Genomic DNA, 60,948 nt, shown 5'->3' with positions numbered 1-60,948 from the left:
GGGCAATGCCAAGCACAACTCCAGGCTGGGTGGAGAATGGCTTGTGAGCAGCCCTAAGGAGAATGACTCGGTGGTCTTGCTTGATGAAATGTTAACCATAAGTCAGCAGTGCATGCCTTAAGCCCAGAGCACCAACCCTGTCCTGTACCACAGCAGCACAGAGATGACCAGCAGGTATAGGGAGGTGATTCTGCCCCTCTACACCACTCCCATGAGACCACTTCTGGAGTATTGTGTCTGCCTTTGGTGCCCCCAACATCAAAACCACCTGGATCTTGTGGAGGAAGTTCAAAGGAAGGAAATGAAGATGATAAGGATGATTGAGCACCTCCATAATGAGGATGGGATGAAACAGTTGGGGTTGCTCAGCCTGGAAAAGGGAAGACTCCAGGGAGATCTTAGAACAGCCTTCTAGTAGCTGAAGTGGGAGAGGGTCTTTTTGCCAGAGCATGTATTGAGAGGAGAAGGGTCAAGAGCTTTAAGGTGAAAGCAGGGAGATTAAGATGAGGTTTAGGAAGAAACTGTTCCCTGTGTACGTGGTGTTGGCAGGTTGGATGGGCTTTGGGACAAACTGGAATGTTTCTGTTCCCATGGCACAGGGATTTGATGTAGATCATCCAAACCATTGTATGAGTCCATGACAGTGGGGTTCATGGCTATGACCTGTTTCATCTGCATCCTCAACTCCTCTCTGTGTGTGTGAACTTGTGTTGACTTGTGCGATGGCTGCAAGGGCGGCAGCAGCACCCGAGGGGACCCGGGGGTTGCTGTGCGTTTGGGGTGCCTTCTCCCCAGGCAGCAGCAGCAGCAGCACCCGCCCCGTTCCTCTGGCCGGCTTCCCGAGCTCTGCCCGCGCCGGTGGCTCGTCCAGCTTCACTCTGTCCTGGGGAGTGCGGGAGGCCCAGGGCTGGGCAGCGCCGCGCTACTCGGGCCACCGGCGGCGCAGGGCTCAGCCCCGGGGCGGAGCTGTCGGCAGCGGGGCCGTGAGGAGAGAGAGGAGGCGGCGGAGAGGAGGCGCCGCGGCCACAGGCAGCAGAGAGCCGGGGCTGGCGGGATGCGGCGGGGCCGGGGCGCAGGGCTGGCGGGGCTGGCCGCGGTGCTGCTGGGTGCGTGGGGCTGCCGGGGGTGGAGGGGCCTGGTGTGGGACCCCCGCTGTGCCCGGGAACGGTCTCTGGCTCTCCTGCTCCTTCTCGAATCTTATTTCTCCCTTCAAGTACTCCCGTCCAGGTCTCTATTACTCCGTTCATTCCTTTCTCTGCCTCATTTTCTCTCTTTCCTTTTCTCATCCATATCTCTCCCTTTCCACCCGTCATTCACACGTTCCTGTCTCCAGCAGCTATTCCTTGCCACTTTCGTTCCTGTCCAGGCTGGAAACCCTTCTCCTCCTCATGTCGGCACGGTGCCGGTGCTTGTGCGGGATTTCCTCTGGGAAACACCAGGCAGGGCTGGGCAGAAAGCAGTTTCTGAGGTTTTTCCTTCTCTTTCTCCTTCCTGGCAGCGGCTGTGGGCAGAGCCCAGGTGCAGCAGGAGTCATCGGCAGAGACCACTGAGGGTGCAGATATCAATATCACTTGCTCCCACCCCAGCATCAAGATGAATGATTTCATCTACTGGTACCGTCAGTTCCCGGGCCAAGGTCCCACATTCCTCGCGGTCATTCACAAAGACTCCAAGGATCTGGCGGAACCGCCTGGGAAGCTGTGGGTGCCGGCAGACCGTCGGTCCAGCACCCTGCAGCTCTCCCAGCCCCGTCGCAGGGACGCGGCGGTGTATTACTGCGCCGTGGGAGACACGGGGAGAGGAGCCGGGGCTGCGGCCGGGCACGAACCGCCGCGGGCGGGGCCGGGCGTGTGTGTCGGGCTCGGGGGCACAGCCGTGCCGGGCCCGCCAGGAGGCGCTGCGGAGCTGCCGCAGGAGCCGCCCGGCCCCTGCACGGGACCCGCGGCCCTTCTCAGCCCCGGCAGCACCAGCTCCTCCCGGCTGTCGGGACCTGAAGCAGCTCTGTGCTGTGGCGGGTGCTGCGGATCTCTGCTCACTGACACCCCTCACATACTTGCTCACCTGTACAAACGCCCGTGGACACAAACGTGCCCAGACACCCAGAGAAATGCCCCTGTTCATACCCACGCTGGCAGACACTCTCTCTCCCATGGGCATTTCCACGGGCACACACAAACCCATGGGCACACATACACCCGCAGGCACAGCCAGATGCATGTGCACATGAGGAAGCACCGCCTGTCCCCACACACGCTGAGAACCAGGACTCCACCAGTCAGCTCTCTGTGCCCCAGGCAGCTCGAGGCCTTGAAGGCCCAGGGCCAAGAAGGGGAATCAGGCACCAGCCATCGCTGGGCCAATCAATGACAGCAGGGGCCTTGTGGGCTTCTCTGGGTCAGACAGGAGTTGTTCAATCAGTTCTGTTCTCATTATGGCAAGGAGAGAAGGTGCCTTGGAGTTCAAGCCTGAGTCAAGAGACCATTCCTATTGCTGCAGCTCCAGGTGTTTATCTCTTGGCAATCTCACATGGTCCCAATGTTTCACAAGCTCTGACCCAGCCCTGGTGATCACCGCAGGGCGGCTCTGAGGCTCTGGGACCAGTTCCAGCTTCAGCACAAGGAGAGCTGCTGCCCTGACATGCTCCCACAGCAGCAAAGGGTTTTGTTGCTGAGGTGAGCGGGTGCCCTGCAGCTGCAGATGGTGAGGCTGGGACACCAGAGAGGAAGCTGGCCTGATGAAGTTGCCTTCAGAGAAAAATCCTTTCTTCAATAGACAAGGAAATATTATTTAATGGAGCCTTGAAAGAAAGAAAGAGAGATATTTTACTGGTGGCATCCTGCCCACCTCAGATCATGCATCAGCTTCTGAGACACTTGTTGAGAGAAGAAAACAAACATCAAGCAGCATTTCTGTGCTGCTGCCCCCCAGTGCACTCTACCGGTCCTTAGAGCCCTCCTTCTGCCCTACCTCAGGGACGTCCCCCAGCCCTGCCTCATTTCTTCTACAGTGGGTCCAGGCTGTACAACTCCATCCAAGACCTCCATGGGGGATCACAGCACCAGGCACAGGTGGGCAACAGGCCCTGCCAGGACAAGAGCTGGCCTTAGGCAAAGCTGCTTCGTGCAGTCTTTAACAGAAAGAACAGTTGTTCTCCGGGTACTGAGCCTCCTGAGTTGGCAAATAGGGATGGTCGGCAGAATGAAGCCCTCATAATCCAAGGGGAAATGGTTAGTGACCTGCTACACCACTTAGACATGCCCCTGTCTATGAGGCCAGATGGGATCCACCCAAGAGTCCTGAGGGAGCTGGTGGAAATGCTCACCAAGCCTCTTTCCATCACTTCTCAGCAGTTCTGGCTCACTTCAGTGGGACAGGGGAGAAAATATCTACTGAGAGGCTTAGGAGTCCAGATAAGGACAGGGAGAGATCACTCAGCAATTAGCATTCAGCAATTAGCATTCAGCAATTAGCATTCAGAGGCAAAACAGACTCAACATGGAATAAAAAGGGAACAAAAAGGCATCTAATTCATTACACTACACACACAGAGACACAGAGTGAAAGCAGAGGAGGATAATGAAAAGTAAACCCAGATCTTAAAACACCTTCCCCCAACCCTCCTTTCCACACAGACTCAACTTTATTCATGAGTTCTCTCCCTTCTTCCCTTCAGGGTGACATGAGACAGAGCGGGAATGGGGAATGTGGGCTTTGGTCAGCTCCTCATGAGTTGTCTCCCTTCTCTGGTGGCAAAAAGTGGTCACTTGCAGTTGTTTTCCTATGAAATATGATTCATGGAGGCACTGTGACTGTCACTGCTTGGCTTAGCCTTGGTCAGCAGTGGATCCAGCCTTGATCCCAGTTGGTATTTACTCAGTCAGGCCTGGGGGAAGCTTCTAGCTGCTTCTTGCAGAAGCCACCCCTGAGGCCTGCCCTCCTCCACCAGAACCTTGCCATGCAAAACCACAACAATCACATTCCATAAGGTTCAATAGCAGGTCCTGCACCCGGGTCGCAACAACAACCCCAGGCAATGCTACAGCTTGAGGAGGAGTGGCAGTAAAGCTGCTCAAAAACATAAAGATCTGAGGGCACAGGTCTTCACAACAGCTGAGTGAATATGAGGCAGCAGTGTGCCCAGGTAGCCAAGCCAGCCACCATCATCCTGGCTTCTCTCAGAATTAGTGTGAGCAGCAGCAGTAGGGCAGTGATCGTCTCTTTGCAATTGGCCCTGGTGAGGCTGCACCTCAAGTACTGTGTTTGGCTTTGGATGCCTCACCACAAGACACACAGCGAGGTGCTGGAACTTCTCCAAAGAAGAATGATGGTGATGAAGGGTGTAGAGAACAGATCTTTTTAGGAGCAGCTGAGGGAACTGGGGATGTACAGTCTGAAAAGAAGGAGGTTGAGGGGAGACCCTATTGCTCTCTACAGCAACCTGAAAGGAGGTTGTATGCAGGTGGAATTCGGTCTCTTCTCCTAAGTAAAAAGTGATGGATAAAGAGGAAATGGCCTCTCCCTGTCCTCATCTCAACTTCTAAACCTCTCGGTATGTATTTTATCTCCTGTTCGGCTGAAAAGGGGAGTGATAGAGCAGCTTTGGTGGGGTCTGGCCTCCAGCCAGGGTCAAACCATTAAAAAACTGAAAGCACATACATTAAGACTAGCTATTATGAAGAAATTCTTGCCTGAGAGAGAGGTGAGGCACTGGAACAGGTTGCTCAGAGAAGCTGTGGATGGCACCACCATGGCAGTGTGCAAGGCCAGCTTAGATGGGGCTTTGGGCAAACTGGACTCTTGGAAGGTGTCCCTGCCCATGGAGGGAAGGTTGAACTTGGTGATTGAAGGTCCATTCCAACCCAAACCCTTCTATGATTGACGATGGTTTGTTCCTGGTTTTGAGAGGCAGGAAGGACCCATCGGGCTCCAGAAACGCGCTGCTTTTCTCCCAGCAGCACTGACTTGTCCTCAGAGAGTTTCAGCTCTGTATGTGTTCCACGTCTCCTGCTCCCACCAGCTCCTCCTCGAAAAGTGCCCTTCAGCACTTGGTTGTTGTTTACGAGGAGAAAGCAATATATTGAAAGCGGGGGGCCCAGGGCTGGGCAGCGCCGCGCCCCTCGGGCCGCTCCGCTCCCGGTCCGCCCGGCCCGGCCCCGCCGGCGGCGCAGAGCTCAGCCCCGGGGCGGAGCTGGCGGCAGCGGGGCCGTGAGGAGAGAGAGGAGGCGGCGGAGAGGAGGCGCCGCGGCCACAGGCAGCAGAGAGCCGGGGCTGGCAGGATGCGGCGGGGCCGGGGCGCAGGGCTGGCGGGGCTGGCCGCGGTGCTGCTTGGTGCGTGGGGCTGCTGGGGGTGGCGGGGTCCGGATCTGGGAATACTCACCGCTATGCAATGTAACGGTCTCTGGCTCTCCTGCTCCTTCTCGAATCTTATTTCCCCCCTCAAGTACTCCCGTCCAGGTCACTATTACTCCATTCGTTTCTTTCGCTGCCTCATTTTCTCTCTTTCCTTTTCTCATCCATATCTCCCACCTTCCACCCATCATTCACACATTCCTGTCTCCAGCAGCTATTCCTGCGCCCTATCATTCCTGCCCAGGCTGGAAACTCTTGTCCTCATCTCTCAACGGTGCCGGTGCTTGTGCGGGATTTCCTCTGGGAAACACCAGGCAGGGCTGGGCAGAAAGCAGTTTCTGAGGTTTTTCCTTCTCTTTCTCCTTCCTGGCAGCGGCTGTGGGCAGAGCCCAGGTGCAGCAGGAGCCGTGGGCAGAGACCACCGAGGGCACCAAAATCACCATCAACTGCTCCCACCCCAGCATACAGTTGAGCGAGTACATATTCTGGTATCGGCAGTTCCCTGGCCAAGGTCCCACATTCCTCTCAAGCATCGTTAAAGATTCCAAGACTTTGACTGACCCGCCTGGGCAGCTGTCGGTGGCAGCAGAGCGGCGGTTCAGCACCCTGCGGCTCTCCCAGCCCCGGCGCAGGGACGCGGCGGTGTATTACTGCGCCGTGGGAGACACGGGGAGAGGAGCCGGGGCTGCGGCCGGGCACGAACCGCCGCCGGCGGGGCCGGGCGTGTGTGTCGGACTTGGGGGCACAGCCCGTCCGGGCCCGCCAGGGGGCGCTGCCGCTGTGCTCGCCGGGGCCGCCTGGCACCGCCGCCCCCTGCCCGCGACCCGCGGCCCTTCCCCTGCCCCGCCGGTCCCGGCCCCGGCAGCACCAGCTCCTCCCGCCAGTCGGGTCCTGCGCTCGGCACCACTTGTCTCTCAAAGGTTCCAGCAATGCCGGTTCCTTTTGAAGTCCCCCCCCCTCTAGTAGCACAGAAACAGGCAGGTCCAAATGGCAGCAATCAAGAAGGCAGGGCAGGGCTCGGCCTGCCTGAACAGGGACCTTCTGCTGGAGCTCAGCAGGGAGAAACAAGGCCCCAGCTGATGGCAGCAGGGTCAAGCACTGGAGGAGGGCTGTAGGGTGCTGCTGGCCTTTGCAGAGAGAAAGCTTGTGAGGGCAAAGCTCAGTTCAGGTTGGGGCTGCCAATCCCCTGGGGTTTTTCAAATGTACTAACAGCAAGAGAAGTAGCAGAGAGAATATTGGTCCAATTCCGTTTGAACGGGCACCTTCCTGACACTGGTGAGGTTGCCAGGGGCTTCTGCAAGAAGCAGCTAGAAGTTCTCTGCAGGCTCCAGAGAGTAAATATTGGCCCACTCAAGACCAGAGTTGTTGTTGACCGAGGCCAAGCCTGTCAGTGATGGTCATAATGCCTCTGGGAATCACATGTAGGAGAGAAAACCCAGCTGCTTTTTGCCCCCAGAGAAGGAGTGAAAAAGGTGTAAGAAACTGTGCAGACACCAAGGCCAGTGAAGAAGGACAGGTGTGAGGCGCTCCAGGCACCAGAGTGAAGGATTCCCCTGCAGCCTATGGAGAAGACCCCTGTAGATTGGGTGTTCCTGTGCAGCCCATGGAAGAGGATAGAGAGCAGATACCCCGCATGCAGCCTATGGAGAGGCCCCACTCTGGAGCATGTGGAGACACATGAAGGACACTGTGGTCCGTGTTGGAGCAAGCCTCTAGCAGCACTTTCAGCCCATGGAGAGAAATAGAGACCCCCACACAACCCCTCCCCAGCTAAGAAGGAAAACAACTCATGAGGAATGGACCAAACCCCTGATTCTCCCATTCCCTGTCCCCGCCCCGTGTCCCAGTGAAATGGGAGAAGGGAGGGAAATCCTGACTAAAGGGAGGTCTGCTGCCAACAGACAGTGGAGGAGGGTTGGGGGGTGGTGTCTTAAAGTCTGGTCAGACTTCTCATTATCCAACTCTGGTGGTACTGTGTGTGTCTGTCCTCCAGCCAGCATCAAACCACCACAACACCTCCACCAACAAGCTGGCAGCAGGTGAGCCATGCCAGATGCTGTGCTGAAAAGTGACAGGAATGCATGATCAGATGTTGGAGGTGTTGCACTGCTGACCTCCATGGGGCTTCCCTACATGCCCACAGTTCTTCTTTTGAGGACAGCACTCATCAGGATTCCTGTTCATATGACATGCTCCATGTCCAAAAGGGATTTCTGAACAGAAATGCAGCAAAGCAAAGACAGATGGGCATTGGCTGTGGAGTAATTAGGGTTGACATCCTCCAATCGGCAGTGCCTGAAAGAAGGCTTGCTGCAGTGCGTCCCAACCTCCAATAACTCAAGGAGTGATGAACGGTCCCCCTCTGCCCACACCTACTTCCACCCAAAGACATGGTTTCTCTCTCTGCAGTCAGGACGCAGCTGGAAAGAGCAGCACAGGGACATGGGCAGGGCTGCAGCAATTTATTGAAGAGTCTAAAGGGTGCCATGAGGTCACTCTGAGTGGAGGCCCCAGTGCAGGACTTGCCAAGAATCTGTTTCCCCTTCCCCATGGCAGAGTTCCCACAGGACATCTGTCAACCTGCCCAACAAAGGGAGACAGGCCAGCAGGTCCCTCCAGGCTGGTTTGTGGGGTCCTCCCAGCAGGATTGGAGGGGAGCAGAAGACAAGAAAAGAGGTGAAAAGGATGAGAGGAAGAGAGGAAAGGTAGACATTGGCCGTGTTGTCCAAGAGCTCAGGCTGTCCCAATCTTGCCCTTGCAGGCCAAGCCAAAGATGGTCATTTCGCTCAAAACACCAGCACGGAGTTTGGTCCTCTGTGCAGCATCACGCTCTGAGTTCCTGGGGGTCCTTGTCTGAGGTCACTGCCAGCAGCTTTAGCAGGGGGGGCATCTGTTGCCACAGTAGCGGCTGGTGATGCAGGAGAGGTCGAAGCCCCCAGAGCAGATGGGCACTCCATCACAGCTGAGGATGCTGCCAACAGCAGCGGAGGTGGAGGAGCCCACGACGGTGTTCTGTGGGTAGGAGCTGAGGATGGGGCCGGGCAGGGTCACCACCACAGGGGAGGGCTCGATGACCACGGTGGAGCTCTGGCACTGCCTGCAACAGGCCTCATTGCAGCTGCTGGCCAGCGGGGTCGGACCACAGGGCTGGCAGCAGGGCTGGCACTGGCTGTAGCAGGACATGTTCTGGGGCAGGAGGTGCACCTGGGAGAGAAAACAGCGAGGAAAAACAACATGGGAATTGGTGAGGAGCAGCCTGTCACCACTTCATGAGAAAGACAAAGAACTGCAGGGCCAAGAGGTGGATGCTGTGCAGAGATGTATGAGGGCTTCTTAGCCTCATCCTTCCTGGGATTAAGAAGTCCCACCAGCTGTTACCCAGCTCTTCCTAACTCTGACTCCAGCAGCCAGCTCAGTACCACCCCAGTTTCCCTCCATGCCTAACCTCCTCCCCACTACCCTCTCTCCTGATGAGCAGCCCCAGAGTCATGCCCAGGACACAGCTGCTGTCAGATGAGAAGTCCACATAGGCGAGACCTCCCCTTTAAGAAAGCAGAGAAAGAAGAAGGGGCTTCAGACTCACCTGGTTCCCAAGGAGAAGGAGGCAAGAGAAGCGGGTGAGCGAGTGCTGAGTTGGGCTGACTTTTATCCTGGGCCTTTACTGCCCCAGGCTGCCAGAGGCATCCCTTGGAGAGGGGATTCTTTTCTGACACGCTCATCTTGAATGCAAAACATCCCAGGGAATGCTCTGGGCTGTGCTCTGGCTTCCTGAACTGCTGTCTGTCCATGTCCTGCCTCATGCCAGGCACATTCCCCAGTGAATTCCCCACATTTTGTGGGACGGGATGAGAGGCCCAAGGATTTCCAGAGCAGAAAATGTCATTGTGGGCAGAGGATTCATTGCATGTAATGGAAGACTGCATCAGAGATCATGCAAGATAAAGAGCTGGCAAACACACAGACACGACACTGGCCCTCTCATAATCTGCAATGAACTGAAAAGACTCGATACAGCCAAACATCGCTGTCTGCACTATAAAGGGCCATCACACAGACCATGGGCTTAACAGAATTTTATTCTATTGTCCTATTTGTCCAATGGTTCAGTGTTGCTGAGGAAAGACTTGTGCACCTGAGGAGAGCAGGAGATGCAGCTTCTGAGAGTGCGGTGCCCAGCTTGAGCCAATTCACTGGCACAGAAGCCCTCTCTCTGCTGCCTGTCTTTTCTAGAGGACCCTGTAGATGGCCTTTAGAGAGGGGACAGAACTGCCTGGAGGTGATCCTGCTCTGGCAGAGGGTTTTGGATGAGACAATCTCCAGAGGGCCCTTCCAGCCCCACTCATTCTGTGACTCTGTGATACAGAACCCCTTGCCCTTTCCCTCCCAGTGCTGTTTTCCGTGTCCGATGTGCCAAGGAACCCTGGGAATAACAGGAGTTGTGTAACAGTGGGAAGCGCTTCCCCGGCAACCTGCCTGATGGGCCTGTGGCCGTTGCGCTGCCCCTGCCCTTGGGCTCCTTACCGAGCAGCGGACATCCCCGTTCCACTTCTCCTGCTCCCACCAGCTCCTCCTCAAAAAGTGCCCTTCAGCACTTGGTTGTTGTTTACGTGGAGAAAGCAATATATTGAACACGGGGGAGCCCAGGGCTGGGCAGCGCCGCACCTCTCGGGCCGCTCCACACCCGGCCCGCCCGGCCCGGCCCGCCGGTGGCTCAGGGCTCAGCCCCGGGGCGGAGCTGGCGGCAGCAGGGCCGTGAGGAGAGAGAGGAGGCGGCGGAGAGGAGGCGCCGCGGCCACAGGCAGCAGAGAGCCGGGGCTGGCGGGATGTGGCGGGGCCGGGGCGCAGGGCTGGCGGGGCTGACCGCGGTGCTGCTGGGTGCGTGGGGCTGCCTGGGGCTGGTGTGGGACCACGCTGTGGCTGGGAATACTCCCTGGCCCTTCTGCTACTTCTCAGACCTTATTCCTCATAACGACCCCCTTCTTCCTCGCTGCTCTCTACTACTCCATTACTTTCTTTCCCTTCCTCCATTCCTATATTCCTCTTTCTCTTTTCTCCTCCATATCTCCACCCTTCAAACCATCATTCCTCTCTCCAGCAAGTATTCCTGAGCACTTTCGTTCCTGCCCAGGCTGGAAACCATTCTCCACAGCTCGGCACGATGCCAGTGCTTGTGCGGGATTTCCTCTGGGAAACACCAGGCAGGGCTGGGCAGAAAGCAGTTTCTGAGGGTTTTCCTTCTCTTTCTCCTTCCTGGCAGTGGCTGCGGGCAGAGCCCAGGTGCAGCAGGAGCCGTCGGCAGAGACCACCGAGGGCACAGAAATCACCATCAACTGCTCGAACCCCAATATACAGGCCAACAACATCCAGTGGTACCGTCAGCTTTCAGATCGGACGCTGCAACACATTGTATCAGGATACTCTGGAGATAAATCACTGTTGGACCCGCCTGGGAATGTGTGGGTGTCGGCAGACCGGCGGTTCAGCACCCTGCAGCTCTCCCAGCCCCGGCGCAGGGACGCGGCGGTGTATTACTGCGCCGTGAGAGACACGGGGAGAGGAGCCGGGGCTGCGGCCGGGCACGAACCGCCGCGGGCGGGGCCGGGCGTGTGTGTCGGGCTCGGGGGCACAGCCCGGCCGGGCCCGCCAGGGGGCGATGCCGCTGCGCTCACAGGGGCCGCCTGGCATAGCCCGGCCCCTGCCCGGGACCCGCGGCCCATCCCCCGCCCCGCCGGGCCCGGCCCCGGCAGCACCAGCTCCTCCCGCTAGTCGGGGCTGCGCTCGGCTCCTCTGCGCAGTGACGGCTGCTGCGGATCGGTGCTCCCACAGGCAGCAAACAGCCTCTCTTGGGCAGCGCTCCCCGTGGAGCCTGAGACGGGCTGTGCAAGGCCGGGGGGCAGCAGGATGTGTCCCACAGGGCTCTCCTGCTTCCCCAGAAAGGGCTCAGAGCCTTCAGGGTGATGTGGCACCTCTGGCCTGTCTGGAAAGGCCTGCCAGCCTTGTCTCTGCCATGCATCTCAGTGGGCACAGGTTCCCTTACAGCCCAGCTCAGGCTGGTTCTGCTCTGGCCTCTCTCCCCCTTCCCAAGGATGCTGAGCTCTTTTTACCAGGCACAGGTACAGCTTCAGGTCCCTCCTGTGAGACACAGAGATTTCATGGTTCCCTTCATGAACTCAGACGTTCCCGAGGGATGCTCAGCGTAGGGGCTGTCTCATCGCAGCTTGGCTCCCTTCCCAATGACACCCACAGGCATCTCAACCCCAGGGTGTCACTAACTCCACCAGCCCCTCAGGCATTTCAATTAGGCAATGAGGAATTGTGCAACTGAGAAACCATCACACTCAGGAATTACCAGACATGTCCAAATGCCCTCCAGCTGCGCAATCTAGGGAAATATTCTGAAGGCCAGAGGAGCAGAACTGTTGCTGTGCTCCTTCAACTGTTGTTCCCCCAGTCCAATGCCCCTCTCAAGCAGGCTCAGCCTCAGCACATTCTTGACAATTCTGGTCAGATGGGTTTTGTCTGTCTTCTTGAACCCTGCTTCTTGGTGACCCTGGAGCACTGGACACCCTCTGCTGTCCCTTGAGGACCAGCTCTCTGGCAGGGAAGGGAAATCAACAGGAGTGATGGAAAGCTTGGGAGGGCAGACTGAAGGCATCAGGGAGGAATCTGACTGGCAGAGAAAGAGGCGCCACTGTGCACATGGCAAATGAGCCCCAAAAAATTGTCCTGACAGCACTGTTAGTGCTGCAAGAGGGTCAGACCCTCCCAGTGGAAGCAACACCTGTGTGAAACAATGAGCAACCATCAGAGAGACTTGGGGGGAGCAAGATAAACAGATGTGCCATGTCCTCTCAAATGGCAGTCCTTGGGCATCCGGACAAGAAGCACAAGAGCAGTGCCCATTTCCTGAGCTCTTTTGCCACAATTGAGCCAATGGAACGACTCAGGGGCCCAGCAATGTCCTTCACAGTGCTCCATCAGCACTGGAGCTGGGCGTTCTGCTTCTGCTGACATCTTTATGCCCCGGTAATCCTGGGGCCTCTCATGCCGGGACTCACAGAAGCCTTCAGATGGGAAAGCACGTGGCATAAGGCAGGAAATGAGAAGGCAGCAGTGCAGGAAACCAGGAGACAGCCCATGCCATTACCTGGGATGGTTTGCATTTGACAGGAGCTGGTCAGAACATTATTACTTCCGCAAAGGTGCCTGTGGGCCTGAGGCAGTGCAGGGCTCCTATAAAAGGCAGCCCAAGTGTCTGCTCTCTCATCGCCTTCTCTCTCCTTCTTTCTCCTTGGGAATCAGGTGAGTTTGAGGGCTCTTCTCCTTCTCCTTCTCCTTCTCCTTGAAGATCTGGTCTTTCCTGGATGTATGTCGCCAATGATATGGTGTGTCCTAGCCCACGGCTGGGAGCTGCTTCACATGGGAGAGGGACGGGGAGAGAGAGTCTTGCACAGAGAGGGGCTGGGCCTTAGTTGAGGTGGCTCCTGGGACTTGAGCTGGGCAGCATATGCTGGGCCAAGCAGGTGCCTTGCCTCCCTGGTGGTTGGGTGCAGTGCTGCTTCTCATGTGTCTGGGTTTGCTCCCTCCCGTGACCCTTTCTCCCAGGTGATCCTCTGACCCAGAGCCATGTCCTGCTCCGAGAAGTGCCGTCCCTGCTGCGAGCCCTGCCAGCCTTGCTGCCCTCCTTGCCAGCCCTGCTGCCCTCCTTGCCAGCCCTGCGGCCCGACCCCTCTGGCCAGCAGCTGCAATGAGGCCTGTTGCAGGCAGTGCCAGAGCTCCACCATGGTCATCGAGCCCCCTGCTGTGGTGGTGACCCTGCCCGGCCCCATCCTCAGCTCCTTCCCACAGAACACCATCGTGGGCTCCTCCACCTCCGCTGCTGTTGGCAGCATCCTCAGCTGTGATGGAGTGCCCATCTGCTCTGGGGGCTTTGATCTCTCCTGCATCACCAGCTGCTACTGTGGCAACAGATGCCAACCCTGCTAAAGCTGCAGGCTGCCTCCCCTGGCAAGAACCTCCCATGGCCTGAGAACGTGGTGCTGGGGAGGAGATAGAGATTCAGGGCATTGAACGTAGAGCTGTTTCCTTCTTCCACTCTCCTCTCTCTATTTCCTGTGTTGTCTCCATCATTCAACACTGCCCTTGTAGGCACCTGTTGGCCTCCCTCCCTCGGCAGGGCCGGCAGACAGACAACACCCTGCAGGAGCTCGACTGCATCTTAGTGGCTGTGCCTGGTGCTCCCTGTGAGCCACCTCCCTTTCTCCTTTACACTCATTAAAGTTGTGTTGCATCCAAACCCGGGTCTCTGGGTCCTCCTTCCTTTTGTGGCAAGTCTCCCAGTCTGCTCAAGGAAAGAGGTGGAGTAAGGAAGGAGAGGGTGGGATTCGATGCAGTGGTGCTGTCTCCCTTGAACCTGAGGTTGACATCCCTGGATACAGGACAACCAGTGGGCGACAGCGAGAGGATGGCTCCAAAGGGTGGGAGGTGCAGGGAAGGGACACAACAATGCCTGAGGAGAACTCACAGCCTCCCCTCTGCTTTCCACTCTGCTCCATGACCTGGTCTAGGGTCCATGGCACATGTAGTCGAAATAGGTACCTCACACAGTGTTCCAGTGCCTAGCCCAGCCCAGCTGCTGGCCAGACATGCAGGGCTGAGGGAATTCACATGTTAGTACTGGCATCAGCCTCACTCAGGCTACACAGTGGTGCCCGCACTGCCTGTGAACTCAGCAGCTCCATGGGCCACTGCAGATTCATGAGCAGCTGTCCTCTCTCCAGCCACCCTTTACGTGCTGTAATACTGTGATGAGGTCTGCCCGGAGCCTTCTCCTCATAAGACAGGTACTCCAGCCCTTTGGTCATTTTTGAACGTGCCCACTGGTGTGAGTGCTGGCTCAGGATCAGCAGCGGGTTTCTTGATACAAAGTGGTCATGCAGTGGTAGAGCCACCGGGGTGAAGATGACCACGAACCCATTACCCACACTACACACGGTTGAAGGAACCAGGTTTTATGTTTTGTGAGAGTGTTCCCTGCTTTACCACTGCTGCCATTCTGTAAAGCAAATACTTTCTCTTCCCAAGACCCACAAATTCTCCTTAGATTAAAGCTATATTAATTAATTGCCTCTTTAACTACAGCTAGGCTAGGCCTGATGGTAACTGGCAGCAGAACATCCACGGATTCGTTCCTTGGATCAAAGTGACAGTGCTTAAAATAGGAGCCACTGAAGGCTGTCCCAACCTCCCATTCCTCTGGGAATGGAGAAGGGTGTCCTTGTGCCTTCACCCCCTTCCACCCCAGAGCAACACTCTTTACCTTTGCCAGCACAGAGAGAGTCCATGGATGGAAGGAACAAAGTTAGACCAGGCTTGAATGCAGCAGAACTTTAATGAACCAGAAGAGGGAAACAAAGTCACTCCAAGTGGAGGACAGCAGTGCAGGGAGTCCCAGGGGTACCCGAGAATCCCTGCCTGTGGGGACATTCCTGCATGGTGTTTGTCTATAAACCAAAGAGACAAAAGACATCGTCCCCACCAGGCTGGTCTAGGGGACTTTAATCCCAACTGGAGCAGAAGCAGACAAGGAAGCAGGAGAGAGAAGCATAGCCATTCAGCTACCCTGGAAACAACATCCTAAAGATTGATCCTGAGTCCATCATCATCTTCTGAGTTCCTTAATGTGTTTCTGTGGGGTTTTTCCAGCATCTTTAGCAGGGGAGGCACCTTCTGCCACCGTAGCGGCTGGTGATGCAGGAGAGGTCCAAGCCCCCAGAGTTGATGGGCACTCCATCACAGCTGAGGATGCTGCCAACAGCAGCGGAGGTGGAGGAGCCCACGACGGTGTTCTGTGGGAAGGAGCTGAGGATGGGGCCAGGCAGGGTCACCACCACAGCAGGGGGCTCGATGGCCACAGTGGAGCTCTGGCACTGCCTGACACAGGGCTCATTGCAGCTGTTGGCCAGCGGGGTCGGGCCGCAGGGCCGGCAGGGCTGGCACGGGCTGTAGCAGGACATGTCTTGGGCTGGAGATGCACCTGGGAGAGAAGCAGGGAGGAAGCACAGCACCAGGGTGGGTGAGAAGCAGCCTGTTTTTTTTCCATTTCACAAAGAAGCTAAGTCGTCCTTGGGACCTGGAAACTCCACCGGGAGCAAATGGTCTACATCATCCTATAAAGGGCAGCCTGGCTCACAGAGGGTCCCTCCCAATCTGTAATCAAACCCTTCCTCAGCCCCAATCCAGTCTCTGTCCCAGGAACCTTCTCTCTACTTTGTCATGACAAGAAGGTCCAAAGCCCAGGGAAGGCCAGAGCCAAGATCATCTGAGATGCCCATCCATTGGACATCTCCCTCTGGAAGAAGAGGAGAAGGGGCTCAGCACTCACCTGGTTCCCAAAGAGAAGGAGGCAGGAGAAGTGTATGAGAGAGCAGGGACTTGTGCTGGCTTTTATACCTGCCCTGCATTGCCATAGGACATGAGGCCCCTTTGCAGAGGTACCAATTTTCTGACCATCTCCTCTTGCATGCAAACCATCGCCGCTGATGCTATGGGCTGGGCTGTATTTTCCAGCACTGCTGCCTTTTCATTTGCAGGTTTCTAGGGCAGGAATGCAGCAGTGTGGGCAGAAGATTCAGCTGAACTGTTGTCAACACTGCCCCAACCTGGCCATCACTCCCAGACCTGAGATGCTAAACACTGAACAGCAGCCTGTGGTGGTTTGACCCTGGCTTGAGGGCAGATTCCCAGAGGCTTAGGAGTGGAGATAAGGACAGGGAGAGATCATCCCGTAATCAACATCATGGTTAAAACAGACTCATAACAGAGTGATGGAAAGAAAACTCTCTAATTTATTACACACCCAGTGACACCAGAGGCAGATAATGAGAAGCACGAGCAGATCTTAAAGTACCTTCCCCCACCTCTCCCTTCTTAGCAGACTTCACTCTAGTCAGGATTTCACTCCATTTTTCCCCCCTTCTGTGCCACGGGGAGAGCAGGGACTGGGGAATGGGGGTTTCAGTCAGTTCCTCACAAGTTGGTTTCCTTCTTGGCCATGGGGACATTCATGCCACACACTCTTCCCCTGCTGCACCGTGTGGTCCCAGCCACAGGAGACAGTCCTTCACAAAGAAAGACCAAGAAGACCAAATGCAAGGTCCTGCATATGGGTCAGGGCAATCCCAAGCACAACTCCAGGCTGGGTGGAGAATGGCTTGTGAGCAGCCCTGAGGAGAAGGACTTGGTGGTCTCGGTTCACAGAATCACAGAATCACAGAATCACAGAATCACAGGGGTTGGAAGGGACCTCAAGAGATCATCGGGCACAACCCCCCTGCCAAAGCAGGCTCCTGAGCTCATATTGCACAGATAGGCATCCAGACAAGTCTTGAATATCTCCAGAGAAGGAGAATTCACCACCTCCCTGGCCAGCCTAATGCAGTGCTCTGGTTGATGAAATGTTAACCCTAAGTCAGCAGTGCATGCCTGTAGCCCAGAGCACCAACCCAGTCCTGTACCACAGCAGCACAGACATGACCAGCAGGTCTAGGGAGGTGATTCTGCCCCTCTACACCACTCCCATGAGACCCCTCATGGAGTACTGTGTCTGGCTTTGGTGCCCCCAACATCAAAAAGACCTGGAGCTGGTGGAGGAAGTTCAGAGGAGGGCAAAGTAGATGCTAAGGAGGCTGGAGAACCTCTCTTGTGAGGAGAGGTTCAGAGAGTTGGGATTGCTCAGCCTGGAAAAGGGAGGGCTCCAGGGAGATCTTAGAAGAGCCTTCTGGTATATAAAGTAGGGGAGGGTCTTTTTGCCAGAGCATGTATTGAGAGGAGAAGGATTAAGAGCTTTAAGGTGAAAGCAGGGAGATTAAGATGAGGTTTAGGAAGAAACTGTTTCCTGAGTAGGTGGTGTTGGCAGGTTGGATGGGCCTTTGGGCAAACTGGAAGGTTTGTAAGCCCATGGCACAGGAATTTGATGGAGATCATCCAAACCATTGTATGAGTCCATGACAGTGGGGTTTATGGCTATGACCTGTTTCATCTGCATCCTCAACTCCTCTGTGTGTGTGTCAACTTGTGTTGACTTGTGCGATGGCTGCAAGGGCGGCAGCAGCACCCGAGGTGTCCCAGGGCTCGCTGTGGGTTTGGGGTGCCTTGTCCCCGCGCAGCAGCAGCAGCAGCACCCGCCCCGTTCCTCTGGTCGGCTTCCCGAGCTCTGCGCGCGCCGGTGGCTCGTCCGGCTTCGCTCTGTGCTGGGGAGTGCGGGGGGCCCAGGGCTGAGCAGCGCCGCGCCCCTCGGGCCACCGGCGGCGCAGGGCTCAGCCCCGGGGCGGAGCTGGCGGCAGCGGGGCCGTGAGGAGAGAGAGGAGGCGGCGGAGAGGGGGCGCCGCGGCCACAGGCAGCAGAGAGCCGGGGCTGGCGGGATGCGGCGGGGCCGGGGCGCAGGGCTGGCGGGGCTGGCCGCGGTGCTGCTGGGTGCGTGGGGCTGCTGGGGGTGGCAAGATCCAGACCTGGGACCAGTGCTGTTCCCAGGAACATTCTCTGTCTCTCCTGCTCCTTCTCGAATCTTATTTCCCCACTTTTTTCCGCCTGTCCGGTCTCTTTTAATCCATTCGTTTATTTCTCTGCCTCATTTTCTCTCTTCCTTTTCTCATCCATATCCCCCCCTTTCCCCCCGGCATTCACTTATTCCTGTCTCCAGCAGCTATTCCTGAGCACTTTTGTTCCTGCCCAGGCTGGAAACCCTTCTCCTCCTCATGTCGGCACGGTGCCGGTGCTTGTGCGGGATTTCCTCTGGGAAACACCAGGCAGGGCTGGGCAGAAAGCAGTTTCTGAGGTTTTTCCTTCTCTTTCTCCTTCCTGGCAGCGGCTGTGGCCAGAGCCCAGGTGCAGCAGGAGCCGTGGGCAGAGACCACCGAGGGCACCGAAATCACCATCAACTGCTCACACACCAGCATAAAGGCCGCCTACATCTACTGGTACCGCCAGCTGCCAGACCGAGCTCCTGAATTGCTTGTGAGCGGCTTTAAAGATTCCACGAACTTGAAGGACCCGCCTGGGAAGCTGTCGGTGGCGGCAGACCAACGGTCGAGCAAGTTGTGTCTCTCCCAGCCCCGGCGCAGGGACGCGGCGGTGTATTACTGCGCCGTGAGAGACACGGGGAGAGGAGCCGGGGCTGCGGCCGGGCACGAACCGCCGCGGGCGGGGCCGGGCGTGTGTGTCGGGCTCGGGGACTCAGCCCGGCCGGGCCCGCCAGGGGGCGCTGCTGCTGCGGCCTCCGGGACCCCCTGCCCAGGACCTGTGGCCCTTCCCCTGCCCCGCCGGGCCCGACCCCGGCAGCACCAGCTCCTCCCGCCAGTCGGGGCTGCGCTCCGCTCCTCTGCGCAGTGACGGATGCTGCGGATCGGTGCTCCCGCAGGCAGCAAACGGCCTCTCTCGGGCAGCGCTCCCCGTGGAGCCTGAGACGGGCCGTGCAAGGCCGGGGGGCAGCAGGATGTGTCCCACAGGGCTCTCCTGCTTCCCCAGAAAGGGCTCAGAGCCTTCAGGGTGACGTGGCACCTCTGGCCTGTCTGGAAAGGCCTGCCAGCCTTGTCTGTGTGATGCACAGGTTCCCTTACAGCCCAGCTCAGGCTGGTTCTGCTCTGGCCTCTCTCCCCCTTCCCAAGGATGCTGAGCACTTTTTCCCAGGCACAGGTACAGCTTCAGGTCCCTCCTGTGAGACACAGAGATTTCATGGTTCCCTTCATGAACTCAGACGTTCCCGAGGGATGCTCAGCGTAGGGGCTGTCTCATCATAGCTTGGCTCCCTTCCCAAGGACACCCTCAGGCATCTCAACACCAGGGTGTCACTAACACCAGCAGCCCCTCAGGCATTTCAATTAGGCAATGAGGAATTGTGCAACTGAGAAACCGTCACACAATTATCAGACATACCCTAATGCCCTCCAGCTGCCCAATCTAGGGAAATATTCTGAAGGCCAGAGGAGCAGAACTGTTGCTGTGCTCCTTCAACTGTTGTTCCCCCAGTCCAATACCCCGCTCAAGCAGGCTCAGCCTCAGCACATTCTTGACAATTCTGGTCAGTTGGGTTTTGTCTGTCTTCATGCCCCCTGCTTCCTGGTGCCCCTGGAGCAGTGGACACGCTCTGCTGTCCCTTGAGGACCAGCTGCCTGGGAAGGAACGGAAATCAACAGGAGTGATGGAAAGCTTGGGAGGGCAGACTGAAGGCATCAGGGAGGAATCTGACTGGCAGAGAAAGAGGCGCCACTGTGCACATGGCAAATGAGCCCCAAAAAATTGTCCTGACAGCACTGTTAGTGCTGCAAGAGGGTCAGACCCTCCCAGTGGAAGCAACACCTGTGTGAAACAATGAGCAACCATCAGAGAGACTTGGGGGGAGCAAGATAAACAGATGTGCCATGTCCTCTCAAATGGCAGTCCTTGGGCATCTGGACAAGAAGCACAAGAGCAGTGCCCATTTCCTGAACTCTTTTGCCACAGTTGAGCCAATGGAAGGACCCAGAGGCCTAGCAATGGCCTTCACAGTGCTCCATCAGCACTGGAGCTGGGCGTTCTGCTTCTGCTGACGTCTTTCTGCCCCGGTAATCCTGGGGCCTCTCATCCCGGGACTCACAGAAGCCTTCAGATGGGAAAGCACGTGGCATAAGCCAGGAAATGAGAAGGCAGCAGTGCAGGAAACCAGGAGACAGCCCATGCCATTACCTGGGATGGTTTGCATTTGACAGGAGCTGGTCAGAACATTAGTACTTCCGCAAAGGTGCTTGTGGGCCTGAGGCAGTGCAGGGCTCCTATAAAAGGCAGCCCAAGTGTCTGCTCTCTCATTGCCTTCTCTGTCCTTCTTTCTCCTTGGGAATCAGGTGAGTTTCAGGGTTCTTCTCCTTCTCCTCCTTCAAGATCAGGTCTTTCCTGGATGTATGTCGCCGATGATACGGTGTGTCCTAGCCCACGGCTGGGAGCTGCTTCACATGGGAGAGGGACGGGGAGAGAGAGTCTTGCACAGAGAGGGGCTGGGCCTTAGTTGAGGTGGCTCCTGGGACTTGAGCTGGGCAGCATATGCTGGGCCAAGCCGGTGCCTTGCCTCCCTGGTGGTTGGGTGCGGTGCTGCTTCTCATGTGTCTGGGTTTGCTCCCTCCCCTGACCCTTTCTCCCAGGTGATCCTCTGACCCAGAGCCATGTCCTGCTCCGAGAAGTGCCGTCCCTGCTGCGAGCCCTGCCAGCCTTGCTGCCCTCCTTGCCAGCCCTGCTGCCCTCCTTGCCAGCCCTGCGGCCCGACCCCTCTGGCCAGCAGCTGCAATGAGGCCTGTTGCAGGCAGTGCCAGAGCTCCACCGTGGTCATCGAGCCCCCTGCTGTGGTGGTGACCCTGCCTGGCCCCATCCTCAGCTCCAACCCACAGAACACCATCGTGGGCTCCTCCACCTCTGCTGCTGTTGGCAGCATCCTCAGCTGTGATGGAGTGCCCATCTGCTCTGGGGGCTTTGACCTCTCCTGCATCACCAGCCGCTACTGTGGCAACAGATGCCAACCCTGCTAAAGCTGCAGGCAGCCTCCCCTGGCAAGAACCTCCCGTGGCCTGAGAACGTGGTGCTGGGGAGGAGATAGAGATTCAGGGCATTGAATGTAGAGCTGTTTCCTTCTTCTACTCTCCTCTGTCTATTTCCCGTGCTGTCTCCATCTTTCAACTCTGCCTTTGCAGGCAGCTGTTGGCCTCCCTTCCTAGGCAGGGCCGACAGACAGACAACACTCTGCAGGAGCTCGACCGCATCTTAGTGGCTGTGCCTGGTGCTCCCTATGAGCCACCTCCCTTTCTCCTTTATACTCATTAAAGTTGTGTTGCATCCAAACCTGGGTCTCCGAGTCCTCCTTCCTTTTGTTGCAAGTCTCCCATTCTGCTCAGGGAAAGAGGTGGAGGAAGGAAGGAGAGGGTGGGATTCGATGCAGTGGTGCTGTCTCCCTTGAACCTGAGGTTGACATCCCTGGATACAGGACAACCAGTGGGTGTCAGCAAGAGAATGGCTCCATACAGTGGGAGGTGCAGGGAAGGGAAACAACAATGCCTGAGGAGAACTCACAGCCTTGCCTTCCCCTTCCACTCTGCTCCATGACCTGGTCTAGGGTCCATGGCTTGTAGACATGGGCACAGGTAGTTGAAATTGGTACCTCACACGGTGTTCCAGTGCCTAGCCCAGCCCAGCTGCTGGCCAGACATGCAGGGCTGAGGGAATGCACATGTTAGTACTGGCATCAGCCTCACTCAGGCTACACAGTGGAGCCCACACTCATGGGGCTGCTGAAACCTCAAGGCCTCCTGCTTTTCTGGGCTGTTGGAAGTAGAGACACAACAAGGCAAGGCCTGATGGTAACTGGCAGCAGAACATCCACGGATTTCTTCCTTGGCTCCACGTGACAGTGCCCAAGAGACGAGAAATTGATGTCTGTCCCAACCTCCCATTCCTCTGGGAATGGGGAAGGGTGTCCTTGTGCCCTCACCCCCTTCCACCCCAGAGCAACACTCTTTACCTTTGCCAGTGCAGGGAGTGTCCATGGAGGGAATGAACACAAGGAGACCAGGCTTGAATGCAGCAGAACTTTAATGAACCAGAAGAGGGAAATAAGGTCACTCCAAGTGGAGGACAGCAGTGCAGGGAGTCCCAGGGGTACCCAAGAATCCCTGCCAGTGGGGACATTACTGCATGGTGTTTGTCTATAAACCAAAGAGGCAGAAAACATTGTCCCAAACAGGCTGGTCTAGGGGACCTTAATCCCAAGTGGAGCAGAAGTGGAGCAGAAGCAGACAAGGAAGCAGGAGAGAGAAGCATAGCCATTCAGCTACCCTGGAAACAACATCCTAAAAATTGATCCTGTGACCATCATCATCTTCTGAGTTCCTTAAAGTGTTTCTGTGGGGTTTTTCCAGCATCTTTAGCAGGGGAGGCACCTTCTGCCACCGTAGCGGCTGGTGATGCAGGAGAGGTCCAAGCCCCCAGAGTTGATGGGCACTCCATCACAGCTGAGGATGCTGCCAACAGCAGCGGAGGTGGAGGAGCCCACGACGGTGTTCTGTGGGAAGGAGCTGAGGATGGGGCCAGGCAGGGTCACCACCACAACAGGGGGCTCGATGGCCACAGTGGAGCTCTGGCACTGCCTGACACAGGGCTCATTGCAGCTGTTGGCCAGCGGGGTTGGGCCGCAGGGCCGGCAAGGCTGGCACGGGCTGTAGCAGGACATGTTTCTAAGGCTGGAGCTGCACCTGGGAGAGAAGCAGGGAGGAAGCACCAGGGTTGGTGAGGAGCAGCCTGGGGTTTTTCTGTCTCAGAAAGGAGCCAAGTGCTCCTGGGGAGCTGGTAACTCCGCCAGGAGCCACATAGTCTACATCATCCTATAAAGAGCAGCCTGGCTCACAGAGGGTCCCTCCCAATCTGTAATCAAACCCTTCCTCAGCCCCAATCCAGTCTCTGTCCCAGGAACCTTCTCTCTACTTTGTCATGACAAGAAGGTCCAAAGCCCAGGGAAGGCCAGAGCCAAGAGCATCTGAGATGCCCATCCATTGGACATCTCCCTCTGGAGGAAGAAGAGAAGGGGCTCAGCACTCACCTGTTTCCCAAAGAGAAGGAGGCAAGAGAGCTGTGTGAGAGAGCAGGGACTTGTGCTGGCTTTTATACCTGCCCTGCATTGCCTCAGGACATGAGGCCCCTTTGCAGAGGTACCAATTTTGTGCCAAGCTCCTCTTGCATGCAAACCATCGCCGCTGATGCTATGGGCTGGGTTGTATTTTCCAGCACTGCTGCCTTTTCATTTGCAGCTTTCTAGGGCATGAATGCAGCAGTGTGGGTAGCAGATTCAGCTGAACTGTTGTCAACACTGCCCCAACCTGGCCATCACTCCCAGACCTGAGATGCTAAACACTGAACAGCAGCCTGTGGTGGTTTGACCCTGGCTTGAGGGCAGATTCCCAGAGGCTTAGGAGTGGAGATAAGGACAGGGAGAGATCATCCTGTAATCAACATCATGGTTAAAACAGACTCAACACAGAGTGATGGAAAGAAAACTCTCTAATTATTACACACCCAGTGACACCTGAGTCGGGTAATGAGAAGCTTGGCCAGTTCTTAAAGTACCTTCCCTCACCTCTTCCTTCTTAGCCGACTTCAGTCTAGTCAGGATTTCACTCCCTTCTTCTCCCCCACTTTGGCACAGGGAGGGGCAGGGACTGGGGAATGGGGGTTTCAGTCAGTTCCTCACAAGTTGGTTTCCTTCTTGGCCATGGGGACATTCATTCCACACTCTGTTCCCCTGCTGCTCCATGTGGTCCCAGCCACAGGAGACAGTCCTTCACAAAGAAAGACCAAGAAGACCAAATGCAAGGTCCTGCATATGGATCAGTGCAAACCCAAGCACAACTCCAGGCTGGGTGGAGAATGGCTTGTGAGCAGCCCTGAGGAGAAGGACTTGGTGGTGTTGGCTGATGAAAAGTTAACCATAAGCCAGCAATGACACAATGCTGAGTGGTGTGGGTTACACAACAGTTGGAAAGGAAGCCATCCAGAGGGATCTTGACAGGCTGGAAAGGTGGGCCCAGGTGAGGTTCAACACTGCGAAGTGTCAGGTGTTGCACTTGGGCTGGAAGAATCCCAGATATAGATACAGACTGGGAGAAGAGCTCCGGGAGAGCAGCCCTGCTGAGAAGGACTTGGGGATTCTGGTGGATGGGAAACTTAACATGGGCCAACAGTGGCTCTTGAAGCTTGGAAGGCCAATGGTATCCTGGGCTCCATCAGAAGAGGGGTGGCCAGAAGTGACAGGGAGGGGATTGTCTCTCTTTTCTCTGCCCTCATGAGGCCCCAACTGGAGTCCTGTGTCCAGGTCTGGGGCCCGCAATACAAGAAAGATGTAGAACTATTGGAGAGGGTTCAGAGGAGCCACAAAGATGATAAGAGGGCTGGAGAAGCTCCCCTACGAAGATAGGCTGAGGGAGCTGGGCTTGTTCAGCCTGGAGAAGAGAAGGCTGTGGGGGGACCTCATAGAAGCCTTCCAGTCCCTGAAGGGAACATACAAACAGGAGGGGAATAAACTTTTAATTGCAGGACAAGGGGGAATAGATTAAAACTAAAGGAAGGAAGGTTTAGATTAGATCTTAGGGTGAGGTTTTTTACAGAGTGGTGAGGTACTGGAACAGACTGTCCAGAGAGGTGATGGATGCCCCATCCCTGGAAGTGTTCAAGGCCAGGTTGGATGAGGCCCTGGGCAACCTTGTGTAGCTCCAGGCATTGGAGATTGGTGGCCGTGCCTGTGGCAGGGGGGTTGGAGCTCTCTTATCCTTGGGGTCCCTTCCAACCCATGCCATTATATGATTCTATGATTCTATGATTCTATGAATGCATACCTGCGGCTCAGAGCACCAACCCTGTCCTGTACCACAGCAGCACAGGCATGACCAGCAGGTCTAGGGAGGTGATTCTACCCCTCTACACCACTCCCATGAGAGCCTTCGTGGAGTACTGTGTCTGGCTTTAGTGCCCCCAACATCAAAACCACCTGGATCTGGTGGAGGATGTTCAGAGGAGGACAATGAGATGATAAGAAGGCTGGAGCACCTCTCCTGTGAGGAGAGGTTCAGAGAGTTGGGATTGCTCAGCCTGGAAAAGGGAAGACTCCAGGGAGATCTTAGAAGAGCCTTCTGGTATATAAAGTAGGGGAGAGTCTTTTTGCCAGAGCATGTATTGAGAGGAGAAGGGTTAAGAGCTTTAAGGTGAAAGCAGGGAGATTAAGATGAGGTTTAGGAAGAAACTGTTCCCTGAGTAGGTGGTGTTGGCAGGTTGGATGGGCTTTTGGGCAAACTGGAAGGTTTGTGAGTCCATGGCACAGGAATTTGATGGAGATCATCCAAACCTTTGTATGAGTCCATGACAGTGGGGTTCATGGCTATGACCTGTTTCATCTGCATCCTCAACTCCTCTCTGCATGTGTGAACTTGTGTATCCTGAGGGTCAACTCGTCCTTCTCTATTTGCACTGCCAGACTCAAAGGAGTGGCCATCAATTACGGACTCAAGTACCCAAGGACAGGATCCCAGAGCCGCTGTTCCTGGAGCAGCTGCCGGCCGTTCCCAGCCTGCAAGGGTGGCAGCAGCACCTGAGGTGTCCCGGGGGCCGCTGTGGGTTTGGGGTGCCTTGTCCTAGAGCAGTAGCTCCCGCCCCGTTCCTCTGGCCGGCTTTCCCGAGCTCCGGCCGCGCCGGCGGCTCTTCCCGCTTCCCTCTGCGCCGGGGATTGCGGGGGGCCCAGGGCTGGGCAGCGCCGCGCCCCTCGGGCCGCTCCGCTCCCGACCTGCCGGCCCGGCCCCGCTGGCGGCGCAGGGCTCAGCCCCGGGGCGGAGCTGGCGGCAGCGGGGCCGTGAGGAGAGAGAGGAGGCGGCGGAGAGGAGGCGCCGCGGCCACAGGCAGCAGAGAGCCGGGGCTGGCGGGATGCGGCGGGGCCGGGGGGCAGGGCTGGCGGGGCTGGCCGCGGTGCTGCTGGGTGTGTGGGGCTGCCGGGGGTGGCGGGGGCTGGTGTGGGACCACGCTGTGGCTGGAAATACTCTCTGGCCCTTCTGCTCATTCTCGGACCTTATTCCCCACCACGACCCCATTCTCCCTTGCTGCTCTCTACTACTCCATTTCTTTCTCTTCCTCCATTCCTATATTCGTCTTTCCCTTTTCTCCTCCATATCTCCACCCTTCAAACCATCATTCCTCTCTCCATCAACTATTCCTGGGCACTTTTGTTCCTTCCCAGGCTGGAAACCCTTCTCCTCCTCATGTCGTCACGGTGCTGGTGCTTGTGCGGGATTTCCTCTGGGAAACACCAGGCAGGGCTGGGCAGAAAGCAGTTTCTGAGGTTTTTTCCTTCTCTTTCTCCTTCCTGGCAGCGGCTGTTGGCAGAGCCCAGGTGCAGCAGGAGCCGTGGGCAGAGACCACCGAGGGCACCGAAATCACCATCAACTGCTCCCACCCCAGCATACAGGCCAACAACATCCAGTGGTACCGTCAGCTTTCAGATCAGACGCTGCAACACATTGTAACAGGATACAGTGGAGAAAAATCAATGTTGGACCCGCCTGGGAAGCTGTCAGTGCCGGCAGACCGTCTGTCCAGCACCCTGGTGCTGTCCCAGCCTCGGCGCAGGGACGCGGCGGTGTATTACTGCGCCGTGAGTGACACGAGGAGAGGAGCCGGGGCTGCGGCCGGGCACGAACCGCCGCGGGCGGGGCCGGGCGTGTGTGTCGGGCTGGGGGGCACAGCCCGGTCGGGCCCGCCAGGGGGCGCTGCCGCTGCGGTGCTGCCGCTCCGGCCCCTTCCCGGGACATACCTAAAAACCACCCATGTCAGGTTTCCTGCTCGCAGGACATCCCCTGTGGCCAAGGGGGGATTTCTGAGCAGAAACGGAGCAAGGCAAAGACAGATGGGCATTGGCTGTGGAGTAAGTAGGGTTGACTTCCTACGCTTCAGGAGGCAGTGCCTGAAAGAAGAGATGCTGCAGTGTGTCCCACCCTCCAATACCTCAAGGAGTGATGAAGAGTCCCCCTCTGCCCCCACCTAGTTCACCCCAAACCCGTGGCTTTCTCTCTCCGTAGTCAGGACGCAGCTGGAAAGAGCAGCACAGGGACACGGGCAGGGCTGCAGCAATTTATTGAAGAGTCTAAAGGGTGCCATGAGGTCACTCTGAGTGGAGGCCCCAGTGCAGGAGGTGCCAAGAATCTGTTTCCCTTTTCCCATGGCAGAGTTCCCACAGGACATCTGCCCAGCAAAGGGAGACAGGCCAGCAGGTCCCTCCAGGCTGGTTTGTGGGATCCTCCCAGCAGGATTGGAGGGGAGCAGAAGACAAGAAAAGAGGTGAAAAGGATGAGGGGAAGAGAGGAAAGGTAGACATTGGCCGTGTTGTCCAAGAGCTCAGGCTGTCCCAGTCTTGCCCTTGCAGGCCAAGCCAACGATGGTCACGTTGGTTAAAGCAGCAGCACGGAGTTTGCTCCTCTGTGCAGCATCACACTCTGAGTTCCTGGGGGTCCTTGTCTGAGGTCACTGCCAGCAGCTTTAGCAGGGTTGGCATCTGTTGCCACAGTAGCGGCTGGTGATGCAGGAGAGGTCAAAGCCCCCAGAGTTGATGGGCACTCCATCACAGCTGAGGATGCTGCCAACAGCAGCAGAGGTGGAGGAGCCCACGACGGTGTTCTGTGGGTAGGAGCTGAGGATGGGGCCAGGCAGGGTCACCACCACAGCAGGGGGCTCGATGACCACGGTAGAGCTCTGGCACTGCCTGCAACAGGGCTCATTGCAGCTGTTGGCCAGCGGGGTCGGGCCACAGGGCTGGCAGCAGGGCTGGCACTGGCTGTAGCAGGACATGTCCTGGGGCAGGAGCTGCACCTGGGAGTGACAACAGGGAGGAAGAAAAACATGGGAATGGGTGAGGAGCAGCCTGTCACCACTTCATGAGGAAGTCAAAGAACCAGAGGGCTGGGAGGTGGATGCTGTGCAGAGATGTGTAAGGGATTCTTGGCATTATCCTGCCTGGGATTAAGAAGTCCCACCAGCTGTTACCCAGCTCTTCCTAGCTCTGACTCCAGCAGCCAGCTCAGTACCACCCCAGCTTCCCTCCATGCCTAACCTCCTCCCCACTTCCCTCTCTCTTCTTCCCTCTCTTCCTTCTTCCTCTCATCCCTCTCTGGACAAGCAGCCCCAGAGTCATGCCCAGGACACAGCTGCTGTCAGATGAGAAGTCCACATAGGCGAGACCTCCCTTTTAAGAAAGCAGAGAAAGAAGAAGGGGCCTCAGACTCACCTGGTTCCCAAGGAGAAGGAGGCAAGAGAAGTGGGTGAGCGAGTGCCGAGTTGGGCTGGCTTTTATCCTGGGCCTTTACTGCCCCAGGCTGCCAGAGGCATCCCTTGGAGAGGGGATTCTTTTCTGACACGCTCATCTTGAATGCAAAACATCCCGGGGAATGCTCTGGGCTGTGCTCTGGCTTCCTGAACTGCTGTCTGTCCATGTCCTGCCTCATGCCAGGCACATTCCCAAGTGAATTCCCCACATTTTGTGGGACAGGATGAGAGGCCCAAGGATTTCCAGAGCAGAAAATGTCATTGTGGGCAGAGGATTCATTGCATGTAATGGAAGACTGCATCAGAGATCATGCAAGATAAAGAGCTGGCAAACACACAGACACGACACTGGCCCTCTCATAATCTGCAATGAACTGAAAAGACTCGATACAGCCAAACATCGCTGTCTGCACTATAAAGGGCCATCACACAGACCATGGGCTTAACAGAATTTTATTCTATTGTCCTATTTGTCCAATGGTTCAGCGTTGCTGAGGAAAGACTTGTGCACCTGAGGAGAGCAGGAGATGCAGCTTCTGAGAGTGCGGTGCCCAGCTTGAGCCAATTCACTGGCACAGAAGCCCTCTCTCTGCTGCCTGTCTTTCCTAGAGGACCCTGTAGATGGGCTTTAGACAGGGAACAGAACTGCCTGGAGGTGATCCTGCTCTGGCAGGGGGTTTGGACGAGATGATCTCCAGAGGGCCCTTCCAGCCCCACTCATTCTGTGACTCTGTGATACAGAACCCCTTGCCCTTTCCCTCCCAGTGCTGTTTTCCGTGTCCAATGTGCCAAGGAACCCTGGGAATAACAGGAGTTGTGTAACAGTGGGAAGCGCTTCCCCGGCAACCTGCCTGATGGGCCTGTGGCCGTTGCGCTGCCCCTGCCCTTGGGCTCCTTCCCGGGCAGTGGACATCCCCGTTCCACTTCTACTGCTCCCACCAGATCCTCCTCGAAAAGTGCCCTTCAGCACTTGGTTGTTGTTTACGGAGAGAAAGCAATATATTGAACACGGGGGAGCCCAGGGCTGGGCAGCGCCGCACCCCTCGGGCCACTCCGCTCCCGGCCAGCCCGGCCCGGCCCCGCCAGCGGCGCAGGGCTCAGCCCCGGGGCGGAGCTGGCGGCCGCGGGGCCGTGAGGAGAGAGAGGAGGCGGCGGAGAGGAGGCGCCGCGGCCACAGGCAGCAGAGAGCCGGGGCTGGCGGGATGCGGCGGGGCCGGGGCGCAGGGCTGGCGGGGCTGGCCGCGGTGCTGCTTGGTGCGTGGGGCTGCTGGGGCTGGTATGGGACCACGCTGTGGCTGGGAATACTCTCTGTCCGTACTGCGCATTCTCGGACCTTATTCCCCACCACGACCCCATTCTCCCTTGCTGCTCTCTACTACTACATTTCTTTCCCTTCCTCCATTCCTATATTCCTCTTTCCCTTTTCTTCTCCATATTTCCATCCTTCGAACCATCATTCATCTTTCCAGCAGCTATTCCTGGGCACTTTCGTTCCTTCCCAGGCTGGAAACCCTTCTCCTCCTCATGTCGGCACAGTTTCGGTGCTTGTGCGGGATTTCCTCTGGGAAACACCAGGCAGGGCTGGGCAGAAAGCAGTTTCTGAGGGTTTTCCTTCTCTTTCTCCTTCCTGGCAGCGGCTGTTGGCAGAGCCCAGGTGCAGCAGGAGCCGTGGGCAGAGACCACCGAGGGCATTGAAATCAGCATCAACTGCTCCCACTCCAAAATACTGGCCGACTACACCTACTGGTACCGTCAGTTCCCAGGCCAAGGTCCCACATTCCTCACAAGTGCTGTTAAAGATTCCAAGACTTTGACGGACCCACCTGGGAAGCTGTCTGTGTCGTCAGACCGTCGGTCCAGCACCCTGCAGCTCTCCCAGCCCCGGCGCAGGGACGCGGCGGTGTATTACTGCGCCGTGAGTGACACGGGGAGAGGAGCCGGGGCTGCGGCCGGGCACGAACCGCCGCGGGCGGGGCCGTGCGTGTGTGTCGGGCTCGGGGGCACAGCCCGGACGCGCCCGCCAGGGGGCGCTGCCGCTGCGGCCGGGTAGCGGAGACATTCACCCCTGGAACGTGTCACCGTAGAACGTTCATTTGACCTTATAGGCACCTGCAGATAGAGAGACCTGCGAGCTGGTGCCCAAACACAGATACACACGTGCACACCTACACACCCACATCTCTGCCCCCCCATCCTACCAACCCCATGCGTTCTTACTTGCTCACCTGCAAAAACACCTGTGGACACAAAGACACCCAGAGAAATGCCCCTGTTCACACCCACGCTGGCAGACACTCTCTCTCCCATGGGCATTTCCATGGGCACACAGAAACCCACGGGCACACCTACACCTACAGGCACATGAGGAAGCACCGCCTGTCCCCACACACGCTGAGAACCAGGACTCCACCAGTCAGCTCTCTGTGCCCCAGGCAGCTCGAGGCCTTGAAGGCCCAGGGCCAAGAAGGGGAATCAGGCACCAGCCATTGCTGGGCCAATCAATGACAGCAGGGGCCTTGTGGGCTTCTCTGGGTCAGACAGGAGTTGTTCAATCAGTTCTGTTCTCATTATGGCAAGGAGAGAAGGTGCCTTGGAGTTCAAGCCTGAGTCAAGAGACCATTCCTATTGCTGCAGCTCCAGGTGTTTATCTCTTGGCAATCTCACATGGTCCCAATGTTTCACAAGCTCTGACCCAGCCCTGGTGATCACCGCAGGGCGGCTCTGAGGCTCTGGGACCAGTTCCAGCTTCAGCACAAGGAGAGCTGCTGCCCTGACATGCTCCCACAGCAGCAAAGGGTTTTGTTGCTGAGGTGAGCGGGTGCCCTGCAGCTGCAGATGGTGAGGCTGGGACACCAGAGAGGAAGCTGGCCTGATGAAGTTGCCTTCAGAGAAAAATCCTTTCTTCAATAGACAAGGAAATATTATTTAATGGAGCCTTGAAAGAAAGAAAGAGAGATATTTTACTGGTGGCATCCTGCCCACCTCAGATCATGCATCAGCTTCTGAGACACTTGTTGAGAGAAGAAAACAAACATCAAGCAGCATTTCTGTGCTGCTGCCCCCCAGTGCACTCTACCGGTCCTTAGAGCCCTCCTTCTGCCCTACCTCAGGGACGTGCCCCAGCCCTGCCTCTTTTCTTCTACAGTGGGTCCAGGCTGTACAACTCCATCCAAGACCTCCATGGGGGATCACAGCACCAGGCACAGGTGGGCAACAGGCCCTGCCAGGACAAGAGCTGGCCTTAGGCAAAGCTGCTTCATGCAGTCTTTAACAGAAAGAACAGTTGTTCTCCGGGTACTGAGCCTCCTGAGCTGGCAAATAGGGATGGTCGGCAGAATGAAGCCCTCATAATCCAAGGGGAAATGGTTAGTGACCTGCTACACCACTTAGAAATGCCCCTGTCTATGAGGCCAGATGGGATCCACCCATGAGTCCTGAGGGAGCTGGTGGAAATGCTCACCAAGCCTCTTTCCATCACTTCTCAGCAGTTCTGGCTCACTTCAGTGGGACAGGGGAGAAAATATCTACTGAGAGGCTTAGGAGTCCAGATAAGGACAGGGAGAGATCACTCAGCAATTAGCATTCAGCAATTAGCATTCACTAGCAAAACATACTCAACATGGAATAAAAAGGGAACAAAAAGGCATCCAATTCATTACGTTACACACACAGACACAGAGTGAAACCAGAGGAGGATAATGAAAAGTAAAACCAGATCTTAAAACACCTTCCCCCAACCCTCCTTTCCACACAGACTCAACTTTATTCATGAGTTCTCTCCCTTCTTCCCTTCAGGGTGACATGAGACAGAGCGGGAATGGGGAATGTGGGCTTTGGTCAGCTCCTCATGAGTTGTCTCCCTTCTCTGGTGGCAAAAAGTGGTCACTTGCAGTTGTTTTCCTCTGAAATATGATTCACGGAGGCATTTTGACTGTCACTGCTTGGCTTGAACTTGGTCAGCAGTGGATCCAGCCTTGATCCCAGTTGGTATTTACTCTGTCCGGCCTGGGGGAAGCTTCTAGCTGCTTCTTGCAGAAGCCACCCCTGAGGCCTGCCCTCCTCCACCAGAACCTTGCCATGCAAAACCACAACAATCACATTCCATAAGGTTCAATAGCAGGTCCTGCACCTGGGTCGCAACAACAACCCCAGGCAATGCTACAGCTTGAGGAGGAGTGGCAGGAAAGCTGTTCAAGGACTTAAAGACCTGGGGGCACCGGTCTTCACAACAGCTGAGTGAATATGAGGCAGCAGTGTGCCCAGGTAGCCAAGCCAGCCACCATCATCCTGGCTTCTCTCAGAATTAATGTGAGCAGCAGCAGTAGTGCAGTGATCATCCCTTTGCAATTGGCCCAGGTGAGGCTGCACCTCAAGTATTCTGTTTGGCTTTGGATGCCTCACCACAAGACACACAGTGAGGTACTGGAACTTCTCCAAAGAAGAATGATGGTGATGAAGGGTGTAGAGAACAAATCTTTTTAGGAGCAGCTGAGGGAACTGGGGTTGTGCAGTCTGAAGAGAAGAAGATTGAGAGGAGACCCTATTGCTCTCTACAGTAACCTGAAAGGAGGTTGTATGCAGGTGGAAATAGCTCTCTTCTCCCAAATAAAATGTGTTAGGAAAAGAGGAAATGGCCTCTCCCTGTCCTCATCTCGACTTCTAAACCTCTCAGTATCTATTTTCTCTCCTGTTCGGCTGAAAAGGGGAGTGATAGAGCAGCTTTGGTGGCAGTCTGGCCTCCAACCAGGGTCAAACCATGACAAAAGTGAAAGAGCACACATTATATTATGAAGAAATTCTTTCCTGAGAGGGTGGTGAGGCACTGGAACAGGTTGCTCAGAGAAGCTGTGGATGGCACCACCATGGCAGTGTGCAAGGCCAGCTTAGATGGGGCTTTGGGCAAACTGGACTCTTGGAAGGTGTCCTTGCCCATGGAGGGAAGGTTGAACTTGGTGACTGAAGGTCCCTTCCAACCCAAACCCTTCTATGATTGACGATGGTTTGTTCCTGGTTTTGAGAGGCAGGAAGGACCCATCGGGCTCCAGAAACGCGCTGCTTTTCTCCCAGCAGCACTGACTTGTCCTCAGAGAGTTTCAGCTCTGTATGTGTTCCACGTCTCCTGCTCCCACCAGCTCCTCCTCGAAAAGTGCCCTTCAGCACTTGGTTGTTGTTTACAAGGAGAAAGCAATATATTGAAAGCGGGGGGCCCAGGGCTGGGCAGCGCCGCGCCCCTCGGGCCACTCCGCTCCCGGCCCGCCCAGCCCGGCCCCGCCGGCGGCGCAGAGCTCAGCCCCGGGGTGGAGCTGGCGGCAGCGGGGCCATGAGGAGAGAGAGGAGGCGGCGGAGAGGAGGCGCCGCGGCCACAGGCAGCAGAGAGCCGGGGCTGGCAGGATGCGGCGGGGCCGGGGCGCAGGGCTGGCGGGGCTGGCCGCGGTGTTGCTGGGTGCGTGGGGCTGCCGGGGGTGGCGGGGTCCGCATCTGGGAATACTCACCGCTATGCAATGTAACGGTCTCTGGCTCTCCTGCTCCTTCTCGGATCTTATTTCCCAACTTTTGTCTGCCCGTCCAGGTCTCTATTATTCCATTCGTTTCTTTCTCTGCCTCATTTTCTCTCTTTCCTTTTCTCATCCATATCTCTCCCCTTCCACCCATCATTCACATGTTCCTGTCTCCAGCAGCTATTCCTGGGCACTTTTGTTCCTGCCCAGGCTGGAAACCCTTCTCCTCCTCATGTCGGCACGGTGCCGGTGCTTGTGTGGGATTTCCTCTGGGAAACACCAGGCAGGGCTGGGCAGAAAGCAGTTTCTGAGGGTTTTCCTTCTCTTTCTCCTTCCTGGCAGCGGCTGTGGGCAGAGCCCAGGTGCAGCAGGAGCCGTGGGCAGAGACCACCGAGGGCACAGAAATCACCATCAACTGCTCCCACCCCAACATACAGATGGGCGACTACATATTCTGGTACCGGCAGTTCCTGGGCCAAGGTCCCACACTCCTCACAAGCGGCGTTAGAGATTCCAAGACTATGACCGACCCGCCTGGGAAGATGTCGGTGGCGGCAGACCGTCAGTCCAGCACCCTGCGGCTCTCCCAGCCCCGGCGCAGGGACGCGGCGGTGTATTACTGCGCCGTGGGAGACACGGGGAGAGGAGCCGGGGCTGCGGCCGGGCACGAACCGCCGCGGGCGGGGCCGGGCGTGTGTGTCGGGCTCGGGGGCACAGCCCGGCTGGGCCCGCCAGGGGGCGCTGCCGCTGCGGTGCTGCCGCTCAGGCCCCTGCCCGGGATCCGCGGCCCTTCCCCCGCCCCGCCGGTCCCGGCCCCGGCAGCACCAGCTCCTCCCGCCAGTCGGGGCTGCGCTCGGCTCCTCTGCGCAGTGACAGCTGCTGCGGATCGGTGCTCCCGCAGGCAGCAAACAGCCTCTGTCGGGCAGCGCTCCCTGTGGAGCCTGAGACGGGCCGTGCAAGGCCGGGGGGCAGCAGGATGTGTCCCACAGGGCTCTCCTGCTTCCCCAGAAAGGGCTCAGAGCCTTCAGGGTGACGTGGAGCCTCTGGCCTGTCTGGAAAGGCCTGCCAGCCTTGTCTGTGTGATGCACAGGTTCCCTTCCAGCCCAGCTCAGGCTGGTTCTGCTCTGGCCTCTTTCCCCCTTCCCAAGGATGCTGAGCACTTTTCGCCAGGCACAGGGACAGCTTCAGGTCCCTCCTGTGAGACACAGAGATTTCATGGTTCCCCTCATGAACTCAGACGTTCCCGAGGGATGCTCAGCGTAGGGGCTGTCTCATCATAGCTTGGCTCCCTTCCCAAGGACACCCAGAAACATCTCAACCCCAGGGTGTCACTAACACCAGCAGCCCCTCAGGCATTTCAATTAGGCAATGAGGAATTGTGCAACTGAGTAACCGTCACACAATTATCAGACATACCCTAATATCCTCCAGCTGCCCAATCTAGGGAAATATTCTGAAGGCCAGAGGAGCAGAACTGTTGCTGTGCTCCTTCAACTGTTGTTCCCCCAGTCCAATGCCCCTCTCAAGCAGGCTCAGCCTCAGCACATTCTTGACAATTCTGGTCAGATAGGTTTTCTTCTTGCCCCCTGCTTCCTAGTTCCCCTGGAGCAGTGGACATGCTCTGCTGTCCCTTGAGGACCAGCTCCCTGGGAAGGAAGGGAAATCAACAGGAGTGATTGAAAGCTTGGGAGGGCAGACTGAAGGCATCAGGGAGGAATCTGAATGGCAGCGAAAGAGACGCCACTGTGCACATGGCAAATGAGCCCAGGAAAATTGTCCTGAAAGCACTGTTAGTGCTGCAAGAGGGTCAGACCCTCCCAGTGGAAGCAACACCTGTGTGAAACAATGAGCAACCATGAGAGAGACTTGGGGGGAGCAAGATAAACAGATGTGCCATGTCCTCTCAAATGGCAGTCCTTGGGCATCTGGACAAGAAGCACAAGAGCAGTGCCCATTTCCTGAGCTCTTTTGCCACAATTGAGCCAATGGAACGACTCAGGGGCCCAGCAATGTCCTTCACAGTGCTCCATCAGCACTGGAGCTGGGCGTTCTGCTTCTGCTGACGTCTTTCTGCCCCAGTAACCCTGGGGCCTCTCATCCCGGGACTCACAGAAGCCTTCAAATGGGAAAGCACGTGGCATAAGGCAGGAAATGAGAAGGCAGCAGTGCAGGAAACCAGGAGACAGCCCATGCCATTACCTGGGATGGTTTGCATTTGACAGGAGCTGGTCAGAACATTATTACTTCCGCAAAGGTGCCTGTGGGCCTGAGGCAGTGCAGGGCTCCTATAAAAGGCAGCCCAAGTGTCTGCTCTCTCATCGCCTTCTCTCTCCTTCTTTCTCCTTGGGAATCAGGTGAGTTTGAGGGCTCTTGTCCTTCTCCTTCTCCTTCAAGATCAGGTCTTTCCTGGATGTATGTTGCCGATGATACGGTGTGTCCTAGCCCACGGCTGGGAGCTGCTTCACATGGGAGAGGGACGGGGAGAGAGAGTCTTGCCCAGAGAGGGGCTGGGCCTTAGTTGAGGTGGCTCCTGGGACTTGAGCTGGGCAGCATATGCTGGGCCAAGCCGGTGCCTTGCCTCCCTGGTGGTTGGGTGCAGTGCTGCTTCTCATGTGTCTGGGTTTGCTCCCTCCCCTGACCTTTTCTCCCAGGTGATCCTCTGACCCAGAGCCATGTCCTGCTCCGAGAAGTGCCAGCCCTGCTGCGAGCCCTGCCAGCCTTGCTGCCCTCCTTGCCAGCCCTGCTGCCCTCCTTGCCAGCCCTGCGGCCCGACCCCTCTGGCCAGCAGCTGCAATGAGGCCTGTTGCAGGCAGTGCCAGAGCTCCACCGTGGTCATCGAGCCCCCTGCTGTGGTGGTGACCCTGCCCGGCCCCATCCTCAGCTCCTTCCCACAGAACACCGTCGTGGGCTCCTCCACCTCCGCTGCTGTTGGCAGCATCCTCAGCTGTGATGGAGTGCCCATCTGCTCTGGGGGCTTTGACCTCTCCTGCATCACCAGCCGCTACTGTGGCAACAGATGCCAACCCTGCTAAAGCTGCAGGCAGCCTCCCCTGGCAAGAACCTCCCGTGGCCTGAGAACGTGGTGCTGGGGAGGAGATAGAGATTCAGGGCATTGAACGTAGAGCTGTTTCCTTCTTCCACTCTCCTCTCTCTATTTCCTGTGCTGTCTCCATCTTTCAACCCTGCCCTTGCAGGCACCTGTTGGCCTCCCAACCTTGGTAGGGCCAGCAGACAGACAACACCCTGCAGGAGCTCGACTGCATCTTAGTGGCTGTGCCTGGTGCTCCCTGTGAGCCACCTCCCTTTCTCCTTTACACTCATTAAAATTGTATTGCATCCTAACCTGGGCCTCTGAGTCCTCCTTCCTTTTTCTGACAAGTGTCCTATTCTACTTAGGGAAAGAGGTGGAGGAAGGAAGGAGAGCATGGGACTCGATGCAGTGGTACTGTCTGTCTCCCTTGAACCTGAGGCTGACATCCCTGGCTACAGCACAACCAGTGGGTGTCAGCAAGAGGATGGCTCCATACAGTGGGAGGTGCAGGGAAGGGAAACAACAATGCCTGAGGAGAACTCACAGCCTCCCCTCTGCCTTCCACTCTGCTCCATGACCTGGTCTAGTGTCCATGGCTTGTACACATGGGCACAGGTAGTTGAAATAGGTACCTCACACAGTGTTCTAGTGCCTAGCCCAGCCCAGCTTCTGGCCAGACATGCAGGGATGAGAGAATTCACATGTTACTACTGGCATCAGCCTCACTCAGGCTACACAGCTGAGCCCGCACTGCCTGTGAACTCAGCAGCCGCATGGGCCACTGCAGATTCAGAAGAGCACTGAGTCTCTGTCCTCTCTCCAGCCACCCTTTTAAGTACTGTAATACTGTGATGAGGTCTGCCCTGAGCCTTCTCTTCTCATAGGACAGGTACTCCAGCCCTTTGGTGATTTTTGACGTGTCCACTGGAGTGGGTGCTGGCTCAGGATCAGCAGTGGGTTTCTTGGTGCAAAGTGGCCATGCAGCGGTAGAGCCACCTGGGTGAAGATGACCACGACCCCATTACCCACACTACACTGGGTTTAAGGAAGCAGGTTTTATTTTTTGTGAGTGTTCCCTGCTTTACCACTGCTGCCATTCTGCAAATCAAATACTTTCAAGTCTCAAAAAACCACAAATTCTCCTCATATTAAAGCTGTATTAATTCATTATCTCTTAAACTACACCTATATCAATCCATACATATTAAGGAGTCCAAGAGGCACTCCGCGCCACCCCAGTGCATATCCAGCCCTAGTGAAAAGCACACCTTTTCCCAAGAGCTTATGGGGCTGTTACCCCTGAAGGCCTCCTGCTTTTCTGGGCAGTTGTAGGCAGAGACACAGCAAGGCAAGGCCTGATGGTAACTTGCAGGAGAAGGGGGAATGGATTAAAGCTAATGAAAGGAAGGTTTAGATTAGATATTACGGGGAAGTTTTTTACAGAGAGAGTGGTGAGGGGCTGGAACAGGCTGTCCAGAGTGGTGATGGATGCCCCATCCCCGGAAGTGTTCAGTGCCAGGTGGGATGGGGCCCTGGGCAACCTTGTGTAGATCCAGGCCTGGAGGTTGGTGGCCCTGAGTGTGGCAGGAGGGTTGGAGCTCTATGATCCTTGGGGTCCCTTATAACACATGCCCTTCTATGATTCTATGATTCTATGATTCTAGGAATGCATGCCTGTACCCTAGACTACCAACTGTGTTCTGTACCACAGCAGCACAGGCATGACCAGCAGGTCTAGGGAGGTGATTCTGCCCCTCCACACCACATCCCATGAGAGCCTTCCTGGAGTACTGTGTCTGGCTTTGCTGCCCCCAACATCAAAAAGACCTGGAGCTGGTGGAGGAAATCCAGAGGAGAGCAATGGAGATGATAAGGAGGCTTGAGCACCTCTCCTGTTAGGATGGGTTTAGAGAGTTGGGAGAGGGTCTTTTTGACTGAGGATGTTTTGAGAGAAGTGTTAAGAGCTTTAAGGTGAAAGCAGGGAGATTAAGATGATGTTTAGGAAGAAACTGTTCCCTGAGTAGGTGGTGTTGGCAGGTTGGATGGGCCTTTGGGCAAACTGGAAGGTTTCTGAGCCCATGGCACAGGGATCATCCAAACCATTGTATGAGTCCATGACAGTGGGGTTCATGGCTATGACCTCTTTCATCTGCATCCTCAACTCCTCTGTGTGTGTGAACTTGTGTATCCTTAGGATCAAGTCGTCCTTCTCCATTTGCACTGCCGACCTCCAAGGAGTGGCCACCAATTACGGACTCAAGAAATCAAGGACAGGATCCCAGAACAGCTGTTCCCGGGGCTGATGCCGGCCGTTCCCAGGCTGCAAGAGCGACAGAATCACCTGAGTTGTCCCGGGGTTCGCTGTGGGTTTGGGGTGCCTTGTCCCCAGGCAGCAGCAGCAGCACCCGCCCCGTTCCTCTGCCCGGCTTTCCCGAGCTCTGGCCGCGCCGGTGGCTCGTCCCGCTTTGCTCTGCGCCAGGGAGTGCGGAGGGCCCAGGGCTGGGCAGCGCCGCACCCCTCAGGCCGCTCCACTCCAGGCCCGCCCGGCCCGGCCCCGCCGGCGGCGCAGGGCTCAGCCCCGGGGCGGAGCTGTCGGCAGCGGAGCCGTGAGGAGAGAGAGGAGGCGGCGGAGAGGAGGCGCCGCGGCCACAGGCAGCAGAGAGCCGGGACTGGCGGGATGCGGCGGGGCCGGGGCGCAGGGCTGGCGGGGCTGGCCGCGGTGCTGCTGGGTGCGTGGGGCTGCCTGGGGCTGGTATGGGACCACGCTGTGGCTGTGAATACTCTCTGGCCGTACTGCTCATTCTCGGACCTCATTCCCCACCATGACCCCATTCTCCCTTGCTGCTCTCTACTACTCCATTTCTTTCTCTTCCTCCATTCCTATATTCCTCTTTCCCTTTTCTCCTCCATATCTCCACCCTTCGAACCATCATTCCTCTCTCCAGCAGCTATTCCTGGGCACTTTCGTTCCTGCCCAGACTGGAAACCCTTCTCCTCCTCATCTCGGCACGGTGCCGGTGCTTGTGTGGGATTTCCTCTGGGAAACACCAGGCAGGGCTGGGCAGAAAGCAGTTTCTGAGGGTTTTCCTTCTCTTTCTCCTTCCTGGCAGCGGCTGTGGGCAGAGCCCAGGTGCAGCAGGAGCCGTGGGCAGAGACCACCGAGGGCACAGAAATCACCATCAACTGCTCCCACCCCAGCATAAAGGCCGATAACTTTCTTTGGTACCGTCAGCTTTCAGATCAGACGCTGCAACACATTGTAACAGGATACTCTGGAGATAAATCAGTGTCGGACCCACCTGGGAAGCTGTTGGTGTCGGCAGACCGTCTGTCCAGCACCCTGGTGCTGTCCAAGCCCCGGCGCAGGGACGCGGCGGTGTATTACTGCGCCGTGAGTGACACGGGGAGAGGAGCCGGGGCTGCGGCCGGGCACGAACCGCCGCGGGCGGGGCCGGGCGTGTGTGTCGGGCTCGGGGGCACAGCCCGTCCGGGCCCGCCAGGGGGCGCTGCCGCTGCGGTGCTGCCGCTCAGGCCCCTGCCCGGGACCCGCGGCCCTTCCCCCGCCCCGCCGGTCCCGGCCCCGGCAGCACCAGCTCCTCCCGCCAGTCGGGGCTGCGCTCGGCTCCTCTGCGCAGTGCCGGCTGCTGCGGATCGGTGCTCCCGCAGGCAGCAAACAGCCTCTCTCGGGCAGCGCTCCCCGTGGAGCCTGAGACGGGCCGTGCAAGGCCAGGGGGCAGCAGGATGTGTCCCACAGGGCTCTCCTGCTTCCCCAGAAAGGGCTCAGAGCCTTTGGGGTGACGTGGCCACTCTGGCCTGTCTGGAAAGGCCTGCCAGCCTTGTCTCTGCGATGCACAGGTTCCCTTCGAGCCCAGCTCAGGCTGGTTCTGCTCTGGCCTCTGTCCCCCCTTCCCAAGGATGCTCAGCTCTTTTTTACCCAGGCACAGGTACAGCTTCAGGTCCTTCCTGTGAGACACAGAGATTTCATGGTTCCCTTCATCACCGTTCCCCAAGAGCTCATGGGGCTGTTACCCCTCAAGGCCTCCTGCTTTTCTGGGCAGTTGTAGGCAGAGACCAAGGCAAGGCCTGATGGTAACTGGCAGTAGAACATCCACGGATTTCTTCCTTGGCTCCACGTGACAGTGCCCAAAAGAGGAGCCACTGAAGGCTGCCCCAACTTCCCATTCCTCTGGGAATGGAGAAGGGTGTCCTTGTGCCCTCACCCCCTTCCACCCCAGAGCAACACTCTTCACCTTTGCCAGCGCAGGGGGTGTCCATGGAGGGAATGAACACAAGGAGACCAGGCTTGAATGCAGCAGAACTTTAATGAACCAGAAGAGGGAAACAAAGTCACTCCAAGTGGAGGACAGCAGTGCAGGGAGTCCCAGGGTTACCAAAGAATCCCTGCCTGTGGGGACATTCCTGCATGGTGTTTGTCTACAAGCCAAAGGGGCAGAAGACATCGTCCCCACCAGGCTGGTCTAGGGGACCTTAATCCCAAGTGGAAGAGCAGCAGACAAGGAAGCAGGAGAGAGAAGCATAGCCATTCAGCTACCCTGGAAACAACATTCTAAAGATCGATCCTGTGGCCATCATCATCTTCTGAGTTCCTTAAAGTGTTTCTGTGGGGTTTTTCCAGCATCTTTAGCAGGGGAGGCACCTTCTGCCACTGTAGCGGCTGGTGATGCAGGAGAGGTCCAAGCCCCCAGAGTTGATGGGCACTCCATCACAGCTGAGGATGCTGCCAACAGCAGCGGAGGTGGAGGAGCCCACGACAGTGTTCTGTGGGAAGGAGCTGAGGATGGGGCCGGGCAGGGTCACCACCACAGCAGGGGGCTCGATGACCACGGTGGAGCTCTGGCACTGCCTGACACAGGGCTCATTGCAGCTGTTGGCCAGCGGGGTCGGGCCGCAGGGCCGGCAGGGCTGGCACGGGCTGTAGCAGGACATGGTTCTAAGGCTGGAGCTGCACCTGGGAGAGAAGCAGGGAGGAAGCACAGCACCAGGGTGGGTGAGGAGCAGCCTGGGGTTTATTCTGTCTCACAAAGAAGCCAAGGGTTTCTGGGGAGCTGGAAACTCCACCAGGAGCCACATGGTCTTCATCATCCTATAAAGAGTATCCTGGCTCACAGAGGGTCCCTCCCAATCTGTAATCAGACTCTTTCTCAGCCCCAATCCAGTCTCTGTCCCAGTAACCTTCTCTCTACTTTGTCATGACAAGAAGGTCCAAAGCCCAGGGAAGGCCAGAGCCAAGAGCATCTGAGATGCCCATCCATTGGAGATCTCCCTCTGGAAGAAGAGGAGAAGGGGCTTCAGACTCACCTGGTTCCCAAAGAGAAGGAGGCAGGAGAAGTGTATGAGAGAGCAGGGACTTGTGCTGGCTTTTATACCTGCCCTGCATTGCCGCAGGACATGAGGCCCCTTTGCAGAGGTACCAATTTTCTGACCAGCTCCTCTTGCATGCAAACCATCGCCGCTGATGCTACGGGCTGGGCTGTATTTTCCAGCACTGCTGCCTTTTCATTTGCTGCTCTGTGCCATGCTCATTCCACAGGGAGGGCTGCTTCTGAGCATGGGGAGGAAAGGCCCCAGGGTTTCTAGGGAAGGAATGCAGTAGTCTGGGCAGAATATTCAGCGGAACTGTTGCCAACACTGCCCCAACCTGGCCATCACTCCCAGACCTGAGATGCTAAACACTGAAGAGCAGCCTGTGGTGGTTTGACCCTGGCTTGACGCCAGACACCCACCAAAGTTCCTCTGGCACTTTCCTTTTCATCTAGACCGGGGTGAAAATAGACATTGAGAGTCTTAGGAGTCAATGTAAGGATAGGGAGAGATCATCCTGAAATCAACGTCACAGGCAAAACAGACTCAGCACAGAGTGACGGAAAGAAAGCTCTCTAATTTATTACTAATCCAGTGACATCAGAGTCAGGTAATGAGAAGCACGACCAGATCTTGAAGTACATTCCCTCACCTCTCCCACCCTTCTTAGTAGACTTCACTCTAGTCCTGATTTCACTCCCTTCTTACCCCTCCTGTGGCACAGGGAGGGGCAGGGACTGGGGAATGGGGGTTTCAGTCAGTTCCTCACAAGTTGGTTTCCTTCTTGGCCATGGGGACATTCATTCCACACACTCTTCCCCTGCTGCACCATGTGGCCCCAGCCACAGGAGACAGTCCTTCACAAAGAAAGACCAAGAAGACCAAATGCAAGGTCCTGCATATGGATCAGGGCAAACCCAAGTACAACTCCAGGCTGGGTGGAGAATGGCTTGTGAGCAGCCCTGAGGAGAAGGACTTGGTGGTCTTGGTTGATGAAATGTTAACCATAAGTCAGCAGTGCATGCCTGCAGCCCAGAGCACCAACCCTGTCCTGTACCACAGCAGCAGAGACATGACCAGCAGGTATAGGGAGGTGATTCTGCCCTTCTATACCACTCCCATGAGACCCCTCCTGGAGTACTGTGTCTGTCTTTGGTGCCCCCAATATCAAAACCACCTGAATCTGGTGGAGGAAGTCCAGAGGAGGGCAATGAAGATGATAAGGAGGCTTGAGCACCTCTCCTGTTAGGATGGGTTTAGAGAGTTGGGTTTGCTCAGCCTGGAAAAGGGAAGACTCCAGAGAGATCTTAGAACAGCCTTCTAGTAGCTGAAGTGGGAGAGGGTCTTTTTGACCGAGGATGTTTTAGGAGAAGTGTTAAGAGCTTTAAGGTGAAAGCAGGGAGATTAAGATGATGTTCAGGAAGAAACTGTTCCCTGAGTAGGTGGTGTTGGCAGGTTGGATGGGCCTTTGGGCAAACTGGAAGGTTTCTGAGTCCATGGCACAGGGTTTTGATGGAGATCATCCAAACCATTGTATGAGTCCATGACAGTGGGGTTCATGGCTATGACCTGTTTCATCTGCATCCTCACCTCCTCTGTGTGTGTGTGAACTTGTGTTGATTTGTACGATGGCTGCAAGGGCGGCAGCAGCACCCGAGGTGTCCCGGGGTTCGCTGTGGGTTTGGGGTGCCTTGTCCCCGGGCAGCAGCAGCAGCACCCGCCCCGTTCCTCTGGCCGGCTTTCCCAAGCTCCGGCCGCGCCGGCGGCTCGTCCCGCTTCGCTCTGCACCAGGGAGTGCGGGGGGCCCAGGGCTGGGCAGCGCCGCACCCCTCGGGCCGCTCCGTTCCCAACCCGCCCGGCCCGGCCCCGCCGGCGGCGCAGGGCTCAGCCCCGGGGCGGAGCTGTCGGCAGCGGGGCCGTGAGGAGAGAGAGGAGGCGGCGGAGAGGAGGCGCCGCGGCCACAGGCAGCAGAGAGCCGGGGCTGGCGCGATGCGGCGGGGCCGGGGCGCAGGGCTGGCGGGGCTGGCCGCGGTGCTGCTGGGTGCGTGGGGCTGCCGGGGGTGGAGGGGGCTGGTGTGGGACCACTGCCGTGTGTCTTGGAATGCTCTCTGGCCCTTCTGGTCCTCTGAGAATTTTTCCTCACCCCGACCCCATTCTCCCTTGCTGCTCTCTCCTACTCCATAACTTTCTCTCTCTTCTTCCATTCCTATTCCTCTTTCCCTTTTCTCCTCCATATCTCCACCCTTCGAACCATGCTTCCTCTCTCCAGCAGCTATTCCTGGGCACTTTCATTCCTGCCCAGGCTGGAAACCCTTCTCCTCCTCATCTCGGCACGGTGCCGGTGCTTGTGCGGGATTTCCTCTGGGAAACACCAGGCAGGGCTGGGCAGAAAGCAGTTTCTGAGGTTTTTCCTTCTCTTTCTCCTTCCTGGCAGTGGCTGTGGGCAGAGCCCAGGTGCAGCAGGAGCCTTCGGCAGAGACCACCGAAGGCATTGCCATCAATATCACTTGCTCCCACCCAAATATAAAGGGCAGTGACCTAATCTACTGGTACCGTCAGCTCCCGGACCAAGGACCCACATTCCTCACGTTAGTTAATCAAGGTTCCAAGGATCTGGCGGACCCGCCTGGGAAGCTGTGGGTGTCAGCAGACCGTCGGTCTAGTGCCCTGATGCTGTCCAAGCCCCGGCGCAGGGACGCGGCGGTGTATTACTGCATCGTGAGAGACACGGGGAGAGGAGCCGGGGCTGCGGCCGGGCACGAACCGCCGCGGGCGGGGCCGGGCGTGTGTGTCGGGCTCGGGGGCACAGCCCGGCCGGGCCCGCCAGGGGGCGCTGCCGCTCCGGCCCCTGCCCGGGACCCGCGGCTCTTCCCCCGCCCCGCCGGGCCCGGCCCCGGCAGCACCAGCTCCTCCCGCCAGTCGGGGCTGCGCTCGGCTCCTCTGCGCAGTGCCGGCTGCTGCGGATCGGTGCTCCCGCAGGCAGCAAACAGCCTCTCTTGGGCAGCGCTCCCCGTGGAGCCTGAGACGGGCCGTGCAAGGCCAGGGGGCAGCAGGATGTGTCCCACAGGGCTCTCCTGCTTCCCCAGAAAGGGCTCAGAGCCTTCGGGGTGATGTGGCACCTCTGGCCTGTCTGGAAAGGCCTGCCAGCCTTTTCTGTGTGATGCACAGGTTCCCTTCGAATCCCAGCTCAGGCTGGTTCTGCTCTGGCCTCTGTCCCCCCTTCCCAAGGATGCTCAGCTCTTTTTTACCCAGGCACAGGTACAGCTTCAGGTCCTTCCTGTGAGACACAGAGATTTCATGGTTCCCTTCATCACCGTTCCCCAAGAGCTCATGGGGCTGTTACCCCTCAAGGCCTCCTGCTTTTCTGGGCAGTTGTAGGCAGAGACCAAGGCAAGGCCTGATGGTAACTGGCAGTAGAACATCCACGGATTTCTTCCTTGGCTCCACGTGACAGTGCCCAAAAGAGGAGCCACTGAAGGCTGCCCCAACTTCCCATTCCTCTGGGAATGGAGAAGGGTGTCCTTGTGCCCTCACCCCCTTCCGCCCCAGAGCAACACAGAGCAGCGCAGGGAGTGTCAATGGAGGGAATGAACACAGGGAGACCAGGCTTGAATGCAGCAGAACTTTAATGAACCAGAAGAGGGAAACAAAGTCACTCCAAGTGGAGGACAGCAGTGCAGGGAGTCCCAGGGGTACCCAAGATTCCCTGCCTGTGGGGACATTCCTGCATGGTGTTTGTCTACAAGCCAAAGGGGCAGAAGACATCGTCCCCACCAGGCTGGTCTAGGGGACCTTAATCCCAAGTGGAATAGAAGCAGACAAGGAAGCAGGAGAGAGAAGCATGGCCATTCAGCTACCCTGGAAACAACATCCTAAAGATTGATCCTGTGGCCATCATCATCTTCTGAGTTCCTTAAAGTGTTTCTGTGGGGTTTTTCCAGCATCTTTAGCAGGGGAGGCACCTTCTGCCACCGTAGCGGCTGGTGATGCAGGAGAGGTCCAAGCCCCCAGAGTTGATGGGCACTCCATCACAGCTGAGGATGCTGCCAACAGCAGCGGAGGTGGAGGAGCCCACGACGGTGTTCTGTGGGAAGGAACTGAGGATGGGGCCAGGCAGGGTCACCACCACAGCAGGGGGCTCGATGACCACGGTGGAGCTCTGGCACTGCCTGACACAGGGCTCATTGCAGCTGTTGGCCAGCGGGGTCGGGCCGCAGGGCCGGCAGGGCTGGCACGGGCTGTAGCAGGACATGGTTCTAAGGCTGGAGCTGCACCTGGGAGAGAAGCAGGGAGGAAGCACAGCACCAGGGTGGGTGAGGAGCAGCCTGGGGTTTATTCTGTCTCACAAAGAAGCCAAGGGTTTCTGGGGAGCTGGAAACTCCGCCAGGAGCCACATGGTCTTCATCATCCTATAAAGAGTATCCTGGCTCACAGAGGGTCCCTCCCAATCTGTAATCAGACTCTTTCTCAGCCCCAATCCAGTCTCTGTCCCAGTAACCTTCTCTCTACTTTGTCATGACAAGAAGGTCCAAAGCCCAGGGAAGGCCAGAGCCAAGAGCATCTGAGATGCCCATCCATTGGAGATCTCCCTCTGGAAGAAGAGGAGAAGGGGCTTCAGACTCACCTGGTTCCCAAAGAGAAGGAGGCAGGAGAAGTGTATGAGAGAGCAGGGACTTGTGCTGGCTTTTATACCTGCCCTGCATTGCCGCAGGACATGAGGCCCCTTTGCAGAGGTACCAATTTTCTGACCAGCTCCTCTTGCATGCAAACCATCGCCGCTGATGCTACGGGCTGGGCTGTATTTTCCAGCACTGCTGCCTTTTCATTTGCTGCTCTGTGCCATGCTCATTCCACAGGGAGGGCTGCTTCTGAGCATGGGGAGGAAAGGCCCCAGGGTTTCTAGGGAAGGAATGCAGTAGTCTGGGCAGAATATTCAGCGGAACTGATGCCAACACTGCCCCAACCTGGCCATCACTCCCAGACCTGAGATGCTAAACACTGAAGAGCAGCCTGTGGTGGTTTGACCCTGGCTTGACGCCAGACACCCACCAAAGTTCCTCTGGCACTTTCCTTTTCATCTAGACCGGGGTGAAAATAGACATTGAGAGTCTTAGGAGTCAATGTAAGGATAGGGAGAGATCATCCTGAAATCAACGTCACAGGCAAAACAGACTCAGCACAGAGTGACGGAAAGAAAGCTCTCTAATTTATTACTAATCCAGTGACATCAGAGTCAGGTAATGAGAAGCACGACCAGATCTTGAAGTACATTCCCTCACCTCTCCCACCCTTCTTAGTAGACTTCACTCTAGTCCTGATTTCACTCCCTTCTTACCCCTCCTGTGGCACAGGGAGGGGCAGGGACTGGGGAATGGGGGTTTCAGTCAGTTCCTCACAAGTTGGTTTCCTTCTTGGCCATGGGGACATTCATTCCACACACTCTTCCCCTGCTGCACCATGTGGCCCCAGCCACAGGAGACAGTCCTTCACAAAGAAAGACCAAGAAGACCAAATGCAAGGTCCTGCATATGGATCAGGGCAAACCCAAGTACAACTCCAGGCTGGGTGGAGAATGGCTTGTGAGCAGCCCTGAGGAGAAGGACTTGGTGGTCTTGGTTGATGAAATGTTAACCATAAGTCAGCAGTGCATGCCTGCAGCCCAGAGCACCAACCCTGTCCTGTACCACAGCAGCAGAGACATGACCAGCAGGTATAGGGAGGTGATTCTGCCCTTCTATACCACTCCCATGAGACCCCTCCTGGAGTACTGTGTCTGTCTTTGGTGCCCCCAATATCAAAACCACCTGAATCTGGTGGAGGAAGTCCAGAGGAGGGCAATGAAGATGATAAGGAGGCTTGAGCACCTCTCCTGTTAGGATGGGTTTAGAGAGTTGGGTTTGCTCAGCCTGGAAAAGGGAAGACTCCAGAGAGATCTTAGAACAGCCTTCTAGTAGCTGAAGTGGGAGAGGGTCTTTTTGACCGAGGATGTTTTGAGAGAAGTGTTAAGAGCTTTAAGGTGAAAGCAGGGAGATTAAGATGATGTTTAGGAAGAAACTGTTCCCTGAGTAGGTGGTGTTGGCAGGTTGGATGGGCCTTTGGGCAAACTGGAAGGTTTCTGAGCCCATGGCACAGGGATTTGATGGAGATCATCCAAACCGTTGTATGAGTCCATGACAGTGGGGTTCATGGCTATGACCTGTTTCATCTGCATCCTCACCTCCTCTGTGTGTGTGTGAACTTGTGTTGATTTGTACGATGGCTGCAAGGGCGGCAGCAGCACCCGAGGTGTCCCGGGGTTCGCTGTGGGTTTGGGGTGCCTTGTCCCCGGGCAGCAGCAGCAGCACCCGCCCCGTTCCTCTGGCCGGCTTTCCTGAGCTCCGGCCGCGCCGGCGGCTCGTCCCGCTTCGCTCTGCGCCAGGGAGTGCGGGGGGCCCAGGGCTGGGCAGCGCTGCGCTACTCGGGCCACGGGCCACCGGCGGCGCAGGGCTCAGCCCCGGGGCGGAGCTGGCGGCAGCGGGGCCGTGAGGAGAGAGAGGAGGCGGCGGAGAGGAGGCGCCGCGGCCACAGGCAGCAGAGAGCCGGGGCTGGCGGGATGCGGCGGGGCCGGGGCGCAGGGCTGGCGGGGCTGGCCGCGGTGCTGCTGGGTGCGTGGGGCTGCCGGGGGTGGCGGGGTCCGTATCTGGGACTAGCGCTGTGCCCGGGAACGGTCTCTGGCTCTCCTGCTCCTTCTCGGATCTTATTTCCCCACTTTTATCTGCCCGTCCAGGTCTCTATTACTTCATTCGTTTCTTTCTCTGCCTCATTTTCTCTCTTTCCTTTTCTCCTCCCCCCTTCCACCTGTCATTCACACATTCCTGTTTCCAGCAACTATTCCTGGGCACTTTCGTTCCTGCCCAGGCTGGAAACCCTTCTCCTCCTCATGTCGGCACGGTGCCGGTGCTTGTGCGGGATTTCCTCTGGGAAACACCAGGCAGAGCTGGGCAGAAAGCAGTTTCTGAGGTTTTTCCTTCTCTTTCTCCTTCCTGGCAGTGGCTGTGGGCAGAGCCCAGGTGCAGCAGGAGCCTTCGGCAGAGACCACCGAGGGCATCAAAATCACCATCAACTGCTCCCACCCCAACAGAAAGACATACGACTACATCTTCTGGTACCGGCAGCTCCTGGGCCGACGCCCTGAGTTCCTTGTGAGTGCACTGAAAGACTCCAAGGATCTGGCGGACCCGCCCGGCAAGCTGTTGGTGCCGGCAGACCGTCGGTCCAGCATCCTGCAGCTCTCCCAGCCCCGGCGCAGGGACGCGGCGGTGTATTACTGCGCCGTGGGAGACACGGGGAGAGGAGCCGGGGCTGCGGCCGGGCACGAACCGCCGCGGGCGGGGCCGGGCGTGTGTCGGGCTCGGGGGCACAGTCCGGCCTGGCCCACCAGGGGGCGCTGCCGCTGCGGCCACCGGGGCCGCCTGGTGCTGCCCGGCCCCTGCCCAGGACCCGCGGTCCTTCCGCCGCCCCGCCGGGCCCGGCCCCAGCAGCACCAGCTCCTCCCGGCAGTCGGGGCCTGCGCTGACATCCAAGGATGCTGAGCTCTTTTTCCCAGGCACAGGGACAGCTTCAGTTCCCTCCTGTGAGACACAGAGATTTCATGGTTCCCTCATGAACTCAGATGCTCCCGGGGGATGGTCGGCATAGGGCCTGTTTCAATGTAGCTTGTTTCCCTTTTGCAAACACTCGGCAGCTTCCAGCCAGTGGTTTTCCTTCTCAAGGACACCCACAGACATCTCCACCCAAGGTGTTTCTCACATAATCAGGTCCCTCAGGCATTTCAATTAGTCAATGAGGAATGCTGTAATTAAGAAAGCAACAAACCCAGCAATTACCAGAGGTGGTGGTTTAGCCCTGGCTGGAGGCCAGGTCACTTGGCTGCTGCTTGTAACCCAAGAAGGGCTTTGATAGTCATGTGTTTTGTGGTGGTTTAGCCCTGGCTGGAGGCCAGATGCCCACCCAGGTTGGGTTATCAGTCCCCTTTTCAGTTTAACAAGGGAGAAAATATATATTGAGAGGCTTTGGAGTGGAGATAAGGACAGGGAGAGATCATTCTACAATTTCTGTCATGAGCAAAAGAGACTCAGCACAGAGTAAACTAATTTATTACACACCCAGTGACACCAGAGTTGGATAATATGAAGCTTGACCAGATCTTAAAGCACCTCTCCCACCCCTCCCTTCTTAGCAGACTTCACTCTAGTCATGATTTTACTCCCTTCTTCCCCTCCATTGTGGCACAAGGAGGGGCAGGAACTGGGGGAATGGGGTTTTTAGTTGGTTAGTTTTCTTTCTGGTGTGTGTGTGTGTGTGTCATTCATTCCACACACCATTCCCCTGCTGCACCTTGGGGCCCCAGCCATGGCAGACAGTCATTCACAAACTTCTTCAATGTGAGTCCTTTCCTACAGGGCTTTATCTCTTTATCAGCTGGTCCAGTGTGGGTCACTGATATGGGGTGCTGTCATATGCCACAATATCTCTCAGTTCTAGTCCTCCACAGGGTTACAACCCCACCCCCTCCTCCCCCCCCACACACCCCCACAAACCTGCTCCAGCACAAATCTTTCTCTTGCTCATCTCTCTGTCTCTTTCCACAGGCTGCAGGTGCTGGCAGGGGCATGTCCAATTTGGGTCACAGCATCTCCTGTATGTCACTCGCTGCTCCAGCGTGGGGCCTCTTCACAGGCTGCAGGTGGGGTCTGGGCCTTTTCCATGGGCTGTGGGGGGACACCCACTCGATTATGGATTTCTCCAGGGGCTGCAGGGGCATCTTTGCTGCACCTGGGGCACCTCCTCCCCTGCTTCTACAGCATTGGTGTCTGCACAGCTCCTCACATCTTCTCACTGCCTTCTCTAGGGGCAAAATGCAGCTGCTTTCATTTTCTTTTCTTATAAATGTGATTCCCAGAGGTGCCGTGACCATCGCCAATTGGCTTGCCCTAGGTCAGCAGCAACTCTGGCCTTGAGCTGACCAATATTTAATCTCAGGGGCCTGCAGAGAGCTTCTAGCTTCTTCTTACAGCACACATCTCTCCAGCCCCTGTTCTCTCACAGCACCCAGTTAAGCAAAACTGTGACAGGTGCTTCTGAGCACGGGGAGGAAAGGCCCCAGGATTTCTAGGGCAGGAATGCAGCAGTGTGGGGAGAAGACTCAAGAGCTCAAGTGCTGCCCACACTGCCTCATCCCGGCCATTGCTACCAGACCTGAGATGCTGAACACTGAATGGCAGCCCCATTCCCTCTTCCACACATCCTTTCCCCATGGATTTCTGAAAGGACACAGTGAACAGTAGCTTTGGCTCCATCCAGCTCCCGTGACACACCAGCTGTGTTAAGGTCAGTGGATGTGGTACTGTTGCGGGTTTGCTTGGCAAGCTTCTGGTGGAGAACAAGGGCTGCAGAGGTGGCTTCTGCAAGAAGCAGCTAGACGTTTAACCTGGGCCTGACAGAGTAAATACTAGCCATATTGAGAACGGACCCACAACTGACTAAGGCTGAGCCAGTCAGCTACAGTCATAGTGCCTCTGTGTATCATATCCAAGAGGAAAATGCCACAAGAAGACAATTTTTGTCACCAGAGAAGGGAGTGAGAAAATGTAAGAAACTGCAGGCACCAAGGTCAGTGTAGAGGGATGAGGGGGAGGTGCTGTAGGCCCCAGAGAGAAAGATTCCCCTGCAGCCTCTGGAGAAGACCATGGTGGAGCCTGCTGTCCACCTGCAGCCCATGGAAGATTATCCTACACATGGGTTGTGGCAAGCCTAAGCACAACTCCAGGCTGGGTAGAGAATGGATTGTGAGCAGCTTTGAGGAGAAGGACATGTGGATGTCAGTTGATGAAAAGTTCACCATAAGCCAGAGCACTAACTGTGTTCTCTGCCACAGCAACAGAGGCATGACCAGCAGCTTGAGGGAGGTAATACTGCCCCTGTACTCCACTCTCATGAGACCCCTCTGGGAGTACTGGCTCCAGCTCTGGTGACCCAAACAGAAGAAAGATCTTGTGAAGTCCAAGGGAGGGCTAGGCAGATGATCAGGGCCTTGAGCACCTCTCCTGTCAGCTCATAAGGAGAGAGTTGGGAGTTGCCTGGAGAAGAGAAGTCTCCAGGGATATCTTAGAGCAGCCTTCGAGTACCTGAAGTGGAATAGGGTCTTTTTACCAGAGCATGTATTCGTAGGAGAAGGGGTAGTGGCTTGAAGATGAGAGAGAGTAGATATCAATGAGGTGTTAGGAGGAAATTGTTCCCTGAGAGGGTGGTGAGTCACTGGAACATGTTGCCCAGAGAAGCTATGGTTGCCCTCTCACTGGAAGTCTTCAAGGCCAGGCTGGACGGGGCTTTAGGCAACCCTGGTAGTGGAAGATGTCCCTGCCCATGGCACAGGGATTTGACATAGATCATCCAAACCATTGTATGCCTGCATGATACTGGGGTTCATTGCTATGACCCATTTGAGCTCCATCTGCACCTCCTCTGTGTGTGTGTGATCCCGTTTTTCCTGAGAGTCTGCTCTGCCTTAGGCAAGTGTCACATCTTCTCCATTTGCACTGCCAAGTTCAAAGGAGTGGCCACCAATTCTGTGTCCATGGCGTCAAGTACCTGAGGATGGCAGAACGCTTCTACTGCAGGAGTTGTGTAAGAGTGGGAAGTGCTTCCCCTGCCAAACTGCCTGCCGGGCCTGGGGCCGTGGTGCTGCCCCTGCCCTTTGGCTTCTTCCTGGGCAGTGGCGTCACGGTGGCCGAGGTGCCCATGCCGGGGGCAGCCTCTGCCCACACTCCCGCCCAGCCAGTGCCGCTGCGGGCAGCTCCGCTCCAGCCGCTCTGTCCCGTGATGCCACCTTCCCATCGGCTCCACGCTCCCTGACGACCATTCCCGGACACTTGGCTGGACGCGGCGGCTGCAAAGGTGGCGGCAGCATCCAATGGATAATGGCCTAGCAATAACTTCCGCCAGCTCCCCCAACACCCTCAGATGCATCCTGTTAGGATTCATCACAGACAGGTAACTGCAGTATCCGAGTCACTGCAGGCCAGTCAGTCTCACCTCTGTACCTGGAAAGGTGATGGAACAGCTTGTTCTGGATGCCATCTCCAAGCAAGTGGAAGAGAAGACGGTCATGAGGAGGAGTCAGCATGGATTCACTAAGGGGAGATCATGCTCGACCTATCTAGTAGCCTTCTAAGATGTCATTACCAGCTGGGTAGATGAAGGGAGAGCAGTAGATGTCATCTACATTGACTGCAGCAAGGCTTCTGATACTGTCTCCCATGACATCCTGATAGCAAAGCTGAGAAAGTATGGGATAGATGAGTGGACAGTGAGGTGGGCTGAGAACTGGTTGTTGGGCCGAACTCAGAGGGTGGTGATCAGTGGAGCAGAGTCTGACTGGAGACCTGTGACTAGTGGTGTTCCCCAGGGCTCGGTGTTGGGTCCAGTCTTGTTTAACATCTTCATCAATGACCTCGATGAGGGAATAGTGTCCACTCTCAGCAAGTACCCGATGATCCAAAGCTGGGAGGAGTGGCTGACATGCATGAACACTGCACTGCCATCCAGCAAGAGGGATGGCAGAGAAGGAGGCTGGAGAGCTGGAGAGGCTGGAAAGCTGGGCAGGGAGAAACCAGATGGGGTTTAATAAAAGCCAGTGGGGAGTTTTGCACCAGTATGCCCTGGGGGCTAAGAGACCAAATGGGATCCTGGGGGCATCAGGAGGAGTGTGGCCAGCAGATTGAAGGAGGTGATACTCCCCCTCCACTCTGCCCTGGTCAGGCCCCACCTGGAGTGTTGTGTCCAGTTCTGGGCTCCCTGAGATTAAAAAAGACAGGGATCTCCTGGAGAGAGTCCAGAGGAGGCTACAAAGGTGATAAGGGCCTGGAGCATCTTCCCAGTGAAGAAAGGCTGAGTGGGCAGGGACTGTTCAGCCTGGAGAAAAGAAGACTAAGGGGGGACCTTATTAATGTTTATAAATATCTTAAGTATGGGATGCAGGGGGAAATGCCCAGCCCCTTTTCAGTGTCTGTGGAGACAAGACAAGGGGCAATGGCTGCAAGTTGGAGCATAGGATATTCCACACCAACATGGGGAAGAACTTTTCCCCAGTGAGGGTGAGGGAGCCCTGGGACAGGCTGCCCAGGGGGTGTGGATTCTCCTTCTCTGGATATATTCAAGACCCATCTGGATGCCGCCCTGTGCAATATGAGCTGGGGAGCTGCTTTGGCAGGTGGGTTGGACCTGATGAGCTCTCCAGGTCCCTTCCAACCCCTGTGATTCTGTGATTCTGTGTGGAGGAGTCAGCATGGATTCACCAAGGGGAGATCGTGCTCGACCAATCTCATAGTCTTATATGATGTCATCACGGGCTGGGTAGATGGAGGGAGAGCAGTGGATCACCGGTGCAGGGCTCAGCCCCGGGGCGGAGCTGGCGGCAGCGGGGCCGTGAGGAGAGAGAGGAGGTGGTGGAGAGGAGGCGCCGCGGCCACAGGCAGCAGAGAGCCGGGGCTGGCGGGATGCGGCGGGGCCGGGGTGCAGGGCTGGCGGGGCTGGCCGCGGTGCTGCTGGGTGCGTGGGGCTGCCAGGGGTGGCGAGGGCTGGTGTGGGACCACGCTGTGGCTGGGAATACTCTCTGGCCGTACTGCTCATTCTCGGACCTCATTACCGACCAGGACCCCATTCTCCCTTGCTGTTCTCTACTACTCCATTACTTTCTTTCTCTTCCTCCATTCCTATCTCCCCCTTTCCATTTTTCTCCTCCATATCTACACTCCTAGAACCATCATTCCTCTCTCCAGCAGCTATTCCTGGGCACTTTCATTCCTGCCCAGGCTGGAAAGCCTTCTCCTCCCCATCTCGGCAGGGTGCTGGTGCTTGTGCGGGATTTCCTCTGGGAAACACCAGGCAGGGCTGGGCAGAAAGCAGTTTCTGAGGTTTTTCCTTCTCTTTCTCCTTCCTGGCAGCGGCTGTGGGCAGAGCCCAGGTGCAGCAGGAGCCGTTGGCCGAGACCACCGAGGGCACCGAAGTCACCATCAACTGCTCCCACCCCAGCATAGAAGCAAACTATATCTTCTGGTACCGTCAGTTTCCAGACCAAGGTCCTGTGTTGCTAGTGAGCACTTTTCAAGGCTCGAAGCCGATGACGGAACCATTGGGGAAGCTGTCGGTGCCGGCAGACCGTCGGTCCAGCACCCTGGTGCTGTCCAAGCCCCGGCGCAGGGACGCGGCGGTGTATTACTGTGTCGTGAGAGACACGGGGAGAGGAGCCGGGGCTGCGGCCGGGCACGAACCGCCGCGGGCGGGGCCGGGCGTGTGTGTCGGGCTCGGGGGCACAGCCCGGACGGACCCGCCAGGGGGCGCTGCCGCTGCGGCGCTGCCGCTCAGGCCCCTACCCGGGACCCGCGGCCCTTCCCCCGCCCCGCCGGGCACAGGCGCTGCCATGAGGCCTCCCCTGCAGCCTCCGCAGCCTCCACAGTCCCGGGAACTTCGGTGATCTGGAAACGCCCTCCAGGCAGAAACCCTCTCCTGCCCCTCACGCCCACTCAGCCCCACACACCCACCCGGCCTCAGGCACAAGCTTCCCGACTCGCTGCCAGCAACAGTGGTGGCCGCAGCGTTGGCGATGCCCGGCGGGGCCCGGGAAGGAGCCACTGCAACCGCCGGCCCTGCGGGCTCCCGGCCAGGAGCAGCGTCTTTCTGTTCCTCACAGGGAGGCGGGCAGCAGAGAGCCTCCTGCCCACAGGCAGCCAGACAGCCCTCGGGCCTGCCACAGGGACCATGCCGGGCTTGTCTCTCCCTTCCAAGGTGCCTCACTGGCACAGCCAATGGAACGCTCAGTAGGTGGTTTCTCCCGCTCTGCACACACGGGGCCTCCTCCCCAGTGGGGAATGAAAAACCTTCGTGCCAGAACCACCACTGGAAGGGCCTTCACCTCTGGGCACTTTGTAAAAGCTGCCTGTGCCCCCTACAAATGAGTTCTCCAGCTACAGGCTGTCCAACACCTGGAACAAGGTTCTGCAGGCGTTCCACAGGCATCACAGGGAGTCAGGAGTTCATCTCCACACTCCTCCACAGGAGAAGGGGATGTCAGGATGCTCCTTGCTGAGGTAGTCAGACCCAGATTTGCTCCATTACGCTAAGGGGCAGGAGGCCTTTGGCAAGAGGCTGTGTTCTCCAGGCACTTCCCAGGGTCCTCTGTGTGGCTCGAGTGTCTGCGGGAGCGGTTCACAGAATCACAGTATCCTGGGTGTTGGAAGGAACCTCCAGAGCCACACCCCACACAGCAGCCTGTCCCAAGGCTCCCTCACCCTTACTGTGAAACAGTTCTTCCACACGTTGGTGTGGAACTTCCTATGCTCCAACTTGCAGCCATTGCCCCTTGTCCTGTCTCCACAGACACTCCGCTGGACTCTCCCCAGGAGATCCATCCCGCCAGCCCCGGCTCTCTGCTGCCTGTGGCTGTAGCACCTCCTCTCCGCCGCCTCCTCTCTCTCCTCACGGCCCCGCTGCCGACAGCTCCGCCCCGGGGCTGAGCCCTGCACACCAGTGATCCACTGCTCTCCCTCCATCTACCCAGCCGGTGATGACATCATAGAAGACTATGAGATTGGTCGAGCACGATCTCCCCTTGATGAATCAATGCTGATTACTCCACATAACCTTCATCTCTTCCAATTGCTTGGAAATGGCATCCAGAAAAAGCTGTTCCATCACTTTTCCAGGGACAGAGGTGAGACTGACTGGCCTGTGGTTACTCAGATCCTCCTTATTGCCCTTTTTAAAGACCTGAGCGACATTGGCTATCCTCCAGTCTTCAGGCACCTCTCCTGTTCTCCAAGACCACTCAAAGATGATTGAGAGTGGCTCAGCAATCATCCCACCATCTCCCTCAGCACACATGGATGCATCCCATCAGGGCCCATGGATTTGTTTGCATTGATCCCTTTGAGACGCTCCTGGACCACCCCCACCTCAAACAGAGGGAAGGTCGCCATTTCCCAAACTCTCTTTCTTCCTTCCAGGGTCCAGGAGTCCCAAGGGGGAGTCTCTGAAGTGATGAGTGAAGCAATGAAGGCATTCAGTATCTCCACCTTCTCAGCATCCCCCATTACTGGGACACCCCCCTCATTCAGCAGGGCACCCACATTATCCCTGGTCGTCCATTTACTGTTCACATACCTAAAAACCCCCCATGTCAGGTTTCCTGCTCGCAGGACATCCTCGGTGGCCAAGGGGACATTTCTAAGCAGAAACGCAGCAAGGCAAAGACAGATGGGCATTGTCTGTGGAGTAAGTAGGGTTGACTTCCTACGCTTCAGGAGGCAGTGCCTGAAAGAAGAGTTGCTGCAGTGTGTCCCACCCTCCAATAGCTCAAGGAGTGATGAACAGTCCCCCTCTGCCCCCACCTAATTCCCCACAAGCCGTGGCTTTCTCTCTCTGCAGTCAGGACGCAGCTGGAAAGAGCAGCACAGGGACATGGGCAGGGCTGCAGCAATTTATTGAAGAGTCTAAAGGGTGCCATGAGGTCATTCTGAGTGGAGGCCCCAGTGCAGGAGTTGCCAAGAATCTGTTTCCCCTTTCCCATGGCAGAGTTCCCACAGGACATCTGCCCAGCAAAGGGAGACAGGCCAGCAGGTCCCTCCAGGCTGGTTTGTGGGGTCCTCCCAGCAGGATTGGAGGGGAGCAGAAGACAAGAAAAGAGGTGAAAAGGATGAGGGGAAGAGAGGAAAGGTAGACATTGGCCGTGTTGTCCAAGAGCTCAGGCTGTCCCAGTCTTGCCCTTGCAGGCCAAGACAACGATGATCACTTTGCTTAAAGCAGCAGCACGGAGTTTGCTCCTCTGTGCAGCATCACACTCTGAGTTCCTGGGGGTCTTTGTCTGAGGTCACTGCCAGCAGCTTTAGCAGGGTTGGCATCTGTTGCCACAGTAGCGGCTGGTGATGCAGGAGAGGTCAAAGCCCCCAGAGGAGATGGGCACTCCATCACAGCTGAGGATGCTGCCAACAGCAGCGGATGTGGAGGAGCCCACGACGGTGTTCTGTGGGAAGGAGCTGAGGATGGGGCCGGGCAGAGTCACCACCACAGGGGAGGGCTCGATGACCACGGTGGAGCTCTGGCACTGCCTGCAACAGGGCTCATTGCAGCTGCTGGCCAGAGGGGTCGGGCCGCAGGGCTGGCAGCAGGGCTGGCACTGGCTGTAGCAGGACATGTCCTGGGGCAGGAGCTGCACCTGGGAGTGACAACAGGGAGGAAGAAAAACATGGGAATGGGTGAGGAGCAGCCTGTCACCACTTCATGTGGAAGACAAAGAACATGCTGGGCTGGGAGGTGGATGCTGTGCAGAGATGTGTAAGGGATTCTTGCCCTCGTCCTGCCTGGAATTGATTAAGAAGTCCCACCAGCTGTTACCCAGCTCTGACTCCAGCAGCCAGCTCAGTACCACCCCAGCTTCCCTCCATGCCTAACCTTCTCCCCACTCCCCTCTCTCCTGATGAGCAGCCCCAGGAGTCATAGCCCAGGACACAGCTGCTGTCAGATGAGAAGTCCACATAGGCGAGACCTCCCTTTTAAGAAAGCAGAGAAAGAAGAAGGGGCTTCAGACTCACCTGGTTCCCAAGGAGAAGGAGGCAAGAGAAGCGGGTGAGCGAGTGCCGAGTTGGGCTGGCTTTTATCCTGGGCCTTTACTGCCCCAGGCTGCCAGAGGCATCCCTTGGAGAGGGCATTCTTTTCTGACACGCTCATCTTGAATGCAAAACATTCCAGGTAATGCTCTGGGCTGTGCTCTGGCTTCCTGAGCTGCTGTCTGTCCATGTCCTGCCTCATGCCAGGCACATTCCCCAGTGAATTCCCCACATTTTGTGGGACAGGATGAGAGGCCCAAGGATTTCTGGACCAGAAAATGTCATTGTGGGCAGAGGATTCATTGCATGTAATGGAAGACTGCATCAGAGGTCACGCAAGATAAAGAGCTGGCACACACTCAGACATGTACACTGGCCCTCTCGTCATCAGGAATGAAATGAGAAGACTCAAGATAGCCAAACATCGCTCTCTGCACTACACAGGGCCACCACACAGACCACGGGCTTAACAGAATCTTATTCTATTGTCCTATTTGTCCAATGGTTCAGTGTTGCTGAGGAAAGACTTGTGCACCTGAGGAGAGCAGGAGATGCAGCTTCTGAGAGTGCGGTGCCCAGCTTGAGCTAATTCACTGGCACAGAAGCCCTCTCTCTGCTACCTGTCTTTCCTAGAGGACCCTGTAGATGGGCTTTAGACAGGGGACAGAACTGCCTGGAGGTGATCCTGCTCTGGCAGAGGGTTTGGATGAGATGATCTCCAGAGGGCCCTTCCAGCCCCACTCATTCTGTGACTCTGTGATACAGAACCCCTTGCCCTTTTCCTCCTTACACTGTTTTCCATATCCGATGTGCCAAGAAACCCTGGGAATAATAGGAGTTGTGTAAGAGTGGGAAGCGCTTCCCCGGCAACCTGCCTGCCGGGCCTGTGGCCGTGGCGCTGCCCCTGCCCTTTGGCTCCTTCCCGGGCAGCGGCATCCCCGTAGCCGAGGTGCCCGTGCAGGGGGCAGCCTCTGCCCCCACTCCCGCCCAACCAGTGCCGCTGCGGGCAGCTCCGCTCTGGCAGCTCTGTCGCGCTACGCTCTGTGCCGGGGAGTGCCGGGGACCCAGGGCTGGGCAGCGCCGCACCCCTCGGGCTGCTCTGTTCCCGGCCCGCCCGGCCCGGCCCCGCCGGCGGCGCAGGGCTCAGCCCCGGGGCGGAGCTGGCGGCAGCGGGGCCATGAGGAGAGAGAGGAGGCGGCGGAGAGGAGGCGCCGCGGCCACAGGCAGCAGAGAGCCGGGGCTGGCGGGATGCGGCGAGGCCAGGGCGCAGGGCTGGCGGGGCTGGCCACGGTGCTGCTGGGTGTGTGGGGCTGCTGGGTGTGGCGGGGGCTGGTGTGGGACCAGCGCTGTGCCCGGGAACAGTCTCTGGCTCTCCTGCTCCTTCTCGGATCCTATTTCCCCACTCTTGTCCTCCCGTCCCAGTCTCTATTACTCCATTCGTTTCCTTCTCTGCCTCATTTTCTCTCTTTCCTTTTCTCATTCATATCTCTCCCCTTCCACCCGTCATTCACACATTCCTGTCTCCAGCAGCTATTCCTGGGCACTTTCATTCCTGCCCAGGCTGGAAACCCTTCTCCTCCTCATCTCGGCACGATGCCGGTGCTTGTGCGGGATTTCCTCTGGGAAACACCAGGCAGGGCTGGGCAGAAAGCAGTTTCTGAGGTTTTTCCTTCTCTTTCTCCTTCCTGGCAGTGGCTGTGGGCAGAGCCCAGGTGCAGCAGGAGCCATCGGCAGAGACCACCGAGGGCACTGAAATCAGAATCAGCTGCTCGCACCCCAATATACAGGGCCGCGAGTCCATCTACTGGTACCGCCAGCTGCCGGGACGAGGTCCCACATTCCTCATGTTGGTTAACCAAGGTTCCAGGGATCTGGCGGACCCGCCTGGGAAGCTGTCGGTGTCGGCAGACCGTCGGTCCAGCACCCTGCAGCTCTCCAAGCCCCGGCGCAGGGACGCGGCGGTGTATTACTGCGCCGTGGGAGACACGGGGAGAGGAGCCGGGGCTGCGGCCGGGCACGAACCGCCGCGGGCGGGGCCGGGCGTGTGTGTCGGGCTCGGGGGCACAGCCGGGCCGGGCCCGCCAGGGGGCGCTGCCGCTGCGGCCGCCGGGGCCGCCTGGTGCTGCCCCGCCCCTGCCCTGGACGCGCGGCTCTTCCCCCGCCCCACCGGGCCTTGCCCCGGCAGCACCAGCTCCTCCCGGCAGTCGGGGCTGCGCTCGGCTCCTCTTTTCTTTCCAAGTTT

The 60,948-nt window shown here is 57.1% G+C and overlaps 3 protein-coding genes across 4 annotated transcripts; all 3 read right to left on the bottom strand.

The window, feature by feature from the left end:
* Window positions 1-8,223: 8,223 nt before the first annotated feature.
* LOC311200999 (feather keratin Cos2-3-like) lies at window positions 8,224-28,204 on the bottom strand (the record flags this gene model as incomplete). 2 transcript variants are annotated; one of them, XM_084275295.1, is made up of 2 exons in its annotated part: window positions 28,178-28,204; window positions 8,224-8,553 (listed from the first exon to the last, which is right to left on the bottom strand). In XM_084275295.1, the coding sequence occupies exon 2, from the start codon at window positions 8,530-8,532 to the stop codon at window positions 8,224-8,226; it is 309 nt and encodes a 102-aa protein (XP_084131421.1). In that variant the 5' UTR covers window positions 8,533-8,553; window positions 28,178-28,204. The 2 variants fall into 2 exon arrangements, with proteins under 2 accessions (XP_084131421.1, XP_084131422.1); XM_084275296.1 differs by lacking the exon at window positions 28,178-28,204 and adding an exon at window positions 8,934-8,978 and having other exon boundaries at window positions 8,224-8,535.
* LOC311201099 (feather keratin Cos1-2-like) lies at window positions 22,289-22,594 on the bottom strand (the record flags this gene model as incomplete). The annotated part of the gene is made up of 1 exon (XM_084275402.1): window positions 22,289-22,594. The coding sequence occupies one exon, from the start codon at window positions 22,592-22,594 to the stop codon at window positions 22,289-22,291; it is 306 nt and encodes a 101-aa protein (XP_084131528.1).
* A 29,781-nt stretch (window positions 28,205-57,985) lies between the features above and the next one.
* On the bottom strand, window positions 57,986-58,294 carry LOC311200995 (feather keratin Cos2-3-like; the record flags this gene model as incomplete). The annotated part of the gene is made up of 1 exon (XM_084275291.1): window positions 57,986-58,294. The coding sequence occupies one exon, from the start codon at window positions 58,292-58,294 to the stop codon at window positions 57,986-57,988; it is 309 nt and encodes a 102-aa protein (XP_084131417.1).
* Between the last annotated feature and the right edge of the window lie 2,654 nt (window positions 58,295-60,948).

This window comes from Gallinula chloropus, assembly GCF_964237585.1.
Source record: "Gallinula chloropus genome assembly, chromosome: 26".
Lineage (NCBI taxonomy): Eukaryota > Metazoa > Chordata > Aves > Gruiformes > Rallidae > Gallinula > Gallinula chloropus.
Note: the sequence above shows the minus strand (reverse complement) of the source record. Positions and strands in the feature narration are given on the sequence as shown.